The sequence below is a fragment of the Lampris incognitus genome, chromosome 9 (genome assembly GCF_029633865.1).
Source record: "Lampris incognitus isolate fLamInc1 chromosome 9, fLamInc1.hap2, whole genome shotgun sequence".
Taxonomy (NCBI): domain Eukaryota; kingdom Metazoa; phylum Chordata; class Actinopteri; order Lampriformes; family Lampridae; genus Lampris; species Lampris incognitus.
Window position 1 is genome coordinate 50,526,662 of NC_079219.1, and position 71,519 is coordinate 50,598,180.

The following is a 71,519-nucleotide window of genomic DNA, read 5'->3' on the forward strand; positions in this document are numbered from 1 at the left end:
CCACTGCACAAGCTTTTAAACAAAAGCAAGATATGGAAGTGGACAGACAAATGTGAGGCAGCTTTCACAGAAGTCAAGTTGGCCCTCCCTGAATCAGAGGCCCTCGCTCATTTTGACCCCAAACTACCACTTCATTGGCATGTAATGTCTCGCCATATGGTGTAGGTGCAGTAGTGTCACACATTTTACCATCAGTGGAAGAGAGACCAGTTTCCTTCGCATCGAGGACCTTGAGCCAGGCAGAAGGCAGGTATGCACAGATTGAGCATGAAGCACTGTCTATAATATTTGGAGTGCGGAAATTCCATCAGTATGTTTTTAGCAGGAAATTTACGCTACTGACTGACCATCGACCACTCACCTCTATCTTTGGTCCCCACACTGGCATACCGTCACTGGTAGCCAGTCACGTGCAGAGATGGGCTCTGTTATTGTCCACTCACCAGTATAATTAACGTGTTAATTACCAAAACTTGTTTTGACAATATAGAACTTTTGCCCGAACTAGGGAAAGAGGGTAGACTACCTCATTTCCCAGACAAAACCTGGGGATTATTATGCCCCAACGCTGTGGGTTAGTCTCTAGACTACAGTGTCAGTCTATCCGGAGGTCGTCTGTCTCTTCTGGGGTAAGTACGACCTGTGGGTAAGTCAGTCACTGTGTCTCTGGGTAGGGCCTGTATGGGTCCTGGTCTGAGCGAAGTGATGTCTGGCGTAGGCACCCCGGCAGGGGTGTCTGGAACTGTATCCATGTGTGTGTGTGTGTGTGTGTGTGTGTGTGTGTGTGTGTGTGTGTGTGTGTGTGTGTGTGGAGAGAGAGAGAGAGAGAGAGAGAGAGAGAGAGAGAGAGAGAGAGAGAGAGAGAGAGAGAGAGAGAGAGAGAGAGAGAGAGAGAGAGAGAGAGAGAGAGAGAGAGAGAGAGAGAGAGAGAGAGAGAGAGAGAGCGATAGCCTGGCGGCCTGTCCAGGTTGTCTGCCCGCCTGCTGCCCAATGACTGCTGGGATAGGCTCCAGCATCCCTGTGACACACAGAGCAGGATATGCGGTTCGGATAATGGATGGATGGACAAATGGTCCAAAAAGTGACCATCAAACATGGGTTACTTTATCAACTCTTAAAAGTGCTTGACTCTCTTACAAGTTGATAGCAGAGGTAAGGATGGGTCACTGGTGTGGGTGTAAATTTGGTGTGGGCATATTTGCATGCGTCACAGAGCAGGGGGGGGTATGATTTCGGCATGCATTAGCTCGCTATATATAATGGTGTGCACCACCATGATGAGTACTGTGACCACACAACGCTACCGACAACAAGAAACACTAGAATCAGAATCATGTTTACTGGCCATGTAGGTTTTCACTACATGGAATGTGACTCTGGTTTCGTGGCTCTCTCAGTGTACTTAACATAGAATAACAACACTACAACACAACAATCTTCACATATAGACACAAAGATGGACTTATACAGGTGAAATAAGAGGGGATAAGGGGCAGTGGTGCAGAGAATATACTAGAGATGCTGGAACAGATGATCTCGCCATTGGGTCAACATTGTGAATTTGTTTGAGAATTGGGAACAACTGCCTCAGACGCCGGTGGTTTGATAGTAGCTGTAAGCAGTGATTAAAGTGGGCCGGAGCTACCCGGATCACGACACCGGCACGTCCCCTCCTCCCCCAAGTCAACCGGAGCTGAGATCCGGCACTCTGTAGACAGGAGTAATTTCAACCTTTTTGTCACAGTAAAATTGAAAACAAAAAACATGATGCAGCCAATTCACAAGCATTACAAAATAAATCGCAAATAAAGTCGTTCTTCTATTTTTATACTACTTTACTTTTTCTAAAAGTTTGAATGATATCGCGTCCTCACGTGACCCACACCTGCCTGCTGTGTGGCTTCACCAGACTTGACATCAGAAGAGACTGGCTTCACACTCACGGGTCAGGGTCAGTTCACCGCACCAGGCAGACAAGACTCGAGAGAGCGTCAACCTGCTACCTGCACTATTATCTTGGATTGGGGGGCATAAAGAGTGAGTATCTTCAGTGTATTTCCAATAGTATTTCCAATAGTTTTGTCCAGCTCTGCTGTGGTTTTCATTCAAGCAACTAACGTTAGCGAACGTAACGTTAGCTAGCTAGCTAACTAGCTATCTTCCACCCGGTAACGTTGCTAGCTAGTTGCTGACGTTGCTGGCTAGTTGTTTGAATGCTGCTAGGCAAGCTAACTGTCGGTAGCGTCCGGTAACATTACCGGTAGCTAGCTAGTTATGTTTGTCCAACCTTAGCTCTGGCCATGCAATATTTTCATTCAAATAACTAACTAGCTAGCAAACGTTAGCTACCGGTAGCTATTATTAGCTAACAATGCTAACGTCGGGACTACGGGACCAGTGGTTAGCTAGCCTAACGTTAGCTAGCTAGCTACCTATCACTCCCGCACTTTTGCCCACCTCTCTAATACAGAGATCCCCCACTTACCAAATCCCACTTTAACCCCTGGCTGTAAGTAATTATAATGGGATCTTGACTGGGACCAGGACTATATACAAAATGCATGCCCTTTTTCATGACCCTCCCCCCATATGCCCTGACTACACCACCCTAAATCCTTTATACACGACACTCACTCTGCAAGAAGAACTGGATGCACAAGTGTTTTTATTTAGAGGGCACCAACATTATACTACTTGGCAATTTGACATTTGATGAAGAAAAATCCACTTCCATTTGGCTACACCTTAAATGCCATTAGGCAACTCCAGGCTAGGTGCATTTAAAAAACACCCACGCCGTGTAGGTTTTGTGTGCAGTTTTTCCACTGTGCTGCCCTCAGAAAGTCGAGGCTCTGGTATTATTTCCTCAGAGAAGGTCTCTCTGCTCATGAAACATCTTAATAAGTTCCTTCACCTGCATTTCAGAAACATAGCGCAAACTGGTAAAATAATCAGGTATGACAAAAGCCTTTTAATGGCCTCAAGTATCCAGTAGGGGGCAGGAGGGAGCTGCAGGACTATTACTGAAGAGTAAAAAGTGTTGTTTTTTTCTGAGTACTTAAACAAGAATAGTGATTCTTGAAGCACTATGTCTGAAACCATGTAGTCTTAACATCCTGTATACTCCCCTTGCCTTTACCAAACCCCTAAAATAAAGCAGCTTAGTTTAATTTCAAACCTCAAATCTATTTTGCATGAAGAAACAACCTGTCACTCATTACAAGCTTTGTGACTATCTGGGTTTTCCCTCTTCACAGTGCAGAAAGACTGTATTTAATCAGTGGACACCACTCGTTTTTTTTGTTTTTAACTGTCATAATTGTTTTTTTGTTTACTAAAGTGAAGGTTTATTATTTGGGGTCCAAGGTGAGGGGGCTGGGGGCCACGCGGTGCAAACGCTCGGATTTCAATTTATTTATTTTTTTATCATTCTTCCATCGGTGAATGTGGTAATGGAGCATACACCGTTAAAGTTATGCAAGTGAAATTTTCTGGGGAGGTATAGAATGGTGCACACGTTAGACACCATAAACGACACATGGCCACCAGCAGGTGGCGCTATAATCAAGGTAAGCGTGTTATGGCCAGTAATTCACACGTTGTATGCCGCACATTGAAAAACCTGACCGAATTGTGTTTGATAAGAAAAAAAAATTATTGATAAAATTTGAATGATCAAAAAACCCTTCCTGAATTTCGAGATATAGGCCACGCCCATTTCCAAACGGTTTTTAATTTATTATTTTTTTTGCGTAATATGCAAAACCTACTCATTCGAGCCTCCTAGGCTGTAAGCACGATCTGCACGAGACTTTGCGCATGGAATGTATGGACCCTCGTGATCAAAATCTATCAAAAATAATTTTGATGATTCAAAAAATGAGAAAGTCATAAAGGAACAACTTCCTGTAGGTTTCCCATGTCCCACTGAGGCTCTGTGCAAAATACGGCGCTAATTTGCCACTAGGTGGCGCTTTTTCACAAAATTGCGAAATATTCAATAAGTATTAAATAAGTAGCACACAATCTCAATTTCTCAGTGTGTGTGTGTGTGTGTGTGTGTGTGTGTGTGTGTGTGTGTGTGTGTGTGTGTGTGTGTGTGTGTGAATTTTGTGGCATGAAAATGATTGTATAACTGTCCAAAATACCCTGTACCAAAGGCAATGAGTCGCTTTTTCTAATGTTGTGGTCACTTTAGGAAAAGTCATCACATTTCAAGTTGAAGAAAGATCCTTTGGGGGTTTTCTCTCCTGTTGAAAATAGCAACACACGGGGCAACACTTGCAGCCAGTGCATTTAGTTAGCATGCCAAAGTGAATGCACGTTCTCTGCTTGACACCGTTTGTAATTTCATAACACACTTTTTGCATAGCCGTAAACACAACTCGCTGCGTTACACTGTTCGCAGCAAAACTAAACATTGGTCTCTACGTTGCTCCGCTATTTTATCAAGTGCCTTTCCTCACTGACACGCGAAAACACTTTTACATAATGAGTTTACTTACAAATCAGAGCTGGAGCTCTATAAATAGGCCACGTGTAAACATTTGGTTCGGACAACAATGGAGGGCTATTTGGACAAAAGGTAAGAGGGGCGAGAACTAGAGGAGGAGGAAGAGGAGGAGGAAGGCGTGAAGTAGGACGGGGAGAAGGAGAGGACGGGGAAGAAGAAGGGGAGTCAGGAACACCATAACTGGTGAAATCGGGCTAATGGCGATCCCAAACTCTGAAGGCCACCAGCCAGAGGAGCCAGCTGAGCCCCGCGCGCCCCACGCCCCCATAAAAATGCGTTCAGTCAATTGCGTAAAAAACCAAACAAACCCCCCCCCCCGAAATAATTCATACAATTGTGCTTGCATATCACGATCATGTGTTAGCAATAACACGTAACACCACGCACACACGTTTACATCGCACAGCTGACATGTTTACATGGGGAGTGACGCAAGAGGTCGACGAACATTTTGATGCATCATGTCCGAGAACTGAACTGAGGATGCTACAGCGATGTTAAAACGGTCTCCCTCTCTGTGTCTCTCTCTGTGTGTGTGTGTGTGTGTGTGTGTGTGTGTGTGTGTGTGTGTGTGTGTGTGTGTGTCTCTCTCTCTCTCTCTCTCGCTCTCTGTCTGTCTGTCTGTCTCTGTCTGTCTGTCTGTCTGTCTGTCTGTCTGTCTGTCTGTCTCTCGCTCTCTGTCTGTCTGTCTGTCTGTCTGTCTGTCTGTCTGTCTCTGTCTGTCTGTCTGTCTGTCTGTCTGTCTGTCTGTCTGTCTGTCTATCTCTCGCTCTCTGTCTGTCTGTCTGTCTGTCTGTCTGTCTGTCTGTCTGTCTGTCTGTCTGTCTGTCTGTCTGTCTGTCTCTCTCGCTCTCAGGCTGTCTGCATTCATCCAAGTCACACACGCGCGCAGGCCTCGGGGGAAGTGCGTGCGTGTCTTTACCAAGATGGCTCCCTCTGGCTGTGTCAACGCATTGTCTATGGGGGCGCGCTCTCCGAACAAGCGCTCCCATAGCTCACAAACTAAACATCACACAGCTGAGATGTTTACAGTGCGAGTGTCACAAGAAAATGTTGATGCATCGTGTGGGAATCGAGTGAGAATTGACGACAGCGCAGCGATGTGAAAAACGACAAACATCTGGAAGATTTAGGACCCTATCTTGCGCCCATCTGTGTGCCCATGGGCGTGTTGGTCTTAAAATGAGGCGTGGTCAGGTGCATCGCTGCCGTTGCTGTCTTCAGGCAGCGGAAAGCCGCTGCTTCACTGAGCAACAAAAACCTGGTGTACAGGCAACGGCGCAGTACTGTGCCGCTATTTAAAGGGCACATTATTCAGAGGGAAAGCCGCCCCTACGTAGGCGGGTGCACAACGCGCGCACACTCTGCTTCTTACAGAGTCGCACAAACATGCAAAAGATTGCACCCGAAACACTGCAATGTGAAAGATTATTGTTGTGTATACCACGATATGTAAGAAGTAAGGGTCAAAATGTAATCCGAGTTTTGGTGGATTCCTGTTGCTCCGTCTGCTCCCGCGCGTTCACTTCGACCCGCTTCTTCCGCAGGAAACCGTTCAGTTCTCCAACTTGCAACACCCACACGATTAATCAGGAGACTTGGTGCAACCGCTTTGCGCTCAGATTATGCGCCATTTATAGCAAATTGGGATTCAGACGCACTGGCGCAACGCGCCAGTGCCGTTGTGTGCAGCATATATGGTCGTGTAATGTTAGTCTATGGGACGCGCGCCTTCCGAGCAAACACTCATATCTCAGAAACGATAAACTTTAGGTACACTATTTTTCCTGTGTGAGTGGCTCGACACGTTTTCCTACGTTTTGATGCAGCATTTGTGCGCGTGCGTGAAAAACTTGCACGCGCAGCGACGAGTTAGATTGAGAGGTAGATATCCTTGCAGCTAGAACGCAGTTCGGTCCCCGCGTCCTTCTGCTCCTCCCACCACTCCTTCCGGTAACGGGCCCACTCAGGGAGGTTTTGAGGTCGCGGCAGTGTGCTGTATAGTGCCTTCACGGGAGATTTAAGGGGGGTTATAGTTGTCATTGCAAAATGTGCCCTTTTTAGTGGCTATTGGGGGTCCCTTTTCCCTTCCAAATTTTTTTTTGGGGGGGAGGGGTCTCCAAACCTTTGTTGGTTTGCGTCTCCTAACGGTGCGCGTCTGAATCAGAGCGACTGTGGTCGTCACCCATGTGATGAGCACGAGGGAGGTTAGGCAATGGGTTCAACCAAATTCGAGCCGCTGTGCTGTTGCAGCTGTCATCCGGATAGTTCGAAATGAGACCTGGTAAGTAACTGTATGTGATGTAGTCTTACCGGTACAGTAATATGAACTGTACTTTCATAATGACAAGGCTCTATCACTAAAACTATTCAAATGTCTCTACAGAACTGCAGGAAAACCAGTATCTGGTGGAAGAGGTTGACTGTTCTCCCCAGAGCAGGAGACCCACATATGGTCATTGCAAATAACTGCATCAGACTCGGAGACCTGCAGGACCACGTATTGGCAGATAGCACCGTATTCCCAAAGGGCAACAGAGTGACTCTGTCTGCACTGTCTCGTCTACTGGAGCGCAGTAGAACTGGGATGAAGCAGCTGCACAGAGCCCATGTAGGAGTAAACTCAGGCCGTGTAAAACAACAGAATATGTGCAGGTAGAGTAAGCGATAAGAATTCTTGGATATTCCGTTTTTAAATATTCATTAACAAGGTCTTGTCGGTGGAATCTAGATCGTTATATTGAGGCAGAAACAACCTTTCAGTCGCAAGGTAGGAGCTGCAGTCACTTTTTGGCAAGTGGAATGGTAATCAGGGGCGGGGATCACTTTTTGGCACAACACAACACCTGCACGGCACAACACCTGCACGGCACAACACCTGCCGCAAGCAAAACGAAACGGGAGGAACAGAGTTTATGAGTGCAGCGTGTGAGACCTGTTAATAAAATAAAAATTAAAAATTGAAGTTCAGCAGAAACTTAACGGGAAAAAACGTCTCTCTTAATGGGGGACCCCCCCACATGGATCAAGGGACTGCGGTTTCCATGGAAACTGCATTGGTGTTTTTGGAAAGTAATCAGGCAACTTACTATGAAAATAACCATGGACAGAAAAGAACACTGTGCTATATGGAGCATTTTGAGTAAGTTCGATGTGTATTTGCCCACAATTTCTTGGGGTATTTTAACGCTAGCTAGCTATCCTAGCTAAACTTGAGTATTACAGGCAGCAGTTGGCAGCAGGGAGTAGCTGGTGCAAGATAGCTAACGTTAGTTAAACTGGTTGTGTATCACAGGCAACAATAAATATTGGGCTTGTTATGTCTGCACACATCGACAGTGCTGCATTTGATTTGGTGCTGTTCTATTGTGCTGGGATCGATTGGTGATGCCTGCGGGCTCTGGGTTGTTTGATCGGGTCTGCCTGTGATGCTGTGTCAGTCTAAATAAAGAATGCAACGTAGCGGTTGTGTCGAGCGACAGCGCTGTGTCCTGACGTGATTTCTAAATACAATATGGCTATTTTGTGTACAGTCACAAGCCGATGGTTAAACCAAGGCCAGCCGATTTTCATATTGGCATATAGCAGGGATAGGATATGTCACCCCGTGGACCCACTACTCACGGGGATGAGCACTGGGGTAGGGTGCAATGCAGGCCAGGTGGCAGGCAAAGGCGGGGACTCGGGGCGTGCCGACTTCCGGCACGTTCCCAGTTGGTCCTCGAGGAGACCCCGAGGTAGACCCAGAGCTCGCTGGAGGGTCTACATGTCCATTCTGGCCTGGGAACGCCTTGGGATCCACCAGGAGGAGCTGGAGGGCGTTGCTGGGGAGAGGGGCGTCTGGAGTGCCCTACTTAGCTTGCTGCCACCGTGACCCGACCCCGGAGAAGTGGCTGAAGATGAGATGAGATGAAGGAGGATATGTAACTACATGGGTAATTTTGATAGCCGGAACCTTTACTTTGTCCTTTGCCTGCTTTCACCTCTGAGATATCCTTCATCTAGTCTCGGGACTGTATTGCACTTGGCTATCTATCAGTGTCTAATGTCAGCATGTTTGGGGGCTGACAGTGGATGTCAGTTCTACCTGTGACAATCTTGCTGATGGTGGCACTGATGTCAACATTCCCTGCTCCTTAATGTGCTGCAGTATAGCTCGGAGTAGCGACATCCGTAGGTCTGACACGCTCTCAGTATTTGGGAAAACATGCGTAGGTGTGTGCTTGTCAGACAACTTAGACACGTCGGTTATGTGGCTTTCATAAACTTTTTATTGTTTTACATGACGCAAACGTGTCTATGATGTGTTATGTCATCCATGTAAGCAGGTTAACGTCATGGCATCGTAATACACATAAAAAGCGCAAGCAGCTTTTAAAGGTGATCCCTGGAAGGAGGCCGTTGACATCTAGCAGCAGTACAGAAGGCCCTCTGAAAAAGGTGTGAAGACGACGAAGCCATCGTTGTCCCCAGCACTTGTCAAAGTAAATTGATGCCCATGCTAAATCCGGGTGAATAGGGGCCAGAGCAGCCCAGGGAAGTTCTCATCTGGGACACGTTAGTTGCCACCGAGCTGCTTTGGTACCATAACTGGTTCAGAGGTCACCCACATCTTGTCACACTCGGTCTCCCCCTATACTCCCCGTTCTTGAATCCTACTGAAGTATCCTTCTCTGCATGGGGTTGGAAGGTGGATGATCGCCAGCCCCCCAGTGCATACCTCTTCTACAGGCAATGGAGGCGGCTTGTGGAGACATCGATCAGGGGTCATGCCAGGCCTGGATACAGCACTCCACCCAATACTTTCCAAGACAACATTGCATGTGATGTGGATGAAGTCTTATGGCCAGACCCACAAAGAAGGCGAGATTTAGCCTAATTTTATTCTCTTCTTTTTTTTTCTAACAAAAACGTTTTCTTCTTCTACTGCACTTTTGTTGTTCAAGTAGAGTAAGAACATTTTACATACAAATTGTGCATGCCCCATTGCTGTGATTGGTTCCTGTAGTATGCTGCCTGGAGAATGCCACTTTTCAAGCCCCTTGAGGGTTTTAAGGCAATTCTCCTTCACATGGTTTCCAATTAAATATTGTATTTTTTTTCATATGTGTAAATAAAGGATCAATCAAGGATCTTTACACATTTGGATAGCTGTGTGTATGTGTGTTTACTACATGTATGACAAAACTTTATTGCAAACTGCCATACCCTGCACACAGAAAAAGCATTTTTCATTTATACTATCAGCATGTAGTTGGTGCATCATGTGCTTGTTCAAATGATGGTTTGTGTACCGTATTGACGCAAAAAAAAGAAATTAAAGAGTTTGAAGATCTTTGCAAGAGATGTATAATGTTTTGTTGGTTTGGTCTAAAGTTTTGTGGTTAGTGTGCAAAATAGCCTATAGTTTCAAAGATAGAGCCTAAGCAATCAGAAGAAAAAAGCTAAGCAATTAAACAGAGCGGCTGCAACTAAGCCTCTTGTCAAATGAAAGTGACTGTTTATTGTGTGTGTAAGCCCACAGATACACATTCATCACCACACTGAATAGGAAATAAGGAGCGTTAGCAGCATGCCTCTCCAGTAAGGGGCAGTAGGGCCAGTAGCTGTGTTACAAAGGTGTGTACTGCAGCATTCATTGGTGAAGGTGAAGTTGAGTCCCATGGCGTATTTTTCACCGGTGAGGCCACACAGAGGCGGGAGGACACAACTCTTCTCATACAACACCACACGGAAGTCTCCTGAAAACCAGAGTATGCGTTATAAATGTCAATGTGGTGAAGACTCACACACACACACACACACACACACACACACACACACACACACACACACACACACACACACACACACACACACACACACACACACACGACCCAGCAGTTCAGTTGACTCAGGGTTAATAGGTACACTGTCTCTTTAAGAGTCCCGACCGTGAGCACAGAGCGAGAGAGTTCGCGGGTTCACTCGAGTAAAATGGCGGAGAAGAGAGAAGGCTTCGCCCGGTGTTGCCAGCCTCTAACCTTTCTTGTTTTCAAATCACCGCTCTCTGCCATGTTTTCCTGCTAGGTGAGCGCATGTATTGTACCAGTATTTGTTTTGTGAAAAGAGGTTATTTTCTTGTGGATGAGTAAATGTGCCTTTTACGAAGTCAGAAGGCTAATCGCTAGCAAATTGCTAATCGCTAGCTAGTAGCTAATTGCTAATGGCTAGCTAATATTCTTAATGCTTAATATACTCTACCCATCGTATACGGAGTTCTAAATTACTACGCTTGACTAAATGGTAGAGAAGAGAGAAGGCTTAGCCAAGTGTTGCCAGCCTCTAGTCTTTCTTATTTTCAAATCACAGCTCTCTGCCATGTTCTCCTGCTAGCTGATGGAGGGGACGGGAGCTGAGTAGATACCAGCATTCTCCTTGGACACTGAAGACGAGTTGGGCACCATCACCTACTTCTGTTCTTGGGTCACTTGAGTATCACAGAGCATGTTTCTTTGATATCGAGCGCTATAATACTTTTTTTTGTACCTAATATGTTTTGTTTCAGCTGTTTACTGGGAGTGTTTTTGCACAGATCGAGGAGTATCAAATCAAGGACAGGCTAAAGACATTCCTTTCTGCGAGGTTTAACTGTTCATTGGTAAACAACAGTAAAAAAAATGTCTTTCACTGAAAGAAAAAAAGATGTTGAACAAGAACTTGATTTTTTCGCTAAAGTTTCTTAATAGCTAAACTACATTGTCATTCATTCATGTTTGTTATATTGTCATTTATTCATGTCATTCGTTCTCTTTCATTTATAAGTCATAACTTACAAATTACAGAAGATAATTTATCTAATTTTATTTATGTATTTTGTGCATTTACTTAAAACAAAAGGTTGACATTTTTATATGAAAGAAGATATGTTCCAGTCCATTAGTTGATTGTTTGTACTTAGGTAACATACTACTACCAGACCCTGGTATATATCTACTGTTACAGTACAAGTTAACTCTGGTCTCATCTTGATTTATTTCTATTTAAAGAGGGACAAATAGATACTTGGCTACACACACACACACACACACACACACACACACACACACACACACACACACACACACACACACACCGATGATCACCAATTACCAATTACACCTTTAAGTGGTTGAAAAAGGGGGGTCCATACTAACAATTGTCCATGTATATGCTCCATACTTGCACTGAATTAAATCACACTCTAATGATACACTCAGCTAAATGATTTTAATGTTAACATACAAGATGTCCTTGTGCCAATTCGCTGATCAAGGCTTAGATGTAAATGGCATGGGATGCACTAATTCAATAACTATATACTAATCACACGACTTTCGCTTTAAGGGTGTTTTCACACTTGATCCCTGTCAGCCCTCAAAACAAACCCAGAGCGATTAGTCAAAATTTTTGCTCATATGTGAACACTCAAAACAAACTCAGACCTCTCTGAATTCAAGTCAGTATTGCGGTTTACTTAACCTGTGCATTGTGAACACAAAGCACTCCAGGTTCGCTTCGCCTTTGCCATTGTATTGTAGCGACCGGAGGAAGTGGTCGCTCCGACTGTCGATGGTCTGCGCTGGGGGAACGCAAGGGCTCATGGAACTGTTAATGTTCGAATTGAAATTGTTATGATTTATGCTAAATGTTTACGTGTTCAAATGTTTGGTTCATGTTGGGATGTTTAGTTTGTTTAGGGGTTTGACTCGGACTAAATAGAAGACTGTTTACTGACTGACTGACTGACTGTAGGACCATGATTTAGACTAAACGTTGCCGGATGTGACGTCGGGGGGGGGGGTCATTGTGTAGTTGTTCTGTTCCTGAGGCAAATAAGCGAGTATTCCTGGGACCGTGTGGTGTATGGGGCACGGGGATTGCTATTAAACGGAAATCTCTGCTGGGGCCCTGAGTGGACAGATGTGTCAGTGCTGGGGCCTGAGGTAAAGGCCTACCATTGTCAATGGGGCAACTTTGAGCTCCATGATGGGTTGGCGTACTGGAAGCGGCAAGCTCCTGGACAAGGGAATGACCTCCTGCAGCTATTAGAGCCCATGTGCACCGTCCCCAGGTTCTCCAGATGGTCCATGGCTCGATGGGGACCGGGCACTAGGGGAACGCCAAGACCCTCCACCGCCTCAGGGGGCAGTTCTACTGGCCTGGTTGTTGACGAGACGTGGAGCTACTCGTGCACTGCTTCAACTCCTGCACCCCCCAGAAGGGACCAACCCAGCACTCCCATGCCCCACTGCAACAGTACTTGGTGTTCGGGGCCCAGCCCTAGCCTGAGAATGCCGAGGAATAGAAATGGACTACTATCGAAGACTTAAGGGACCGCCTGCAGGTGGTCCACAACTACACCTGCCGGGCCGAGGCCAACTCTGGAGCAGAAGAGGACCCATGACACATGATTTCTTGGGCAGGCCTTTGTTCCAGGGGACAAGATATGGATGTATTGTGCCGTTCGCAAGAAGGGGATTTCCCCCAAGCTTTGCAGCCACTGGTAGGGGCCCAGTGAGGTCGTGGGCCAGCTGTCTGAGGTGGTGTACCAGATACACATGCCCGGCTGGAGGCGCATGGTGGCGCTGCACCAGGACAGACTCTCCCCATACCAACTGCTTGCTCTGTCTGTTGTTGGAAAGGGGGCGACAGCAGCACCCCATGCGCCAGTCAGTGTGACTCTCCTCCAGTTGCACTTCCTGTGAGCCCCAGACGTCCTGTTTGCCAGCAATGGCACCCTGGGCATTTGAGTGACTGCGTTGGGTGATGGGGTCATTGAGGACGGCTGATCCCTTAAATGGGGGCTATGTAGCAACCGGAGGAGGCAGTCGTTTTTTCGACTGGTCTGTGCTGGGGGAGTGCAAAGGCTTATGGGACTGTTAATGTTCGCGTTGAAATTGTTATGACTTATGTTAAATTTTTACGTGTTCAAATGTTTGGTTCATGTTAGGGTTTTCAGTTTGTTTGGGGGTTTGACTCGGACTAAATAGAAGACAGTTTACTGACTGACTGACAGACTGTAGGACCGTGACTTAGACTAACGTTGCCGCTTGTGACCTTGGGGGCGGGGGGTCCATTGTGGTGTTGTTCTTTTTCCAAAGGCAGGTGTATGGGGCGTTGTATGGGACACGGGGATTGCCAATAACCGGAAATCTCTGCCTCTGTCATCTGTTCTTCCACGCAAGCTCGCCAGAATATTTTAGCCCTGTAGGCTTGCCGTAGTCATGTCACACGCTGGTGCCCTGCCGGGACGCTCGAAAACCAAATAGTTTGAAGTCACGGAACATGACCGCGGGTAACGCTAGCAAGACTAGTGGACGACGAGTAGTTCTGGTCCGAGGAAGAAACTAATACACTTCTCCAAAGATGGAACTAAGAACACATCAAACGGCAACTGTCTATAAGGCACAGAAACGCTAAGGTTTCCTCCAATTTTCGGTTCATATTGTAACGTGCACGGATAAATAGACTCGTTAGCGCTTGGCTAGCGGGTCGGATCTCTTAGTCGGCTGGTTAACGTTGTCACCCGCGGTGCGGGAGATACAAGTTCGCGACCCGGCTGTGGCGACGGTTCCCGGGCGGCCCACCTGGATTCGCTGCAATATGAAAGCGAGGGGCTTCATTAGGAGCGCGCTGTAGTGCTACGTCAAAGTAAAAAAAAAAACAAAAAACACGTCAGTAGTACTTTACCACATGCGATAAAATGAGAAAAAAAACCATAATCCAAAGAAGTAAAGCTCTCAGCTCCAGAGCAACTATCAGAGCTGAAGTGGACCAGAAAGAGAACTGAACGTAGTCCCTTTTCTGTTGGTCCACTTTAATGGGACTGGGTTTGGCTTAAAAAGGCGTTTATGTGAAAGCACCCTAACTGTGTGTCCTGGAATCATAAGTTGTGTATTTAATTTCTGACAGAATTACAGTCAGGTGATCCCTGGTTGTTCAGGGCATCACCATGGAGTCCTTGTACTGTAAAAGTAACCATCAGAATACACACAGCTTGGCATGAGTCTTTTCAAATTTCACGATCAAACCTTTTGTCAGTTGGTTCGAATATTTGATGCGGGTAACTCCAATTTTCAATTTTGTACTAAGCAGTTTATTCAAGAGTACTATTAGTTACTTATTTTAAAGTAAAAATCAGTGAGTATACTTTCTGTTTATTTTTTATGTACTTATCAGAGATATACTAAACAAAATTATACTTAAGTGTACTTACAAGTATACTACTAGTACATATACTTGAACTTTACTTGAACTTGAACTTTACTTGGAAGTTTACTTAATAAAATAAACTTCAGGTATACTCTTTTTTGGTAAGGGCGGAGGTTCAAATGGTGATTTGAGGGCATCTTTCATAACTCATGGACAGTGGACGCCACCCACAACCTACCTGCCGTTTTAAAAGGAGCTACACAGGCCAGGCGGTGTTTTCATGATGTCGTTTTCTTTACGTGTGGCAATACAGATTTTTCTGAAAGCAGCATTGTTCAAATTTATTCTGACAAATCTTAATGATAAAGCTGCTGTCTCGCACACGCACAAAACCAAACCACCTACAGGACATCACACACACACACACACACACACACACACACACACACACACACACACACACACACACACACACACACACACACACACACACACACACACAGAGTTTGGTTCAGCATTCAATCGATTGTTAAGAAATGAGTAAAGCCTGGAAGGCGCGTCACCTCTCTCACCCACGGCTCTGCTGGACAGACAGAGCTGGCCGGGAGGACACTTCATGGGGAACCTGATGCAGTCCAGCGGGGAAATGGTGGGAAACACACAGGTATAGCAGAACAGGGGGACTGAAAGACAGATGGGGTTGTAATCAGACTCTGGCTTTGAAAAGTTCAGAGATGCATGAATGGCATTTGAATTTCCTTTCAAAACGCTAATATATCCATGCGACCTCGGGGAAATGAAGATGTCAATAGCCCAATGTTGGCTGAAATATCTTTTAATGGCCCAAAGAAAGCCTCCAACAGTACTAGTATTCAGTTTTACCTTGATACCATTAATAGTTTTGTTGCTATAGCTACAACATATGTTTCTGTTGCTGTACATCCTGCTTGGGAATGAACCTGTGCATTTCACAAGTTTCTGCACACTAGTTTGGTCGATGCAATGCTCCAACAATTGTAGAAAGAATGTATTATCCAACGCTACATATCTATTTGTCTATTGTCCTACATGTGCACGCGTGAGCGCGCGCGCGCGCACACACACACACATACACACATATACACACACACACGTCTGTGACGTTCACGTACCCGCAGCTGGAAGTAAACACAGGAAAAGCAGCGCGCGACAGAGCTTTGACATCACTGTTATTGTCCCTCTCCCCAAACAAAGAGAAGACTGACAAACCGGAGCGACTCGTCCAGTTCCTGAAGGCTTTCCCCGGCTTGTTCTGAGTCTGGATCACCGCAGCCGGCACAGCTTCGTCCTTATTCGCTCCTCCTCCTCCCCCCCCACCACCCCCCAGCAGGTAAACGGGTGTTTTTCGCCCTCGCCGCTGACGGGTGGGTCGTCCCTCCTCGGCTGGCCCCAGCTGGCGAGATGTGCGAGTAAATCCTCACAGGTTCGTTATCAAATCACGTCCATCAGCTGCAGGAATCCCCCCCCCCTTTGATTCAATAAGGTCATTAGCTCCCCGACCGTAACCCTGATGGAAGCTGAGCTAAGTGTGGCAGCCCGACGCTCGCCCGGGGAGACTGTACCCAATCAAACACGCGCGCGCGCACACGCACACAGTTGGGCGCTGGCACGCGGCCATATGCATTTGCTCCTTTGTGAGATTGAATTTCAGCGTTTCTTAACACGGTGCATTTACATACTGCACAGGCTTGTTCCCTGTACAGTAATTCAGCAACCTGTGTTTATCAAATTAGCCCCTCTTCCTTAATGAGAGACGTGTTGTTACATGGACCGGACCGTCAAGTGACCGGCAGTCCCATGACAAGCTGAGTGGTGAGGAGGTAGGGTGGCTACTGAGAGGGCCAGAAGGACTCTTACCACACCACGAAACACCATCCAAATACAGCTGCTAGCGTCCTGTGCTTCGCTAGACCGTTTACTTGGTACCTCACTCTCCTCTTTCAAAACCCCTCTCTCAAGAGCCACCCGTTTAAATCTTCTGTTAAACTTCCGAGTTTCCTCCTCTTTTCTCTCTCCCACCATTTTGTCCTATGCGACATTCTCTTCTCTTTCTTTCGCTTATCTTTCTGTCTGTTTAATGCCACTCTCGTTGCGTTGCTTTAGTAGTAATTGTCAGTTTTTATACTGATCTCTATGTATTTCTTCAGAGTACCACAAATAAAATGTGTTATCATTCATATTGTAGCGAATTCGGGGGGCAGCCCGGGAACCGCCACGCGAACCAATGTCTCCCACTCCTCAAGCGACAACGTTAACCAGTCGACTAAAGGGTCCGACCCGTTAGCCAAGGGCCAACGTGTCTACTTATCCATGCACGTTACAGTATTATTTCCGTTATTATCGTTTGCTGGATAACAGTTTTGTCCGATCATGGCCAGGTCTGAGCTGCCTAAGCTCTGCAGGGTAGACGCGGCTTAGTGGTTCAAGGTGATGCTTAGTTCTCCCAAAAGAAGAAACCAAACAGACATTTGACACAGGAGGACAGAACGGAAGAGCAAGTCAAGTCTCGATTCGTTTAGATTTCTTTAATGACCATTATTAATGTAGGATAGTGGATTAAGCTTATTACTTTTTGGAAAAAAAATGACAAGTACCATCGTACAAGTCAACACATTCTTGTCCCACGATGTCTACACAACCAGAATCCTGTTTATTGGCCATGTAAGATTGCGCATACATGGAATTTGACTCCGGTTTTGGGGCTCTTCGTCTTACAGACGCCTTTGCAAAAGCACTGATACATGACACACAAGGATCCTACTTTGTATGCCGGCGTTTTGATATATGACGTCGTGGGATGAGAATGGGCTGGACAGTGTGGAATGAAGACATTGTGGGACGAGACATATTTCCACAATACTGTCACAAAATGCACTTCAGTGGAATGCAAATGCTTATCACAGCTTATTCCGCGACTTCACTGACACAACACTCACCGTCACTTCACATCACGCACTCTCATTGGAGCAAGAGTCACGGCGGGGGGGGGGGTGTTCAGCATGCCCCCTGCTGGAGAGCTGTAGGCGTGGCTCGCCTGTCCAAAAGCCGGCGCCTCATGCGAACCACCAACGAGTCCACCTGAGTGGCCGCCGTCTTTTTCTGCAGGTTGTTGTTCAGCTGTCGGAAGGTGTCCTGTAAGCTGGCCATCTCGTCTTCCGATGACGTCAGGCAGCGTTTCAGCACTGCGGTGCCCTAGAACACGCAGGCGCGCGCACACACTTTCTTGAGGAACTTTTTCGAGGCAATCTACCAGCTGTCACTCATATCATACCATTCTTTCAAGCGAATCAGTGAGTCAAACTAGGACGGGTCTTGACGCATGCTCAGTAACCCAGGGAAGACCATCACAGAACGCTGAATCAGCTCACCTGCACACAACGTTCACTGAGAGAAACGTGTCATCACTCTTCTAAGTGACCTGCAGTCAGTGTTGTAGTCAAGTCACTAAACCGCGGGTCCGAGTCAAGTCTCGAGTCCCCAGTGTTCGAGTCCGAGTCTCCAAAGAAGAGTCCGAGTCGAGTCCGAGTCAAGTCCCCATTACCTGAGTCCGAGTCCGAGTCATCAGGGTTGAGTCTGAGTCGAGTTCCAAGCTGGACTCCAGTGCTCCACCCTGGCACCGTATAAAAGCTGACATACAAATAAAAAAGGTCTGCATGAACACAAACGACACAGCTGTCACCGCTTCAGAGGGAGTTTGTTTACTCTGTGACACAACAGCCAAACAAATGCACTCGCAAGCATGTGCACACACACACCAGCGTTGTGGTCGAGTTACTAAACCTTGAGTCCGAGTCGAGTCCCCAGTGTTCCAAGTCCGAGTCATCGGTGCTCAAGTCCAAGTCGAGTCACGAGTCCTGAAAATCAAGTTCTGGACTCGGGTACTACAACACTTGTCTGTAGTCAGTTGGACCTTTCACACATTGAAATGCAATGCCTGCACTATCCATGAAGTGCCCAGATTAAAAAGAACCTTTACAACTTTAATAGTGAAGAAGATATGACAGAATGAACTAGAAAGACACCAACCAAAATAAAAGTGATTAAACTAGGACAGACAGCACACCTAATGGCTCAACAGCAGATTAAGAGCTAATGAATTAAAGTATAATGAGGTATCGAGGTGACGGCACCACTAAAGGAGATGTGTTTTAATTAAAGTTGCTGTTGAAGCGGCTGTTCTCAGCTTCGACCGGAGACTAATCCACAGTTGACAGAACACTGCTTCACCGTCAGACTTAACCGGTCTTCTTGGAATAAGAGCATGAGCGAAGACTCTCTTCATGCTCTTTAGAATATGAAGAGAGCTTAAAACACATTTGTCAAGCCTTTTACTCGCGTGGGGTGCATGGTGCCGATGGGCAATAACTCGATATTATCATTTAGCTTTCAGTGGTATCGTATCGGGATGAAACGTGGATCCTGTCATCCTGATGCACTATTTTACTATCTAAATGAATGAGAATCATACCCTGGAAGGGAGTTTGGTATTATATACTTTATATTACCAAACAGTGTGATGTGATGATCCTCATTTGGTTTCTTAAACAAGGTATTTCTGCATGTATGTAAGCAGATATTGTGACAGGCCATCAATATTGTGCAGAATTCAAACATGATTATATTTGTTTTTACCTGCTTGAGCTGAGCAGCCTCCGCTAGCTGTGTCCCAGGGTGTCTCTGGTAGACCTTTACTAGAGGTCTGTTCAGTTTTTCTCTGGACAACAGGTCACTGCTGGACTCTGGTCCCTGGGCGAAACAAGGACACCGGGGTCAAACCCTCATCTCGATTAAACTGGACAAGTCCTGTCCTCCGTAAAATACTTATAAAGACCAATCAAGACTGCTGCTGCACACATGCATAGTGGGGCTGCAGTACATGAGTATGGACTCGGCCTTGAGGCTGCATTTTGAATGTCTCTGTCTCCGTCTTGGACTTTGCATCATAATGAATTGGATTTGACTCGGTTTCAGACAGTGGTGACTCATGATCATTTTTTTCCGAGACTGGTCCAGTACAAGACTTTGATTTACTTCTTTTTTTTTATGAATATCAAGTTTCCACTGACGAAATCAATAAAGTGCAATCTCATTTAATTTGTTTTTATTATTATTATTATTATTATTATTATTATTATTGATATATGTCTCTGAAACATTGTAAAACTGGAATCTGAAACTTTCCTTCCTTGGAGGAGGAAACAACAGCCTTGATAATCCAAAGGAGTTGAATCAAGTGCAACTGGACTTGGTATATATCCGTGAAGACGTTTCGCCTCTCATCCAAGAGGCTTCCTCAGTTCGTGCCTTTCTGACTAGACCAAGCTAGTCTGACTGGCTGGTGATGAGACTCAGCCAGTCAGACTAGCTTGGTCTAGTCAGAAAGGCACGAACTGAGGAAGCCTCTTGGATGAGAGGCGAAACGTCTTCACGGATATATACCAAGTCCAGTTGCACTTGATTCAACTCCTTTGGATAACCATGACCTGGATGAATGAGAACATTCACAGACAAACAGCCTTGATAAATCATGCAGTGTGGGGGACATTTTAATCTTTACTATGATGGTAGACCACTACAACTACAGTCAGGGTGTTCAGTTGGACTTGTACTTTTCTGGTTTCAGTCTTCACAGAAGTTTTGGCTCCATTGGCGTTGATTCGGACTTGCCCCAGTAAAGACTTGGCGTGGACTTGGGCGGTGCTGACTTAATGGCTAATGTATACTGACCCGGGATCGGTCGTGGTTGTGGCGAATACGGTTGATTTCCCTCTGTTTGCGATAGATGGCCTGCCTGGTTGCCACAGACATCAGCGTAAGTTGTTGCTGCAGAGAACAACAAGAGAAGCTTGGCATTCTGATATTCTGGTGTCAGCGAGATGTCAGGGGGTCTGTCTGGAGATTACCTTCACAGCGACCGTCTCTGCAATTTTCTTAAGCAGGCCGTGGTTGACCGTGTGCTGTGCAGCTCTTTGCCTGGCGATGGCGCTGGTTATCGTCTGTCTGATTTTCTCCCTCAGCAGCTGTGACTGGCTCAGGGCCTGAGTGGAGGACTCCAGGGCCTGCTTATACCCTAGGAGGTCGACAAATAAGGTGAACCCTGCCGACCGTTTTCTCAAATTCATCATCGGCGCTGTCAGGCGGGTAAAATGTCGCTTCTCTTCATCAGCTTTTCTCTAAAGCATGTTGTCGACAAGTGGTATTTCAGATGGTTATCACGCCCTTTAAAACTCAACTCTACTGCCACTCACACCTGTCATTCAATCTGTGAATGCCAAGCAGCCAGACAGTAGGGTTTGTTGTTTTAGATTTACATCTATCTAGTAGCCACACCAACATGTACCCTGGTTCTGCTGAATGACAGAAGCTAAGCAGGTGTGGGCTTGGCTAGTACTTGGATGGAAGACCTTCTGGGATTACAGCGTTGCTGCTGGAAGTGGTGTTGGTGGGACAGTAGGGGGCAGTCTTCCCTCAGGTCCTAATTAGAAAGAAAAATCCCAGTGCAGTGACGGGGGCACTGTGCTGTAGGAGGTGCCATCCTTCAGATGAGATGTTAAACTGAGGTCCTGACTCACTGTGGTCCTTACAGATCCCACAGCACTTATCACAAAGAGTTGGGGGTCCCCTGGTGTCCTGGCAAATAAATCACAACCTGGCTCTCTCCATCTGGCCACCTAATCATCCCCGTGTGTAATTCACTTGATGATTCCTCCCTCTCCACCCCAAGCTGACGTGTGGTGAGCGCTCTGGCACAAAATGGCTGCCGTGCATCACCCAGGTGGTGCTACACATTGGTGGTGGTTGAAGTGAGTTTTACCCTTCACTGTGAAGCACTTTGGGTGTCAAGATAAAGCGCTATATAAAAGTAATCCATTATTATCAATCTATCTATCTAAAAACATTGGCACTATGAATACTCTTTCTCAGCAGCCTATTTTACCTCCCACAATCCAGATTAGAGACCGTATCATGAGATCCTGCAAAAATTATCATGCTGCTCACTGTGATTTCAGCTGGAAGCAGACCTGGTGTGAAGGGGCTGACGGGGTCGGCTTTGGTGAAGGTCTGAGAGGTGGACGTATGTCCTCCTGTGGACAGAGAGCCGTGGTGTGGCATCAGATCCAGAACACAAGATCTCTCGGCGGCACAATCCAACAGCCGTCTGCTGCACAAACCCAGGACCTGAAGGACAGGGAGGGTTTATTTTACCTTGATCTGGTTATCGGCGCAGTGTCTGTTTTTAACATCCATACTTCTAAGTACATTAAGGGGAATATGGGAGAGAGAGAGAGCGAGAGAGAGAGAGAGAGAGAGAGAGAGAGAGAGAGAGAGAGAGAGAGAGAGAGAGAGAGAGAGAGCAAGATAATTGTATTATTATGTAATATCATGACAATCATAGGGAATATCATATATATATATATATATATATATATAAATATAAACAATGTTAGGCCAGTAGGGGGCAGTCTTCTATAGTACATATATATATATATATATATATCTGTGTGTGTGTGTGTGTGTGTGTGTGTGTGTGTGTATATATAAATAAAACAATGGTTGGCCAGTAGGGGGCAGTGCGCGACGCACGTAACAGGCCTGTACTGTTATGTATTAAAACTTTTTTTCCTGCATCTGTATCGATATATATATATATATATATATATATATATATATATACGTGTGTGTGTGTATATATGTGTGTGTGTGTGTGTGTGTATATATATATAAAAACAAGATAACAGGCAAGATTGAGATGGTTTGGACATGTGCGGAGGAGAGATGCTGGGTATATTGGAAGAAGGATGCTGAATATGGAGCTGCCAGGGAAGAGGAAAAGAGGAAGGCCAAAGAGGAGGTTTATGGATGTGGTGAGGGAGGAAATGCAGGTGGCTGGTGTGATGGAGGAAGATGCAGAAGACAGGAAGTGATGGAAACAGATGATCCGCTGTGGCGACCCCTACCGGGAGCAGTCGAAAGTAGCAGTAGTAGATATATATCTAACAATACCTGCTTAGCATATGCACAAATACCATGAGAATCCAACTGAGGATTATCACATTGAACCGTTGGGTAAGTATTATACCAAACCAAAATTACTTTTCAAATAATTGTAGCCAATAGAGTCTCCTTATCATTAATTTAGACTGCGAAATTGTGTATCACAGTTTGACAATATCCTAACTTCATCCCGATACGATGCCATTGAAAGACGATAAACAATAGTATTGAATTGTTACACAGCCCTGTATGCAGGTCACTCCTTTTTCATCATGTGTGTCAGTAGATCAGATGACAACGGGGAAGTGAACTGGAATAGAATGGAATGAAGAGAGAAAGATGGTATGAAAAGAGACATTTACTGATGAAGACAGGATGGTGTACAACAGACATGAGCAGTTATGTGCCATGGAGTGCCAAGGGTCCACGGGTTTTCCCTCTATGTGGTCACTGAACCAAGTGATTTTACATAGTCTACCCCCTCTGGTTGAAGATCTGGTGTAGGTTGGATGGAAAACCTGCTTATTCCCGGTGCTCCATGGCACATGGTTGCCTTTGGTGTCAAAGGTCAGCTATTCACCTGTTGCTGGTTTATTGTGTCTCTCAGCATCCCCTCCAGCTCCTGTTTCAACTTGACCAGCTCTCGCCGCTCGCACACCAGCAGGTCATCGACGCCGTCTCTCTCCTGCAACATAACAAGCCGACAGAGAGTCCCCCAAAACATCTCGTATCCCATGCACCCACCTGGACGAATGTACTCACTTGTACCACTAGTCTGTGGGGTGCTGGATGACGGTGCTTTAATGGTAGTGAAAGAAAAAGTTGTTCGGTGAGGACAACACTGCCAAGACAGTCTATCTGAACACGTCCGACAGTCTTGACGTCATTCAGAAATGTCCCGTCATCTTGTTTCTAGAATCATTCACTCACCAAGAAATGACCATGTGGCATTATTTATCACTTATTAAGAATGGCTATACTGAGTTATCGAAGTTATTTCATATTAAAAAGAGCGTTTTTAGAGGTAAATAAATAAAGCTTTATCATAGAGAACTGCTTTAGAAATGGTTTAGTCTAATAACTGCATAGACAAATTATCCTTCAGACTGGACAGAAGATCTTAAAATCAGTGTAATTCATAACTTGATCCGAGAGTTCTGGTCTTTCAGGTAAACATGTGATTTTATCTTGTTTCAAGAAATCTTACCAGCTGAAACCTCTTTCTGCAGCGGCAGATCATTTTGCTTGTTTTGGGGATTTACTTTACTTGAACACATTACATTTTGTCTCCATTTACGGCATTTTTGCAGTGAAATTATCAGACCTGGCAGCCCGGAAATGAAATTGAGTAATTTTGACCCTGTGATTCAATTCAATTGTACTTTATTTTGGGGGGGTTTTGGGGGGGGGTATCCCCCCCCTTTTCTCCCCAATTGTATCCGGCCAACTACCCTACTCTGCTGAGCCGTCCCGGTCGCTGCTCCACCCCCTCTGCTGATCCGGGGAGGGCTGCAGACTATCACCTGCCTCCTCCGATACGTGTGGAGTCGCCAGCCACCTCTTTTCACCTGACAGTGAGGAGTTTCACCAGGGGGATGTAGCACGCGGGAGGATCACGCTATTCCCCCCAGTTCCCCCTCCCCCCTGAACAGGCGCCCCAGCCAACCAGAGGAGGCGCTAGTGCAGAGACCAGGACACACATCCACATCCGGCTTCCCACCCGCAGACACGGCCAATTGTGATGCCCGACCAAGCCAGAGGTTACATGGGGGATTCGAACCGGCGATCCCCGTGTTAGTAGGCAACGGAATAGACCGCCACACTACCCAGACATCCTGTACTCATGAAATGTGGAGTTGCACGCTGTCAGGATAGTGCACATGTTGGGGTTGTAAGTGGAAAAACGGAGATACAAAGAGACCATCAGCATCCAGTGTGTCACCTCTGTCCTGTTCTGGGGAGAGGTGTTGATGACTTTCACCTCAATTTAAACTCTGTTGGAGTTTCACTTCCTTTAAGCTGAGCCGACCAACTAGACATTGCACTTTAGAAATGCGGTCCTTTCATTTCCATTTCCCTTTTCTGATTGACTTGAACATTCACAACCCTCCTCCGCATCTTCCAGGATCGCTCACCGTCTCCGTGGTGGAGGGTCTCCTGCTCCTCTCTTCGGTGCTCCTCCTGTTGACCTGCAGGTCGTTCCTCAGGCTCCACAGCATTTTCTCCAGGTGGCTCCTCTCTCTCTCCAGCCTGGTGCCCTCCTCGGTCACTTGCCCCGCCTGTCTGCGTAACTGGCCCTCCGCCTCCCTCACCCGGCGCATGTACTCCACGGCCACGCCGACACTCGACTCCGCACACTGCTCTCGTAAGCTGGACGGGGCCACAGAGGTGAACTGGGAGTCCCCGAGGAGCTACAAAATGAGAGAAAAGTTGTGTGTTCATAAACAAAGACAACTAAGAATCCCGGAAACAGAACCTGGCTGGAAAGGTTCAGGTGTTAGACTGGCTGGCGTTTAACTGTGGTCACGTTCTTTCTATTCATTTAAGTTTCTGTTGCATCTGGAAAACAGTAAACGACCATTGAGCGCACAGCACAGTATCGGATGTACCCAAACATCCCTTCAATCCTCATTTTGAGTCTCTTTACATGAGGGTGAAGGCTGAGGTCGTGAAACCCTTTAAAACTAAGAGATCCCTGAACAGATTTTGTGAGATTACTAAAAATGACGAAAGAACAGTAAGTTTCTCAAACTGTCACCATCTCATTCTATCAGCATTAGTATTAGTATAGTAGGAGAGGTGGAGGTGGAGGTGGAGGTATGCACTGGAGAGAAGAGGAATGAGTCAGTAGGCGCAAGGCGGAATACCTATGTGTGAATGAGAGGGAGGACAGTGGAATGGTGAGGATGCAAGCAGGAGAGGTGAGGAAGGCGTATGAGTTTAAATACTTGGGGTCAACTATCCAAAGTGCAGAAGAGAGGTGAAGAAGAGAGTGCAGGCAGGGTGGAGTGGGTGGAGAAGAGTGCCACGAGTGATTTGTGACAGAAGGGTACCAGCAAGAGTTAAAGGGAAGGTTTACAAGATGGTTGTGAGACCAGCTATGTTATATGGTTTGGAGACAGTGGCACTGATGAAAAGACAGGAGGCGGAGCTGGAGGTGGCGGAGTTGAAGATGCTGAGATTTTCACTGGGAGTGACGAAGAAGGACAGGATTAGGAACGATTATATTAGAGGGACCGCTCAGGTTGGACAGTTTGGAGACAAAGCAAGAGAGGCAAGATTGAGATGGTTTGGACATGTTTGGAGGAGAGATGCTGGATATATTGGGAGAAGGATGCTGAATATGGAGCTGCCAAGGAAGAGGAAAAGAGGAAGGCCAAAGAGGAGGTTTATGGATGTGGTGAGGGAGGACATGCAGGTGGCTGGTGTGACAGAGGAAGCTGCAGAGGACAGGAAGAAATGGAAACAGATGATCTGCTGTGACGACCCCTAATGGGAGCAGCCGAGTAGCAGTAGTAGTAGTATCAGCATTAGTATGATAATGAAGTATTAATATCTTAGTACTGATATATTTGTATGATATTTAGTATAAAAGTATAATAGTTTTTATATATTGGTGGTAACAGCCTATGTTTGTATAATGTTATTCATATTTTAACTTATATAGTTGTTTAATACATTTTATCGACTTAAAACTGGCTAAGTTCGCTTTAGAAGAATGAAGTGATGCTATTCCGTTCTAGTGTGTCACACGTTTTGGATAACCTCATTTCGTCCTTCGAAATCTTATTATAAGCTACTGTCCATTGTGTGATCTGTAGCGAGGGTAAGGAGCAGGCTGAGGAGGGCCTGGAGAGGTGGAGGTATGCGCTGGAGAGAAGACCACAGAAAGGTGAATCAGTTCATGTGGACACGACGTTTATTGGGGGAGAAATCTTTCATCACTCATCTAAGTGACCTCTTCAGTCTCAGCTGACTGCAGGTACCCCCACCCTTATAAACAATACAGTGGCATAACGACCCAAACCATTAATTGGTTTCATATGCAAATAGGCATGACCATTAACTAGAGTTTCAATGGCCATGTGTACTATTCACAGTGGATTTGGTAATGTTTACAATCACAGCATTGTAAGATGGTGACAGATGTACTCTTATCCCCCCCCCCCCCCCGGTTCAGGGATGGTCGTTCCCTCTACACATAGATGGCCTCTTTGACTCCCCATTCAAACCAGTGTTCCTCTCTATCAAGGAGGTGCACATCCTCATCCTTGAAAGAGTGGCCACTGGCCTGTAGATGGTGTAGACTGTGGAGTCCTGGCCTGACGTGTTAGCTCTTCTGTGTTGTGTCGTCCTCTTGGCCAGTGTCTGTTTGGTTTCCCCGATGTACAAGTCACGGCAATCCTCTTGGCAATTGCTCTGTTTGTGCCGGGGGACCCGATTCTTGGGGTGGACCAATTTCTGGCGCAGTGTGTTTTGGGGTTTGAAAGCAACTGAGACGCGGTATTTGGAAAATACACATCTCAGCTTTTCCAACACTCCCGCCACATACAGAATCGCCACTGGTTTACTCTTAGGCAGCTCTTGTCCTTCTCCTCTCTTGGATCGGCTGCTGCACTGTTTGGGGGTCTTCCTGGCTTTGACAAACACCCAGTTAGGATAACCACATTTAACCAGGGCCTGTTTAATGTGGGGTTTCTCCCCTTCTTCCCCAGCCACTGTGTCGGTGGGGCCATTGTCAGCTCGGTGGTACAGCGTCCTGATGACTCCTAGTTTGTGCTCCAGTGGATGATGAGTGTAATGAATGAAAGGTCACGTGTTTAACTTGACCTACTCACGGGTGTACGTGCAGTGCGGGTGACGTATACAGGAAGTTAGAAGCGCATGTTATGAAGGTTGTATGTCGGATGAACGCTAGTAAAAGCTACACAGTTAAGAACCTACGAAGTCGGCTCGTTCTTGAATTATTCTTATGTCAGTAAGACAAGGCGTCTACGGACATTACATGGTGTCAGAATAGTCTGTGTATCGGAACACGAGCGGTCATGCCGAAGTTTAATCCGCCGAGTGAATTCAAGTTTGACTGCCCCGTTGAATGGCGGGAGTGGAAACAACGGTTTTCGCGCTTCAGGCTCGCGACAAAGCTGGATAAAGACGACGGGGAGATTCAAGTGAGTTCGCTGATTTATGCAATGGGCAGCGAGGCTGAAAAGATATTCAGCTCGTTTGACTTCGCGGCGGAGGGTGATAAAGTGGACTATGATATCGTACTGAAAAAGTTCGACGACTACTTTATTCCCCGCCGTAACATCATACATGCGAGGGCGTGCTTCTATCAACGTAGCCAGCAGCCAGGAGAGACAGCGGAGATGTACATCCGGACATTGTATGAGCTGTCTGAACACTGTGAGTTTGGGGACAAGAGGGATGAACATATCAGAGATCGTCTGGTAGTGGGCATAAAAGATAAGGTGCTCTCCCGTCAGTTCCAGCTCACAGCGGACCTTACTCTGGTGAAAGTCATTGAACAAGTGCGCCAGGCGGAGGCAATAACAAAGCAGCTCAGCCTCCAAGCTAACCAACCAGAGGCCCAGCTGGCTAACGTCAATGTTGTCCGACGGCGGGACGGACGCCAAAACAAAAAGGGCGGACAGCGTCATGGTGGCAGCAGACCTGCAACCAACAAAGTAGATGAATGCGGGAGGTGCGGCAAGACGCAGCACACCGATGAGCGGAAGTGTCCTGCAACGAACAGTAAGTGCAACAAGTGTCATAAAAAGGGACATTGGGAGCGTGTATGTCACTCTAAAGCGGTGAGAGAAGTCACTGAAGAGGTTAAACAGCTGTACTTTCTGGGAGAAGTTGGCAAAGAGAGCAGTCAGGAAGATTGGACTGTTAGTTTAACAATAAGTGATGTACCAATAACCTTTAAAATTGACACGGGGGCTGACGCTACTGTTATCAACCAAGGGACATTTAAAAAGCTGAAGCCAAACATAAAACTGGGACCTCCTGACACATGCTTCATAAGCCAAGGTGGAAACATCAGCTGCATAGGACAGTTTCAAGCCACAACCAACTACAAGGAGAAACAATACTCCTTTCCAGTGTATGTGATCAAGGGGAGAGGCAGCTGTCTGCTGAGTCGTCCAGAGGCAGTGGAGATGGGTCTAGTGAAGCGGATGAATGAGGTCAGTGGAGTTTTCGGTTCAAGTGGACTGCTGAAAACAGACCCAGTGAAAATAGCTCTGGTGGAGGGTGCCCAGCCATACGCGGTGCATACAGCCAGACGGATACCGCTGCCACTTGTACCACTGGTTAAGAAAGAACTGCAGCGCATGGAAAATGAGGGCATTATTGAAAAAGTGACTCAGCCCACAGAATGGTGCGCCGCTATGGTGCCGGTGCTGAAACCGAACAAGAAAGAGGTTCGCTGCTGCGCTGACCTCAGGAGGCTGAATCGAGCGGTGAAACGTGAGAAATACGTGCTGCCCACTATGGAGGAAATAATGCCAAGGCTCGCAGGGTCAAAGTTCTTCACAACGTTGGATGCAGCAAGTGGGTTTTACCAGATCCCCTTGCATGAAGACAGCAGGGGGCTCACCACTTTCATCACCCCATTTGGGAGGTATGCTTTCTGCCGCCTTCCATTTGGTATAACGAGTGCTCCAGAGATTTTCCAGAGAAAGATGGCGGAAACTCTGACCGGGCTAGAGGGCACAGAGGTGTACATGGATGACATCCTTATACATGGAGAGACTGAGGAAATCCATGACTGGCGCCTAGCAGAGGCCCTGGGGGTCATTGAAACAGCAGGTCTCAAACTGAACCAAGCGAAATGCAAGTTCAAACAGAAACAAGTCCGCTTCCTTGGTCATGTCATCGACGAGGCAGGCATCAGACCTGACCCGGACAAAGTGGCCGGAATAGAGAACTTTCCTCAGCCCCAGAACGTGACGGAACTCAAGAGGTTCCTCGGGATGGTGAACTATTTGGCAAAATACATCCCAGAGCTGTCCACTGTAGGTCAGCCGCTTTATGGACTGCTTAAAGCAACGACAGAGTGGCTGTGGGGACCTGCACAGAACACAGCATTCCAAGACCTTAAAGCAGCACTCGCCACCGCCCCGGTACTCACCTTTTACGACGTCACTAAGGCTACGGTGGTGTCAGCAGATGCCAGCAGCTACGGGCTGGGAGGCGTTCTGCTCCAGCAGCACGGGGAACACTGGAAGCCCGTGGCCTACTGCTCCCGACGGCTGAGTGACGCAGAGACAAGGTACGCACAGATCGAGAAAGAGTGCTTAGCCAGCGTCTGGGCATGTGAAAGGTTCGAGAAGTACTTGTTTGGGCTTGACAATTTCAGACTTGTCACCGATCATAAACCACTAGTGCCTCTCATGAACAGCAAAGACTTGGATAATGTGCCCATTAGGTGCCAGAGACTGTTAATGAGGCTGATGCGTTTCAATGCAGTGGCTGAATACGCACCAGGCAAAACTTTAGCTGTGGCTGATGCACTCTCCAGAGGCCCAGAGCAGCGCTACGGAGATGGTGCTTCTCATGATGATGTTGCAGCGCACATTGATGCCATCGTGTGCCAGGTGCCTGCCACACCTCAAAGGATGCAGGAGATAAAACAGAGCACGGATGGGGATCTGCAGCTCCAGACAGTGTTGGGCTTCATCAGACACGGCTGGCCTGAGTATGTCGATAAAGTGCCGGAGACAGTCAGAGACTTTTATCAGGTGAGAGGGGAGTTATCTGAGGTAGATGGTTTAGTCATCAGAGGCAGTCGTATCGTCATTCCCACAGAGATGAGGGAGGTGATCTTAGACAGAATACACGACGGGCACCAGGGGATAGTTAAGTGCAGAGAGAGAGCTAGCCAGTCAGTGTGGTGGCCCAAAATGACAGAGCACATTACAACAAAGATACAGCAATGTCAATTCTGCAGAGAACACAAGAACACACAGAGAAAAGAGCCTTTAATGTCAAGTGAGCTCCCATCCAGACCATGGCAGAAAGTTGGCATAGACCTGTGTGAGTACAAAAAGCAAAACTACTTGATAGTGTCTGACTATTATTCCAGGTTTTTGGAGATCCTAAATCTACCAACAACTACTAGCAGTCAGGTTGTAGCTAGGCTGAAGGCTACATTTGCACGTTTTGGTATCCCTGAAATTGTAGTTAGCGATAATGGGCCACAGCTAGTTTCAGAAGAGATGAGGAGGTTCAGTGAGGACTATGATTTCATCCATGTGACTTCAAGCCCACACTACCCCCAGAGTAATGGACAGGCAGAGAGGGCTGTTCAGATAGCCAAAAGCATATTAAGGCAGGAAGACCCTCTCCTCGCCCTGTTGACATACAGAGCTACACCCTCTTCTTCCACTGGAGCCAGTCCAGCGGAATTGCTCATGGGTAGGAGACTCAGAACCACCTTACCCACATTGCAGCATAACCTGAAACCGGCCTGGCCTAAAGAGGAACTGATCAAAACCGCTGACACCGCAGCCAAATCGAGGCAGGCTTTCTACTACAACCGCAGGAACGGCGTGCGGACACTGCGCCCACTGAACTCGGGTGACGCAGTACTCACCAAACTTGATGGACAGAAAACATGGACAATGCCAGCAGTTGTTCACAGTCAGAGCTCCACTCCCAGATCCTACATAGTGGAGACAGCTCAAGGTGAACATTACAGAAGGAACAGGCGCCACCTGTTGGCCACACCCAAAACACTCACCTTTGTCAGCAGGGATCCTGAGCATGTCACTCCAGGGGAGAGTGGAAACACGGATGAGTCCCGAGCAGCAGAAATGCCAACTTCCACACCATATGTTACTCGCTCTGGCAGGGTGAGCAAGCCAGCAATCCGGCTGGATTTGTGAGGCGTATGGACTTGTGTACTGTGGGGGATTTTTTATTTTTTTTGTGAAAAGGGGGGTGATATACAGGTTGGAAAATCATCTTAGAGGGGGAGATGTAATGAATGAAAGGTCACGTGTTTAACTTGACCTACTCACGGGTGTACGTGCAGTGCGGGTGACGTATACAGGAAGTTAGAAGCGCATGTTATGAAGGTTGTATGTCGGATGAACGCTAGTAAAAGCTACACAGTTAAGAACCTACGAAGTCGGCTCGTTCTTGAATTATTCTTATGTCAGTAAGACAAGGCGTCTACGGACATTACAATGAGAGTCAAACCTTACGTTCTGATCAGTATGTCTTGGTTTATGGTAAACATCAACAATCAAATGTCCCCCATCACCAGTTGCAATTTCACTGTGTAAGAAGGCTAACCCGTCATTTTTCACATCCTCCCTGGTGAACTTGATGTGGTTGTCCACAGAGTTAATGTGGTTGATAAAATGTGGTACATCCTGAGATCTAATTTTAACCCAGGTGTCGTCAACAAATCTGAACCAATGGCTAGGTGGTGTCCCTGGATAGGACATCACAGCCCTCTTTTCCACTTCCTCCATAGACAAGTTGGCCACTACAGGTGAGACTGGGGAACCCATAGCACACCCATGCCTCTGCCTATAGTCGTATTGCCCCCTGTATGTGAAGTACATGGACTGAGACACAGCTTCAGGAGCAGACACACTTAGTCATTGTTAAGGGTGGTCCTACTGCTAAGGGTGGGGTCGTTTTGTAATTTCATATGGACTACCTCCACTGCTTCATCAACAGGAACACACATGAAGAGAGACTTAACATCATAAGACACCATTGTTTCACCCCTCTCCATAATAATGTCCCTCACCTTGTCCACAACATCCATAGTGTTCTGAATGTGATGTTCATTACTGCCTACCAACAGGTTAAGAACAGATGCCAGAAACTAAAGAGCTGTTATCGGTCACTGAGTTAATCATACAAACAATAGGCCGCAGTGGCACATCCTGTTTATGCATCTTAGGTAACCCATACAGACTAGCTGTAGCTTCCCCTGAGTATAATCTGTTGTACAAAATTCTGTCAACAGCATTGTCCTGTTCTAACAGCTTCAGACAACTTATCACCTTTTTCTTGTAACCACTGCCTGGATCTTGTTTCAGGGGCTCATAAGTATTCATGTTTCTGAGTCACATCATACCTTTCTCATGATAGTCTGTCTGGTTTAATACAACAGTGCATCTACCTTTGTCCTACCATTCCCAAATCCTCTGTGAGTAGTACACATGGCCATTATAACTCTGGTTAATGGTAACAGCACTTTGCATATGAAACTGATCATTGGTTTTGGTCATTATGCCACTGTATTGTTTATAAGGGTGGGGATGCCTGCAGCCATTTTAGACTGAAGAGGTCACTTATGCCCCTTTTCCACTACATGGTACCGGCTCGACTCGACTCAACGAGTGTCGTTTTCCATTACCGTAACAGTACCCCCTCAGTGTAGCTGGTCTGCATTGATTTTGGTACCCGCTCCAGTTTTTTTTGGAACCTCGACAAAGGTGGCACCAGAAAAGTGGTAACAGTTACCGAAATGCCGGTACTTTCCAGTAATGGAAAACAAAAAAGTCGAGTCGAGTTGAACCGGTACCATGTAGTGGGAAAGGGGCACTAGATGAGTGATGAAACATATCTGTCAGTAAACGTTGTGTCCAGATGAACTGATTCAACTTTCTGTGATTTTCTTACCAGGATAATTATTGAGCATGTATAAAGACACTGGAGAGAAGACGAGTGAAAGTCAGTAGGAGCAAGACGGAATACATATGCGTCAACGAGAGGGAGGACAGTGGAACGGTGAGGATGCAAGGAGTAGAGGTGACGAAGGCACATGAATTTAAATACTTGAAATCAACTGTTCAAAGTAACAGGGAGTGCAGTAGAGAGTGCAGGTAGGGTGGAGTAGGTGGAGTCAGGATTGATTTGGGACAGAAGGGTACCAGCAAGAGTTAAAGGGAAGGTTTACAAGATGGTTGTGAGACCAGCTATGTTATATGGTTTGGAGACAGTGGCACTAATGAAAAGACAGGAGGTGGAGCTGGAGGTGGCAGAGTTGAAGATGCTAAGATTTTCATTGGGAGTGACGAAGAAGGACAGGATTAGGAACGAGTATATTAAAGGGACAGCTCAGGTTGGACGGTTTTGAGACAAAGCAAGAGAGGCAAGAATGAGATGGCTTGGACATGTGTGGAGGAGAGATGCTGGGTATATTGGGAGAAGGATGCTGAATATGGAGCTGCCAAGGAAGAGGAAAAGAGGAAGGCCAAAGAGGAGGTTTATGGATGTGGTGAGGGAGGACATGCAGGTGGCTGGTGTGACAGAGGAAGATGCAGAGGACAGGAAGAGATGGAAACGGATGATCCGCTGTGGCGACCCCTAATGGGAGCAGCCAAAAGTAGTAGTAGTAGTAGTAGTAGTAGTAGTAGTTAGTAGTAGTAGTAGTAGTAGTAGTAGCAGTAGTAGTAGTAGTAGTAGTAGTAGTAGTAGTATTAGTAGATCTACCGTCCATTGTGTGTAACAGTAGCACCCCAAAAGTGTAATCACTCGTATGCAGTATAATGACCAGCAGTGAATGTATACACACCAAATACTGTCTGTACCGTCATATTCTTCTTTTTCTTTCGGCTTGTTCCCCGTTTCTCAGGGGTCGCCATAGCGGATTTTACCGTTTCCATCGGTACCCGTGATATTTCTGTATCATTTGTTGGCCCTCTCTTTCTGCGCCTTGTGAGGTCCTAACCTGTCCTGGGGCGGTTTGTGTGGGCTCTGTTTCGGTGGTGCTATGTTAGTTGTTCTAATTGCGTTTCATGTCCACGTCCATGATCACATGGCGCTAAATAAAGTGCTGATCTGAGCAGATATCTGACTTTCCTACCGTCGCCCCCGTCGTCTGAGGCCTCGCTGTCTTGCGGGTTGAATCGTGCCCATCGCAGCTCTCCTTATCGTTGGTTTTATTTTCCGTCTCCTTCATCTCTGGTTCTTTGGGAGGTGACGCAGCAGCGGAGGCGGCGGCGGAGCTCCGAGGGCGGCCGGTGGTCCTGGAGCGCCCGGCGCGGGTCTGGCATGCCAGGTGCCCCGCCCGCAGGATGGAGCGCACCGGATCATTGCGCCACGGCTGCGACCCCACAGTCACCGAGTTTAGCGGGGCTAAATGCACTTGCATTCCTCAAAGAGGATAACCTGGATTGTGCACCATCGACCATCAGCGAAACAAGAGCGGAAACTATTAATTATACAGTGTTGAGGTATCAGCTCCATAGAAACTGTTCCTTTGGTAACTGGAGATTGAACCGGATTGGCGATTAGGGTGTGAGGACAGGGGAGGGGGGTGGATGAGGTGCTGACTGTAATCTAATATGCGGTGATCACATTTCATCCACCAACACACCAACAACACTATCACTGACTGCACAACATGCACCGAAGCAGTGGCGTAAGGTGGCTATGACGGGCCCTACTGCAGGCTAGTTGTGCTAGTAGTTATGAAGCACGCACACATGCCCAACATTATGTGTGTGTGTGTGTGTGTGTGTGTGTGTGTGTGTGTGTGTGTGTATATATATCCATCCATCCATTTAGTGGGGCAGCGTAGCTCCAATATTCATAAGGATTGTGAATTAAGCGATAAAAGCACCAAACTATATAGCTTAATATATTCAGAAGAAATTGGGATATGGAGCCACTGAAAATTAACCCCGTAGTGGCCATGGCAGGCATGGAGGTTATTATATTGCTTTTAGCGGGGCTGTGACCTCCCTAAATTTCATATCAGCCATTATGACGAGACAGAGGAGAATGTTACCTTTCCAGAGATACCAATATTATTGTTCTGGTCCAAACAGAACCAGGGATATGCCATTTTAAATATCGGATGTCACCAATGCATGTTGAAAAAACTAAGTTGATAAGCAGTTACTTTTGTAAATAAAAAAAAACAATAAAAAAACCAATAAACACTGTTGAAGTACTGAATTGTGTATTGTTTCCTGCAATCGCTGGTTCTAAACCTTGCCCAACAGAAGAGGAGTGTGTAGGTATAGATGTCTATACAGAGTGTATAGATGAATAGAGGAGTGTTTAGGTATAGATGTCTATACATAGTGTATAGATGAATAGAGGAGTGTTTAGGTATAGATGTCTATACAGAGTGTACAGATGTATAGAGGAGTGTTTAGGTATAGATGTCTATACAGAGTGTACAGATGAATAGAGGAGTGTTTAGGTATAGATGTCTATACAGAGTGTATAGATGAATAGAGGAGTGTTTAGGTATAGATGTCTATACAGAGTGTATAGATGAATAGAGGAGTGTTTAGGTATAGATGTCTATACAGAGTGTATAGATGAATAGAGGAGTGTTTAGGTATAGATGTCTATACAGTGTACAGATGAATAGAGGAGTGTTTAGGTATAGATGTCTATACATACTGTATAGATGAATAGAGGAGTGTTTAGGTATAGATGTCTATACATAGTGTATAGATGAATAGAGGAGTGTTTAGGTATAGATGTCTATACAGAGTGTATGGATGAATAGAGGAGTGTTTAGGTATAGATGTCTATACATAGTGTATAGATGAATAGAGGAGTGTTTAGGTATAGATGTCTATACAGTGTACAGATGAATAGAGGAGTGTTTAGGTATAGATGTCTATACATAGTGTATAGATGAATAGAGGAGTGTTTAGGTATAGATGTCTATACATAGTGTACAGATGTATAGAGGAGTGTTTAGGTATAGATGTCTATACATAGTGTATAGATGAATAGAGGAGTGTTTAGGTATAGATGTCTATACAGTGTACAGATGAATAGAGGAGTGTTTAGGTATAGATGTCTATACAGGGTGTATGGATGAATAGAGGAGTGTTTAGGTATAGATGTCTATACAGTGTGTATAGATGAATAGAGGAGTGTTTAGGTATAGATGTCTATACAGTGTATAGATGAATAGAGGAGTGTTTAGGTATAGATGTCTATACAGAGTGTATAGATGAATTTAGGAGTGTTTAGGTATAGATGTCTATACAGTGTACAGATGAATAGAGGAGTGTTTAGGTATAGATGTCTATACAGACTGTATAGATGAATAGAGGAGTGTTTAGGTATAGATGTCTATACAGAGTGTATAGATGAATAGAGGAATGTTTAGGTATAGATGTCTATACAGAGTGTATAGATGAATAGAGGAGTGTTTAGGTATAGATGTCTATACAGAGTGTATGGATGAATAATGTCTCAGAAGGGACTGGAAACTTAGTTTTTGACCATTAACTAGAGTTTAAATGGCCATGTGTGCTATTCACAGAGGATATGGGAATGTTTGCAATCACAGCATTGTAAGACGGCGACAGATGTACTCGTAGGCCCCCTCGGTTTATAAGGTTGGGGATACCTGCAGTTAATTTAGACTGAAGAGGTCACTTATGCCCTTTTTCCACTACATGCTACTGGCTCAACTCAACTCGACTCGCCCTTTTTTCGTTTTCCATTACTGGAAAGTACCAGCATTTTGGTAACCGTTACCACTTTCCTGGTACCACTTTTGTCAAGGTTTGAAAAAAAACTGGAACGGGTGCCAAAATCAATGCAGACCAGCTACACTGAGGGGGTACTGTAATGGAAAATGACACTGCGAGCCGAGCCGAGTCGAGCCGGTACCATGTAGTGGAAAAGGGGTGTTAGATGTGTGATGAAACCTATCCGTCAATAAACGTTGTGTCCAGATGAACTGATTCAACCTTCTGTGATGTTCTTCCCTGGGTTACTGAGCAGCAGCAAGACATGACGGAGACGGGTTTGCCTTTCCGATGGCATGTACAGCAAATGGCACCGTTTTTTAATTTAACGTGGGCTCTTCTTTGAACACAGGGGTATTTCCGAGGTGGCAAACTAAATCACTCGCAAGGGCCCGTTCTCCGCCCAGCACATTGTCGGAGGGCCCACTCTCTCTACACCCCCACCCCACAGGGCCCCAGTGCAACCGCACTGTCTATATTGATGCCATTGCACTGAAGTGAATGTCAGTCCACACACAGATATTGTTTCAATCAGCCTTTTATTCTGTTAAATCTAAAACGGTGAACAACAGCGCCAGATCAAACTGCAAAAAAAACAAAATCACATCTTTACGCATCATTTAACCTACTGAAAGATAATTTAACCAATCCAACGCAATAACCAACTTTACTGAAGAACTGTCTTGAATCAACCTCAAGTGTCTTTTTAAACAGTGGAAATGGAAAATTCTTGGAAAAAAGGAAGTCCAACTGCTCTTCGGAAACAAGTGGATGGATCACCCACGTCGGAAAAATCTTTCGGAAAAACGAGATTTTCAAGACCGGCCGGCAATAACTCGTCAGGATCGACACTTTTTGCAGCACATGGATTACAGATTCACAACACACATTTAAACAAAGATTGAAATTTAAGTTTATAAAAATATAAAAGGAAATTTCAAAATAAATTATTTTGGTCCGATGTGCTTTCTCTCCTTGACACTAAGTGTCGACTGAGAACCGTAAACAAAAATGACAAAAAAAAGCAAAAAAGCAGTAGTATATTAACGAACTGAAAAAGGGCCGATCAGTTTGAAAAAGAAATAACAGAAGAAAACCCACTTTTAAGAACTTAAGAGAAAATGATACCCTAAAAGCTGCCCCACCCAGTCCTGAAGGACTGCATGAAGCATCTCACACTAAAGCACATGAGCCGCCGTCACGTGAAATGACAGCTGATCACCAGCGCCTTAGTGTTTACATCCACCTTAATGATTTCTAAGTCAAGCATTGAACATCCACCTTTAAGGAGCCAGACTACGGCTCCATTTTGAAAACCACTCAAGACTGAGACTGTGTTCCGGTACCGAAACGTTAGGCATATTACAACATGGAACATTTCTTTTGGCCCCTTTTCCCAGAACACAGCAGGTCTGCCAACGCAAACCAATGAAAAACATCCAAACAAACAACGGCGGTCTTATCAGAAGACACATACGTACACCGCAGTAAATATGCCCCGGCGAAAGGCTGTGCGGGGCAGAAAGTGCAAGTTTTCCCCGCCATTTCCTAACAGTAAAAATGTGCAAACCAGACTGCGAAACAGCAGCGCTGTCCTCCATCATAACGTGTGTTTGACAGCGGTGACAGGTTGGTGTTTGAGCTGTGGCGTATGCTGCAGCTCTCTGAAGAGGTGGTCCCGCTCCTCCGCATCCAGGAGTAATTGCTAAAGGAGGGGAGGGGGGGAAAATAAAATCAAGTCAACATCTCCGTTGGAGGTAGCTGTTATGGTGCTGAGAAAATTGATCACTTCTAGAAAGATGTGTGTTATTTTCCATGTTTTTATTGTGGAATAATGTGGGGGATGACAGCAGTATGCATCAACGGTTACTGAGATGGTTAACTCATAAATATCTGAGTACTGGTGTACTGGTACTGAGTACTTATCAGCCTTAGCTGACAGAGCCAGCACCAGCAATCCTTTGGCACATCTTCATGCAACAGACCCATTATTAACTGTACTAGCTGCAGCTGTGTTTATCCTGCGATGCTAACACAGAGTACCAAGACCAAGACCAAGACCAAGACCAAGACCAGCACCAGCCTGACATGTTTGAGACCTTTACATGTTTTTTTGGGTTTTTTGTACCCCCCCCCTTTTCCTTCCCCAATTGTACTTGGCGAATTACCCCGCTCTTCCGAGCCGTCCTGGTCACTGCTCTGTCAATCAGACACAATTGGCCATGTCTGCGGGTGGGAAGCTGGATGTGGGTTGTGTGTCCTGGTTACTACACTAGCGCCTCCTCTGGTCGGTTGGGACGCCTGTCCGGTGAGGAGGGGGAACTGGGGGGAATAGCGTGATCCTCTCACGTGCTACATCCCCCTGGTGAAACTCCTCACCGTCAGGTGAAAAGAAGCGGCTGGCAACTCCACATGTATCGGAGGAGGCATGTGGTAGTCTGCAGCCCTCCCTGGATCGGCAGAGGGGGTGGAACAGTGACCGGGACGGCTCGGAAGAGTGGGGTAATTGGCCAAATACAATTGGGGTGAAAAAATTGGGGGGGGGGTAAAAAAAAAAAAGAGTGCTTCAGATGGCGGTAGATGGTGAAGTATGAATGGGAACGTTTGGGAAGCCTCATGATTCCCTGCAATAAACCCTTAGCTCAAATAACAATATATTCTACAGTGTAGAAGTCTACTGACAATAGAAACCACCAGGAAAGTGAATCTCTGAGTCTTCAGTGACTGACACCACAAGCCTATATTGCAGAGGCCAGGAACCTTTTTGACTGGGAGAGCCATAAAAGCCAAATATTTCTAAATATATTTCATTGAGAGCCATATAGTATTTTTAACGTATAATAAATTAAATATGTCTTACTTTTAATGCGACTTCTGGTGCTGCATGACATATCGAAGTGCCGCTTTATATTTGACCGTTTCATCGATGCAATTTTATCATTGCATATTAGACATACCGCAGATCCTGCTCTCTCCACAAAGGGTTGAAGCGGATAAACTAGTTGGCTATCTGATAAAATTGATTTCTTCACCTTTACAATGACCCGGACATGCTCGCGAGCCATTGGTCCCCGACCCGACCCACGGGTGACCCGTGACCCGTGAAATTTATCTTCAAAACTAATTTCTGTTTACTTTAAAATGACACAGTATTATTAAGAAATATCACAAGTATTTTAAAATCAGTTCCAAACTGATTTTTTTTTCCACTCAAAATTGTCTGGGAGCCATATGCCGTCACCGGAAGAGCCATATATGGCTCGCAAGCCATAGGTTCCCGACCGCTGCTATATTGGGTCTAACACACGTCCGTGTTCTGCTGAAACTATCAAAAAAAAGGTGATGGTCATTCTCCATGTCTCTCCTTCGAATTCTCATCTTTGACAATCAGCATGAATTTTGTTGTTTTGACAAAAAAAGACTCAACAGAAACAGCCAATAAAAGTCCCCAAATTAATTTAAAGTTTTTACGGTCGCTTGAAGTGAACTATTTACTGAATAAAAAGTAACGTGATAAAATTGCAATAAGAGGCACATTTGCAGAATGAAAAACTTGACGTGAACAGAATTTAATTCTATGATCGGCCGTTTCCTTCAGCTTAACTTTATGTGGGTAATGGTGGATGGTAACAGATGGAGGCAGACGGAGGAGGAAATAAAAACCTTCGTTTGGATGATAGATGACAAAAACACAAAAGCAATATTAAACGGCAAATGCAGCAGTTTATCTATTGCACGTCTCCATTAATAGAAACCTTTTGGGTACGAATCAGTTCTCGACAGGCTTTGACCAGTTTTCCTGTGGTGGTTGAAGTATGGACACTTGACGTAGAACATGTAGGCCTACGTTCAGGATATTATTCACCAACACATCTGGTGGAAATGCATGTGTTTTTTTTCCCTGTGACATTCAAGTTTGGACTGTTGAATGGAATCATCGTTAACCACTTTGTCACACAAAGTTGTGACAAAAATGAGCCGCCCTTGACTAACAGGGCGAGAAGATCTTTACCTCGATGAGTTTGTCTCTCTTCTCCAGACTCTCCCTCAGCTTTCTCTCCTCCCTCTCTTGCTGATCCCTGTCATTTTGCCGCTCTCGCTCCACCTCCTTCCTCTCCCTCCTCCTCTCCCGCACCTCAGTCTGTGTGTCTCTCAGCTGGTCTCTGAGTGAGGACACAGTCCGGCTGTGACTCTCCTGTTGACCCTGGGAGCAGGAAGACAGAAACAATGTTCGTCACGTTGACGTTACTTTTCCATTACTTTTCTGTGACTAATTTCACATCAAGTATGACTCTCCGGCACCGCAGCCATTTTGCACCAGAATGCACACCACACATCAGCTTGAGGTGGAGAGGGAGCAGTCATTGAGCCAGTTACATGGGGGGATGATTAGGTGGCCAGATGGAGACAGCCAGGTTGGGAACTTTGCCAGGACACCGGGGAACCCCCTACGGTTTGTGATAAGTGCCATGGGATCTTTAATGACCACAGTGAGTCAGGACCTCAGTTTAACGTCAGCATCTCCTACAGCACAGTGTCCCCGTCACTGCACTGGGGCATTGGGATTTGATATTTGTTGTTTTATTGTAAGCTATGAGAAAACACGCTTTCCATCAAACACCGAATCAACTTAGAATGAAATACAGTCAACTTTGCATGACAGTTTTTTTTAACTTTATGCATCGTTGTTATTGTATTTTCTTTCCACAACAGGGACTGAGAGCTGTGGCGGTCTCCCAAAGCCTGCAGGACATTTTCCTTTGTCATATCTGCCCTGCACATTTTTTCTTTACAAAGCCTAAAAGGCAAACAAAAAATAATTTGTTCCAATAAATGGAGCGTAGGCTTTTATTGATAAATGTCCCTTCTTCTTCTTCATCATCAGGTACGCTTATGCCACAATTGTGGAATAAAATGAAAAAAAAAACATCTATTAATCACAATCATTTGTTTTAGAGTTGATCAGCAACTGAAATCTCATGATCTTGACAGCCCCAGTGACAGCAGTTGAAAAAAAAAACCCATCCAAAATGCAGAATATGTGGACAAGTCTTGATTTCTACTGCAGTTTTCTTTCTTAAGGTAAAAAAAAAAAAAGTTAAAAAAAGTATAAAAATATATAGAAAAGTATAAAAAAGTAAAGTATAAAAGTAATGTCAACTAATTCTTAAAACCAATTTCTCACCTGCACAGTAACTTGGTAGTCCTGCAGAACTGCGGTGAGTTTGGTAACCTCCAAACACATGGTGGCGCTCTTCTCCTCTCTGTCTTGCAACCAGGCTGCAAACAGGCTCTCTTTCTCTTGAAGCTGATTGACTAGTGCTGCTTCAGTCCCGCCTCCTGGTGAACTTCGGCCAATCGGTGAGTCGGAGAGAGCCTGGGGGAGGAGCAACGAGAAGACACTCAAACTTTCAGACACTTGCCGGTGTAATAGTGCAAAACAAAATCAAAACGAGAAGAGAACAACAAAATGAGCTCATAATAGGAGACAAAAGCATTATTGTGTGGGGACAGAATACCTTCCTTTAAATTATAACTTTATTCTGCCTAAATTGCCTTCCTCTACCTCATGCTTCTGATTAAATGTTCTCCTCCTTGACCTGTCATCTGGTCACAGAGACCCCCCTTTATGTGCATCTCTTAAACATCTTCGCTTTTGTTAATGCAAAAATCATAGCCATTTTGAAGAGGAGCCAGCTGCCTGCCTGTTTAGGAATGTCCAGCAGAGGGCTCTATTTCTTTGTCTTTTCTATCCACTGTGTTGTATCTTCTTGTGTGTGAAGCAGACTCTGCTCAAGCTCACTGTGTGTGTGAACCTCCACTGCAACTGACTAAACTGTTCTTAATATTATTCTGCAAGTGATGCTCCGGCACATTTTTACTGATCTCAAAACTTCTTCCTCAAGCAAGCAATTAAACGGCAAGTTAAAACAAACGACAAGTTAATACAACACTACACGAGATGTACAGATGGGGGGGAAAAATCCTTGTTGAAAACGTTGTCTTTTGGTTAAACTGGATGCACCAGCACATTTTTACATAGATTTTAATACTATCAACAAAAGAAACGTGAGACAACGTTGTTCAGACGGGAAGAATAAAATAAACAGTAAAACACCTTTATATCTTGGTCTCAATGTACCGCTTGAAAACGTTGTTTCCCCCCTATCTAGTGTAGTCTATGGAAAGCAACCCCGCTGTCTCACCTGCATGTTGCTCTTACAGCTCTCTAGCTCCTCCTTGAGGCAGTGGAGCAGAGTCTCCTTCTCCTGCAGCACAGCCGTGAGGGCCTGATCCCTGCTCCTCCACACCGCCCTCTCTTTCTCCACCTCCCTCTGCATTTGCTCCTTCTCGGCCAGAGCCAGACGCAGATCCTGGAGCAAAGACGGAGGTTGCACAACTATAAAACCAACACCTCCGACAGACTGAATCATACACAGGTACAAAGTACAAGGTGTGCAGCGTGTCAGCGTGGTGAAGAGAGGGGGAAGTGCGTGTTTTTAAACCATATATCATGCACTTCAGTGTATAGCAGGTTGAGTTCAGTGCATAGCAGGTTGCGAGTTAAAGGAATAGTTCGATTTTTTCACGTCTATCTCCATTTTCTTTTCACCACTCTTCATACTGGACACAGCTCCATCTTGCTATGTACAGTTCAATGTAACTAATGGAGGACAAATCTAACATGACAAAGCTAACATGATGCTACAGCAGTCTCACAGTAGATCTGAGTTTTCATTTTAAAAAAAGTACACTGGTTTTTATTGCTTAAAGAGGTACTAAACTTTAAACGTGTTTTTTGAGCTGTAAACTAAATTATATGACAGTACGGCAATGAATCACATCAATACTGGTGTTAATATTGACATTACGGTAGTGCAGTATAGATAGGGTGTTATGTGCACCATGCTCCAGCATGGTGAACATATGTTTATATATTTTGTTCTTATTTCTGTTTCTTATTTTATCTTATTTCTATTTGTTTCTATTTTCTTGTTATCGTGTTAGTTTTTTGTTTTTGTCTTTCTTTATTAGAGTGTGAGTGTCTGCAATAAGACTGAATTTCCCCCCAGGGATGAATAAAGTATTCTGATTCTGATTTTTACCAAATTTATAAAAATCGGCATTTAATGGTTTGAAAATTCCTCAACTCGCCATCTACTGTTTTAAATCAGTACTGAACCTTGCAAGGCCAATGCTGATTTAGAGTCGACCAGTTGGGATTTATCTTAGTCATGAAACTTAGAGGAAAAAAAATTAAAGAATGTTGACACCCTCTAATCAGAAGTGGGCGACCCACCTCCCCCTTCTGTCCGTGTAGCAAATCTGTCACAACCCAATCCGTGATGGCTGCCTGACCCGTTCTACACGTGCATAAATATAAATGTCAGTGCTGTTGGGATAAGGTTAGGGTTATGGAAAGATGTTAAATTCCGTACATGTGCTGACTTTTGCACATGCGCAGAACAGATTGTGGTGCATTGTGGCGGTCGGGGCATCTTTATGGGGTAGTGTGGTCCCCTCCACAGGCCCACCTCTGTGCTGGAAGGCGGGCCAGTGGAGGAGACCACGGCAGTATGTGGCGGCAACTCTGGACACGCGCCGGGCCCATCTCATGGATCTCCCCAGCTACTCCTGACACACAACCCCCCGCCCTCCCTCTCAGCCCCTTGCCTACATTTAGCACATTTCAAAATTATGCAGTGGGTGGAGTTAGGCTCAGATTTGGGGGAGAAGGTACACTTTAATTCTGTTTGCTTTGCTGTGCTGTGAACCATGATGGAGTGACTCCTGCTGGTAATTTCTTATAGCCTGTGTTACTTGCAACACACTGTAACAAAAAATAAAACAACCCCCCCCCCAAAAAAACTGTACATTTTTAAAATTACCATTTGAATTCACTATGAGACTGCTGCAGCATCATGTTAGCTTTGTCTGAACCATGGAGTGTTTTGTTAACACTTGAACTAGGATTGTGGATTTGTCCTCCATTAACCGCATTGAAATATAGACAAACTGCAGCTGTGTGTCCAGTGGCGAAAAAAGGATGAATGACTCCAAAATTGAAACCTATCTATGTACCACATGAGACTATAAGTATAAAATAGATATAAAAAAATCAAAACATGTAATTACGTTGATAATGTCCTGGTTGCATTGGAGCACGGTGTGGAGTATGTCCAGGTCTCTCTCTTGGTCTTTCCCAGCTTTCCTCAGGGCCTCAATCTCTCTCTCCATCTTATTCTCTCTCTCGCTCATGCTGGACCTCCAGTTCTCCAGGGCAGTCTACCAAACACAGACACATTGCATCCACTTTGTTGCATGCACAAAATAAGACAACTATTCGGTACTAACTGATAACAGAGTTATTAAGCAGTACACATGGTTCTGTATAGGGAAATGGTACCCTGATATTCCAGTTTATGTGTAAAATGTGTCATCAGAGCAAATACTTATAGACTATATAAAGAGAAAGGTATTAAAAGTCTTTATGATTAAAGCTTAAAATGGGTGATGAGTCTTACCTGAATTACAGAACAATTTTGTTATTTTTGCACAAACATTTCATGCAATATACCCTTCTTCAGAGTGCCAGAGGTGACCGAGAAAGTATTTAAATGGATGTTCTCTCAAGCTATGTGGTGCTTAGTGTTTATCAACAGCATCGCATGTTTGTGTGTTCATGTTCTGACTGGTTAAAAATGCCACTTAACTTACTGTGAAAAACCTTACCCCAAGTAAACACAATGTACACACAACCAAGTCAAACTACTTTAGGAACTTCAAATTGTAAGTAGATGGCTAACAGATGATAGCTTATCCCTACACGTGGGAAAACCGAAGCCGTTCTCTTTGGTTCTAATATAAAATGACCCAGGCTACCAGGTTTTAAAGGTCAAAGCTGGAGAGGTCCATATAACTGCTGAAGACGATGTACATCTTCTCAGCTACGTTTCAGACAGGCTTTACCAGGTGAAAATATGGCTTTAAAAGCCCTCACCAAGATAAACCACAGCTACCTTTCTGGACGGCTCAGTTCTTCACACACTAGCTGGAGCTCTAGTCCAAACTCATTGTGATTACACTGCCATCTCCTGGTACACCGGGTTATTACAACACATCAAAAACAATACAAAAAAGATCAAAATAAAGTGATAAGGCCCATCCAGATACACATCTTGATTATGTACATTTTAAAACGTTTAACTGGTTGATGGGGGGGGGGGCATTTATATTAAGATGCTGCTCACTTACAAAATTGTTAAATATTGTACCGAAGTACTTCTCACTACTAAGAGACAATCATAGCTACTTTAGAGGTAGCTTGCCAGACTTCATACCTTCTTGAGTCAATAGCCTAATGGGCAAAAACACTTTTCTCTACAGTGCAGCAGCACAGTGGAATAATCTGCCCACAAATCTGAAAGAGTTTTTCACAGAGCATGCCCTGTGATGGCCTGGCGGCCTGTCCAGGCTGTCTCGCCACCTGCCGTCCAATGACTGCTGGGATTAGATAGGCTCCAGCATCCCCGCGACCCTGAGAGCAGGATAAGCGGTTTGGATAATGGATGGATGGATGAATGTTTAAAGTGACCTTGAAGAAATGGTTATAAAGTAGCATATTCAATTTCAATTCTAACTTTTTGTGACCAAGAAAACACGAGCATGTCGACATACATAGCTACCCCGCCGCCTGCGGGTTATGTGTTGATTGTATCATCTTCAATTGCTGTCCTGTTGTTGTTTTGCATTTATCTTGTGGTGTGTTAAGTGTTATACTAAAGAGAAATAAGCCTTTGGGCTTTATTGTGTTTTCATCCACAGTGGCCCAGTGGTTTGCCTCACAGCAAGAAGGTCCAGGGTTTGAACCCCAGGCCCTTTCTGTGTGGAGTTTCCATGTTCTCCCTGCCTCTGTGTGGGTTTCCTCCAGGTTGCTCCGGTTTCCTCCCACCATCAAAAAGACATGCATGTTAGGGTTAATACCCCTGCCTGTGCCCCTGAGCAAGGCAATAGGGAAGGGGAGAAACAAAGCAAAACAAAGAACTGGAGTTGGTCCCAGGGCGCTGCACTGCAGCTGTCCACTTCTCCTAACACAGGATGGGTTAAATGCAGAACATGAGTTTCATCGTATGTATGTACACTGACAGAGTGTCTTCTTCTCTGTGATTTTTAATGTATGTCATGACTTCAGTGCTATATGTTTAATCATCAAATAAATTCATTCACTCACTCACCATGATTAGTGCCATTTTTACACAGCTCTTACACACATGCCATCCTCACTGGTTCTTACATTTTCCTCTGATCCTGTATATGTGGTCGGCAAGTCTGACAGAAATTAAACTTAAACTGGGTAAAAGTGACACACGTGAAGGAGCACAAAGCCAAAAGCAACGACGCTCTCTGTCCTTCGATGACAGAAATGCCGCTCTCCTGTTTGTACACGGTGGACAGGGGCACAGTAAAGAACCAAGAGGTAAGACTTTCAAATATAATCTAATAATATGAAAAAAGGGCTCCTAAAAAGCCAAGACAACTGGAACGAGAGGAACTTTTTATGCTTCATTTGACATGGATTTCCTTGTGTATGTGTATATACGTAGATATATGTGTCCTGAATGCTTTAATTGTTCATTTGTACATTTGAAAATATTCTTTGTACATAACAAAGTCAGTCTTTGTATAAAGGCAGCAGCCATGTTTGCATGTAATGCCCTCCGTTTTGTTTTTGAACTGTAAGAGCTTTTTGTACTTAAAATCCTTCTTTTTTCTTGATGGTGCCGGAGGACGAGCGTTAACATGAAACGCGTCTCTGGTTTTTCCTGCATCTGAGCAACGTTTTGTGTTCATTACCTACATACGTTTTACACGTCTGTGCTACCTGAGCAGCTGAACATATTGCTGCATGTAAGAGGCTTCTCAACTCCCCCTTTGTTTGTTGTTTCACTAACTGAACTATCAATGCATAATGGTTAACTGTATGAGATAGGTAAAAAAAAGAAATTAAATGTATATTCAAGTTGTAAAAATAGTGTAGGAAAAGAAAAACAACATGGACTTGAGGGTAAAGGGCAAAGTGTTAGGGAGCCAAATCTTTCACCTTTTCCAGAAAAAAACAAAAACAAAAAACTAACAAATCCTAAACTGTACTTCATGCTCGTGGTACTGTATGCAGAAACTTCAAGAAGACGGTTTCAGCTCTTACTGTGTTGTCGGAGAGAAGCTCCTTCAGGTTGTCTTTCAGATGGTCAGGCAGCTCAGTGGACGCTCCCCCATCCACACACAGTCTTCTGATCACACCCACACACTCCTGAGGGAGAACAGGTTTAAGCCTTGGTTCAAATGTAGTTATTTCCCTGGGGTCTTTTGGGTGTTTCCCCCCCCCCCAGTTTACTCTAATTGAACATTATGGTTTTAAATTGCAGGAGGAAAAGTCATCACTCTTGCACCTACAGCATGTACATCTAAAAGTACATGCTCAACTGAGAGTCAGTTAGTCTTGCATGCACGTATGTGCACACACACACACACACACACACACACACACACACACACACACACACACACACACACACACACACACACACACAGAACGAGGTAACACTGAAAACCATGAGTTTCCGTTTAACGCTAAACTTAACCACTACCTCACCTTAACTCTAAACTTAAACGCAATAATGCAAAAAGACAAAAGACATGGCATGCCATTTTCCAGTCGTGTTTTTTGTACACCATTCACTGAGAATGTGAAATGGCACACCTCGCCAGTCATGTGGTTCTTGCGAGAATGTCTGTGGAGACACCCTTGTATTGATAAAATGTGGGTTCCCAACCTGGCAGCCCAAAACGTTTCTCATTAATGTGTTATAACTTCTTATTACCACGTTATAGCACATTAATGAGTTGTTAAATTAATTAATAAGCAGTTATAAACTCTTCATAAAGTTTGCCAAATTGTGAAGCTGTACCTGTCCCTTTAAGGGTGCATTGTGAATTAAAAGACAAACAGCATTCCAGTAACCAAATGTCCCGGCAGCAGCAGGGAATGCCATCGCCGTGTGCATGACTGAATCCTGTCTTCCCTCATAACTTCACCCACCTGGATCACACGCTCCCGGCTGTGCAGTGAGCTGGCGAAACTCTGGAGGAGTGAACTGCCACTTTCCCCCTGCGGTGGCTAAAGGGAAGAGGAGAAACAACAGTGCACAGATACCACACAGAGAGACAAACACTGCATACAGGATAAAAAGGCCATGAGATGGCATCACCGTCTCGTTGGCTGTTCGATGGGTTCATTCAGTTCTCATGTATTTAAATGGGTTACAGATATTTACAAAGTTTAGCAGCTGATATGTGACTTGTTGGTCAGCGGGTGAGAGTGTAGCAGGACCACCAGGGCCTCAGCCAATGGTTAACTGCAGACCCACACGACGCAAAACTCGTTTTGGACAGTCAACGTTTTCTGTCAGGGATTTTATAATGTGGAACTCATGCCCGGTGAAAATAAAAAAAGACAATAACATTTTTAAAACAAACACTACATCATGGTTACAGCAAAATCTGAGATATATGCGTTTTTCCTAATATTACTCGTGATTTGATTAATTTATTTTCTCTGATTTACTTTTTCTGATTGTATACAGCCGGTTTGTTCTGTAAGAAAAGCCCAGCTTAGGGACAACTAGTTGGAAACTAACAGTGGCTCTAGTCTCTATATGCAGACCCTACATGGTAACTGGTGCTGATATCGTCTATCAAAGCTCGGAGCAAAGTCCACTGGTCAGGGGAGATTCCAGATTTGGGCTGTTGAGTGTGTCTGAATGTGTATTTTTTTGTGTTCACACGCACCAACATGAAGAAAATGCGACACACCCTCATAAATGACAAAGCTTGACAAACTCAGCAGTGCTTGCATAACGCTGTATTTGTGCTCCGTCATCGCAGTATTTATAGTGTGGTTTAGGAAGCTACTCAGCCATGTGACGGAGGATACGTCTGCATGTGTGTGATCTCAAATTACTGCACATCATAAACCTGTTCTCCTCATAAAAAAGCTTAGCGGTCAATTTCCTTCACCAGCGCAACGACCCATGTAAACTGTATCATCATAGCAGTTTTCAATTACAGAAGCACTATAAAATGCTACCGTAATATCACTGCTGATAATCATTTCTCCTTTAAAGGGTCCAATGAAATGAAAAATGTATTTTCCATTCTTGTTACCTTCTATCTGCACTTCATTTACATCTATTCAACACCATGTTCTAGAGATTCACAAAAAAAAAACATTTCGTGTTATTTCTGTGTTCTTAAGAAAAATGTTTTGCATTTCCTGACAAACTATAATTTCTTAGTCAGGTCATACTGCACCTGCAGGTGTACACTGAGAGAAATTAATAAACAGGAATAAGAATGAGAAGATGAGGGATCTTCTACCACCAAATTGAAACTAGCCAACAGCATATCCACTTACACGTTCTATTAAAAATGTCTGGCCATTACTGGTTGCCAGTAAAACTCCCTCCCCTCACAAAATCCCACCCGAATGTTGCATTTGTTGAAGTTTGTGGTGCTCTGAGTGCCGTTTCACAGGACTTTTAAAATGGCCCTGAATGCCGTGCGAGTGTGGAGATGACAAACACAACGCTTACCGGTGCCCAGTCCGCTGACCCATTGACCTCAGTGTTATCTGCTGGTCCCTTCAGCTCTGCCTCCAGGGTCCTGATGCGGGCCAAAGCCTGATCCAGCTGGCCACGCAGCTGCCTGACTGCGTGGTGCATCCGGCTTGTCGAGTTCTGAAAGGACAACAAATTCACGCTGTTCCGTGAAAAAAAAAAAGCATAGTTCAAATCCGGTTGACTATGGAACTGCCTTTAGCGGCTCCGGGATAACCTTCTCCAGTGTCAATATTGACATGTGACTCGGTGATACATGACTAGGACTAGGGATGAATGATGTTGAAAATCAGCACTGCAATATTTATGGGTTTTTTCCATTAAGTACTACATTATTAAAGAATAGAAAGGAGTTATATAATTTCACCAGATAATATGCTACTTTTAATTCTCAAATCTCCATTTACAAAGAATTTAACACTAACAACGACTGGGGTGATTTTAGAGGAGGAAATAAGGCTGTTGTCCAAGAAGTCATTAAATCAGACTAAATTATATGATCATATGCAGTAGAATATGTTTTTTTAAGAGTAATCATAAAAAGTGAACCTAGCTAGATTTATTTTCCTATCAAGTAATAAGAGTTTTAGCCTAACATGGGCTCAATTTGCCTTGCATTGAATCCTTTGCATTGCAACTACTGTAAATGTGTGTGTTACAATATCAATTCCTATACACTATATTGCTCAGCCTGAACTACGACACTGACCAACAGGCTCTGTGCAGCAGAGGACAGGACAGGAGTTGAAATACTGACCTCTCGATGAAGAGGCATGAACTCGTCCCTCAGCTCCGTTAGGACATCCATGACCTCCCCGTCCATCTCATCTCCTCCATTTTCTTCATCACCATAGTCCAGCACTCTCTTGACAGCAGGTGACACCATCTTTACCTCCCCCCCACTGTGCCGCTTTCCCTTCCTGCCCAGAACCGGAATCTGACTGCCCGATGGTGAACAGACCGGCATGCTCTCTATACTTCTCAGCTCTTTAAGCACAAAATTAAGCGGCTGATCGCCCGGCAAATCAAATGGGTCGGTGCCATCAAGAGAGTCCAGCGACTGGACGGACTCTGCACAGGAGGACGCCCGTAAGGAAAGACTGGACCCCACCAACGACGTCAGGCTGGAGAGGTTGGACGGCACCCTGGACCAATGGAGAGGCATGCTCTGTGATTTGTCCCGCGACAGAGCCAACGGGGAAAAGGGCTGGGAGGGCAGGCGACGGGGAACCCCACAAACAGACTCATAATCCGAGTCGGACACCCGCAAGGAATCGCACCCCTCACAACCTTTGCCCTTCCGACATCTTTTACCGGTTCGGATGAAGTATGGACACGTGTCCCATCTCTCAGACCAGCACTCGTACTCTGAAAGCGCCATGTTCTCTCTGAGCATCTCTCTGTAGCCTTCCTTATCACCCTCGCTATCCTCCTCGAAGTCCTCAGGGTGCCTCTGGCAGTAATTGTAGCGAACCCACCGCTTGATGTTGTCCTTCTCCTGGGTCAGCTTCTGAAGCCTTTCAGAGGACAGCACCCTCACCCTGGCGATGACAGTGTCGAACTTGAACACGCGCTCCAGAACGCACACGCATTTCCCGCACAGAAACTCCCCCCGCCCACCGCCTCGTGGTACAGACTGCCCCAGTATGTGGCTCAACACAGAGAGCAGGTCCATTCCTTTTGAGGGCGAGCAGAGGGATACCTGGGATCTGGAGAGAGACACCGAGGAGCCTAGGGATAACGTGCTACCTGTGAAGGACCACAGAAAGTCTCGCATGAATGTGACCAACAAACTTGTATGGGACAAATATATAGGGCTGAACGATAGTGGGGGGGGGATCAATACTGCAATTTTATTTTATTTTTGCGATATGTACTGCAAGATTAAAAGGAAACAATCAATACTTTCAACAATGACCCTTTATATATGTTGTGCAGATAACACTTCATTGGCGGCCTTAATACTGAATAGTCAGTCCCCTGTGTGTCTCTGAAACACCGCCGAAATGAGTTTGCCTGTGACATTACTGGCAGACAATACATGAATGTGAAACCTACTTCCTGGTTTGCTGACAGGCTGCATTATATAAGAAAATAAAAATAGCAGCTGTATAAAGCAATGCAAATAATGCTACATACAGCCGTTATGTAGCATTGTATTTCATATCCTATTATACAATGCAGCCTATCAGCAAAACCAGAACGAAGGCGTTCACATTCAGACTGCCCGCCAGTGAAGTCACCAGCAACAACAACGTCAGCAGCGTTTCAGGGAGGAACAGAAGACTGCTCAGTGTTATCGCTGCTAATGGAGTGTTAGCCTTACAAAATATATGCAGCGTTAAAAATCGTGATTGTTTCTCTTTAAAGAATAAAAACAAGTGGCATAATTTCATCGGATATATATCCAGCTTTTAACTTTGAAAGCCACATTTGCCAAGACTGTACTACTCTAGCTGTCATAAGGGTGATTTTAGAGATCGAAATAAGGCTGTTGTCCCAGAAGTCGTTGAATCAGCCTAAATTATGTTATTTGTCAGATGTACTGAGTAGGGAGTAGTTATTTGCTGAATTTCATTTTACATCAAGCAATAAGAGTTTATGCTTAACATGAATGATGGGCCCAATTTGCCTTCATTGCATCGTTTGCGATGTGAGTATTGAACATGTGTATATTGCATGTTGATTCAGAAGCAATTTGTTGTACTTTATGCCCTATAAAATGTTACGTCTGTTCACTAAAACCGGTTTTTTATTTTTGCCCCAAACTCACCCCAGGGACTGCTCTGACAGGACTGGGACATGCTTCCTCCTCTCAGGGACTCTGTCGGGGTCCGTGGTTCACCACCTCTCTTCTTCAGACCCCCAAACAGCCATCTTCTCTGGTTACCCTGCAGGGCTCCCCCACAAATAAGACATGCCTCATTCGTACCTCTGGAGAACATGATGAATGAAGGGCCAAACTGTCTCCACCTGATGAACACCGGATGTTCTGGTATTCTCTGTGGGGAGGAAAAAAAAGTCATGAAAGACTAATCACATAACAACATTTCCATCAACAATATGACTAGAGATAGTAGAGTGCTTCCAATGTCTTGGCAACAAACTTAAACCAACCCACCACTTTTTAAGGACATTTTACATGACTTTTGCTTGGATATCCAAGACATCCTTTGCTCACAGAAGGTCATATTATTCAGTAGTGGAAGCCTCCAGTCTCTAAATGGACTGTGTAACTTTTAGCTGCTCACTAAACAAGTGCTGAGCAACATGGGGGAAAAAAATCAATCACAACAGTCATAGGGAATTTTACACAATAGCGATATAAAATCATGGTATCTGCTTACATATGCAAAAATACCATGTTTAGGAATCCAAACGAGGATCACCACATTGAACGTTGGGTAATGTCAAGTATATCATTAAACCAAAAGTAGTTTCCAAATAATACTTCCTTCAAATATTTCAGGGCTTCATTTCGTGATAAATTTTGGGTCATAGCTTCTCACTATTAGTTTCGACAACAAAATTGTGCATCACAAAACAATATCCAAACTTGCTCCCAATAATTTCAAAGACGATAAATGATTTATAGCGGATTAGTGTCCAGAGTTACGCTGAACATCACCCCCAAAATTTCAGCTACTGACATGCAATCTCACCGGCGAAAACTACGGGTAAAAAATGTGCCGCCTTAGCTTGTAAAAATCACAATTTTAGTACTAGACTCTATAATTTTCCATGACCACAACAATTCCAGACCATTTCTTCCATTAGATCATTTTCCAGGTGTTTTTGATGACTGAAAAACTAGTCTATAAATATCCGGGTTTTGCAGGATGTGTGGGAACCCTGTGTCTCTACCATCCACAAACTGCCAGCAGTTTCCGTTGCTGCTCTACAAAAAAATATCATTCAACCCACACTGACCTACAGCTCCACCTGCTTTTTCTACCATTGTCAACAACCACCAACACAAACAAACTGAACCATATCACTGTCACATACACATTGCCTGCCTGACCATTGGGCCCTGCCTCCCTCTCCTCACTGTACTACCATCTGGTCCGAGGTTCAGGCCCACAACAGAGGGGGGGGGCTGTTTTGGCTGAAGTGTCATCTGTCATAACACTCCTTAACAAAACACCCCACTGAAAGTCCTTTGTGTAAACACGCCCCATTTATTGTCATATACCTGTTTGCCGCAGTTGTACGTTTGTGTATGGATATGCAAGTGTCGGAAGTAAACTTGTATTTTAATGTGCAGGTAGTGGCAACAAATATCCCCAATAAGGACACAATCTGTACATCCATCCATCCATCCATCCATCCGTCCATCCATCCGTCATACAAACGCGGTTCACAGCCAAATCAGCGCTGCCACTGGTGTAACTCTAGCGTCAGAAGCGGACGAGGAAAAAGTGACTTCAGTCCGATTTCGGGTAGTTTAATTCAGCTCTCCCCTCTGACTAGTTTGGAGAGAGTGGAGCGTCTCCATGTTGCCCCCCGCCCCCGTCATTTGGGTTGAATTGGTTTCCTTGTTGGAGTTTTTGTTTTTTTGGTCAGTTCGCTGCTCTCACACCCAGCTGGCGGCTGCTCCGCGGGACGGACGGTCCACGTCGACCTTCAGCCACGCGGACAGTCTGAGAGCGGAAAAATACACGTTTGGCAACTCCAGCGGTCACGAAGCTGAAGTCGTGCAACACATGTCGCGGGGGGGGGGGGCTTTACGTTAGTTAAAAGCTCACAGAGGACAGGAGAAGTCTCCTCGGCGTCGCCGCACCTCCGGCTCGTCTGTGCCAGCTCCTCTTTCTGTTGGCGCATGGTTGAAGGGAGGGCAGTGTGGCCGGCGGCGGCGGCTGCGGGGCTGCGGCGGCGCTATATCGCAGTTGGACCGGCGGCGGCGGCCGTCGACGCGGCTATTTTAGGCAAGTGAGGTGTCGCGATTCGACGTAAGCCCGCGGTCACCGTCTGCCGCCCCGACACCGTCAATACACTTGCCGACTCGCTCCTCGCTCGCTCTTCCAAAACAGAGTCGACTGAGGTTGAAAACATTTAACGCAGCTTGGCAGGAGAAATCGTCTTAAAAACGCACCGAATCGCTTCGTCCGCCGACAAGTTGGGAAATCTAACCGACGCCGATCGCGCCTGCGCCGACACACGGCTGGCTCGCTGTCGTCGCAAAAAAATAAATAATAATTAAAAAAAAAGCCCTCAACACAGCCGCACAGACAGTCAACGGCAAGCTAAAATAAAAAATCCTTCGCTTATGTATCTAAAGCAAATCTATACATTCGACTGCTCATAGAAGTTTGGGAAAGTTTCTTACGCACTCCGTGGGAAAGTCGACCGCGCCGCCACACCGAAGGGAGCTCTCTGTGTATGTGTGCGTGTTCGTGTGTGTCACCTTGATGACGTCATTTGCCATACCTGTTTCAGCATTGTTTGCGCATGCACGGTTCTTCTTCATATGATATGTATCGAGTGACACGGGTGGAAAAAGAAACATGACGATACGAATCTCCAAATCCTTCTCTATCACCCCCCAGTGCTTCATCTCCCACCAAGCCAGTCCAAAGCCGCCCCCCCCTCTCTTTTGTGTGGTGAGGCCATAGGCATGCTGCCCTGATGTAATCATGAGTATGTCTGGGTAGACTGTAGGAACTGGATGGCCCTTCTGGGATAAATAAAGTTGTCTGAATCTGAATCGGAGTAAAGAGCAAAAGGAGTACACTCCACCCAGAGCCAACCGTCAGTTTGCAGGTTAAGTGTCCGGTGGTGCACGAAATGGATCGTTAAGACAAGACTGCCAGAGAAGTGATCTGAACTTCTTTTTTTAAATTGAAAATGTGCAATAACAAATATGGCTACAACGATATTTAACAGGTATTTGAAAATGACAAAGAGACTGCAAGAGGGAACGACAACTTAGCAAACAGTCAAAACCAAATGCATAAACATAAATAGAGAAGGTGCTTTAAATAAGTTCTGACCAATATGCTTTGAAAAAAATAACAACAAAAAAAGACAAAATAGGATATAAAATATATAAACTATCAGTCAAGGGGAGATTCAGTTTTATCTAAGTTATCTAATGCGGCAGGGATTTTTTTTTAATATCGTATGTTTGTGCTTTTATTCCTTGTAGAAGTTTTACAGATTTCAAGTATAATATATTCTCATTCAGGAAGATAACAAATTTGGGGGATATTTCAAGATTTTATTCTTGTGGATAAAAAAAAATTGCTAGACATAGAATTACATTACAACAGAGTTCATCATTTCTGTTTTGCATTATCATACCAAATGTCATATTTTCTAGAGACAGAAGCAGGAAATGATGGATTTTTTTTGTTTTATCTATTTTGGGATGTCAAGCCAGAATGTATGTATTACATTACATAAGAAAAATATATGGTCTGTAGTTTCAATATCATTTTCACAAAGTGTGCATATATTGTCATCAATATTAAAACGTAGCCTAAGTAATTCTTTTGAGGGATAAATCTTTTTCATAATTTTGAAGTGTTTCTTTTGATTTTGGGGTATAGGGAATGTTAGATACATTGTTCTTAGTCTATCAATTGATTTTTTATCAAATTTGTGCAGGATGTCATTTTTGTTTTGTCTTTCGGGGAATATTTTTTTCTGTAAGACAGTTTCTTATAAAATGATTGCTACATTTCTTTGCCCAATATTAAAAGCCCTTGAATTGATAGTGGGGCCAGTTGTGGTAGTATAGGTTGGTGTGCCAATATATTTTTTTGATAGGAAGACAAATTCTTGAGCAAGTTACTACTACGACTTCTACTACCACTTACGGCTGCTCCCGTTAGGGGGCGCCACAGCGGATCATCTGTTTCCATCTCTTCCTGTCCTCTGCAGCTTCCTCTGTCACACCAGCCACCTGCATGTCCTCCCTCACCACATCCATAAACCTCCTCTTTGGCCTTCCTCTTTTCCTCTTCCCTGGCAGCTCCATATTCAGCATCCTTTTCCCAATATACCCAGCATCTCTCCTCCACATGTGTCCAAACCATCTCAAACTTGCCTCTCTTTCTTTGTCTCCAAACCGTCCAACCTGAGCCGTCCCTCTAATAAACTCATTCCTAATCCTGTCCTTCTTCGTCACTCCCAATGAAAATCTTAGCATCTTCAACTCTGCCATCTCCAGCTCCTCCTCCTGTCTTTTCGTCAGTGCCACTGTCTCCAAACCATATACAGTGGCTTGCAAAAGTATTCATACCCCTTGAACTTTTCCACATTTTGTCATGTTACGACTACAAACATAAATATATTTTATTGGAATTTTATGTGAAAGACCAACACAAAGTGGCACACAATTGTGAAGTACAAAGAAAAGTATACATGATTTAAAAAAAATTTTGCAAATAAAAAACTGAAAAGTGCGGTGTGCAAAAGTATTCAGCCCCCTTTTCTCTGAGTGCAACCAATTGCCTTCAGAAGTTGCCTGATGATTGCTGAATGATCGAATGTTGACCTAATGACTAAATAGAGTCAACCTGTGTGTAATCTAATCTCAGCACAAATACAGCTGTTCTGTGACGGCCTCAGAGGTTTGTTAAGAGAATATTGGGGAGCAAACAGCATCATGAAGTCCAAGGAACACACCAGACAGGTCAGGGATAAAGTTGTGGGGAAATTTAAAGCAGGGTTAGGCTATAAAAAGATTTCCCATACTTTGAATATCTCACAGAGCACTGTTCAATCCATCATCCGGGAATGGAAAGAGTATGGCACAACTGCAAACCTACCAAGACACGGCCGTCCACCTAAACTTACAGGCCGAACAAGGAGAGCACTGATCAGAGATGCAGCCAAGAGGCCCATGGTGACTCTGGACGAACTGCAGAGATCCACAGCTCAGGTGGGGGAATCTGTCCACAGGACAACTATTGGTCGTGCACTGTACAAATCTGGCCTTTATGGAAGAGTGGCAAGAAGAAAGCCATTGTTAAAAGAAAACCATAAGAAGACCCGTTTGCAGTTTGCCAGAAGCCATGTGGGGGACACAGCAAACATGTGGAAGAAGCTGCTCTGGTCAGATGAGACCAGAATTGAACTTTTTGGCCTAAATGCAAAATGCAATGTGTGGCGGAAAACTAACACTGCACATCACTCTGAACACACCATCCCCACTGTCAAACATGGTGGTGGCAGCATCATGCTCTGGGGGTGCTTCTCTTCAGCAGGGACAGGGAAGATGGTCAGAGTTGATGGGAAGATGGATGGAGCCAAATACAGGGCAATCTTGGAAGAAAACCTGTTGAAGTCTGCAAAAGACTTGAGACTGGGGCGGAGGTTCACCTTCCAGCAGGACAACGACCCTAAACATAAAGCCAGGGCTACAATGGACTGGTTTAAAACACAACATATTCATGTGTTAGAATGGCCCAGTCAAAGTCCAGACCTAAATCCAATTGAGAATCTGTGGCAAGATCTGAAAACTGCCGTTCACAAACGCTCTCCATCTAACCTGACTGAGCTTGAGCTGTTTTGCAAAGAAGAATGGGCAAAAATTTCTGTCTCTAGATGTGCAAAGCTGGTAGAGACATACCCCAAAAGACTTGCAGCTGTAGTTGCGGCAAAAGGCGGTTCCACAAAGTATTGAATCAGGGGGGCTGAATACTTTTGCACACTGCATTTTTCAGTTTTTTATTTGTAATTTTTTTTTAAATCATGTATAATTTTCTTTGTACTTCACAATTGTGTGCCACTTTGTGTTGGTCTTTCACATAAAATTCCAATAAAATATATTTATGTTTGTGGTCGTAACGTGACAAAATGTGGAAAAGTTCAAGGGGTATGAATACTTTTGCAAGCCACTGTAACATAGCTGGTCTCACAACCATCTTGTAAACCTTCTCTTTAACTCTTGCTGGTACCCTTCTGTCACAAATCACTCCTGACACTCTTCTCCACCCACTCCACCCTGCCTGCACTCTCTTCTTCACTCCCCATTACTTTGGACAGTTGACACCAAATACTTAAACTCGTATGCCTTTGTCACCTCTACTCCTTGCATCCTCACCATTCTGCTGTTCTCCCTCTCATTCATGCATAGGTATTCCGCCTTGCTCCTACTGACTTTCATTCCTCTTCTCTCCAGTGCATACCTTCACCTCTCCAGGCTCTCCTCAACCTGCACCCTACTCTCACTACAGATCACAATGTCATCCGCAAACATCATAGTCCACGGATACTCCTGCCTGATCTCATCCGTCAACCTGTCCATCACCATTGCAAACAAGAAAGGGCTCAGAGCCGATCCTTGATGTAATCCCACCTCCACCTTGAACCCATGTGTCATTCCAACCACACACCTCACCACTGTCACACTTCCCTCACACATATGCTGCACCACTCCTACATATTGCACTGCAACTCCCGACTTCCTCATATACCACACCTCCTCTCTCGGCACCCTGTAATATGCTTTCTCTAAATCCACAAAGACACCATGTAACTCCTTCTGACCTTCTCCATACTTCTCCATCAACATTCTCAAAGCAAACCTCAGATCTGTGGTGCTCTTTCATGGCATGAAACCATACTATTGCTCACTAATCATCATCTTTCCTCTTAACCTAACTTCTATTACTCTTTCCCATATCTACATGCAGTGGCTGATCAACTTCATACCGCTGTAGCTGCTACAGTTCTGCACACCAACCTTGTTCTTGAATATCGGTATCAGTATGCTTCTTCTCCACTCCTCAGGCATCCTATCACTTTCCAGGACTGTGTTTAACAATCTAGTTAAAAACTCCACTGCCATCTCTCCTAAACACCTCCATACCTCCACAGGTATGTCATCAGGACCAACTGCCTTTCAACTCTTCATACCACTAATTTATACAAAGCACTTCCTCAAGAAGTGCTTTGTGTAAATTAACAAAGTCTGATTTTGAAGGCTTGAAATTATGTTTAGTGCAGAATTGTACATAATCTAAGAAATTACCACTAACATCCATTAAGTCAACTATCGACCATATATTTCTCCCATACCAATCTTCATAAAATAAAGATTTATTCCGGTACAATACATATCTATTATTTCAGAGTATATTAGTATGGGGTGAAAAGTTATGTACATATAACATTTTCACATATAATAGTATTTGTTTGTGTAACTCTGATAATGATACAGGTAGTTTATCAATGTTGAAGTCCGTCTTAAGAACAAATCCCAATCCTTCAATTTTATTGAATAAGTGATTTGGAATCCAGTACCAAAAGGAGTTGCTATGTTTGATCCACAATTTTAGCCAATTAATTTTTAAAGATACGTTCAGGCAATCAAAATCAATAACTTTTAGGCCACCATCCTTTATTTCTTTAACCATGTTACTGTTCATATAAGGTGGTTTGTTCCTCCAAATGAAATTTAGATTAATTTGGTTAATGGACTTTATCAATTTATTTGGAAGGGCATTAGAGTAGATTGGGTAAATACATCTTGATAAACACTCCATCTTTGTTAGATACATTCGACCAAGTACTGAAAGGTCTCTTTGGAGCCATGAACTTAACTTGGCTTTACTTTATTTTATTTTATACATTTAAAAATTGGCTTCATTTTTGGTCTTTTGTAAAGTAAACCCCCGGGTATTTGATTTCTGACTTGATAGGTATATTAAAAATATATTTTAGTGGTGCGTCATGTATACTAAATAGTTCCCATTTGTGTAAGTTTAATGTTAACCCTGAAGCTTTGGAGAACTTGTTAATTTTTTCAAGAGTTGTTGGAATTTGATGTTTGTCTTTTGAGAATATAGTTGTGTCATCGGCTAGTTGACTGATGATAACATCTGTACTTAATACATTTCGTTTTTTTACTGGCACCACAATTTTTAATGTGAATTGCTAACATTTCTGTAGCTAAGATAAACAAATATGTATGTTGAAATGGGACAGGAATTCCTACATTAACCTTAAAGCTGGGGGGGGGGCACTAGGTAATATGACACAGCTGCTAATATTCTGATACAGTCCACTAATTAGATTTCTAAATTTAACTCCAAAACCAAAATGTTCAAGTACCAAATAGATACTGCTCCACGGCATGGAGTCAAAGGCCTTATAGATATCTAAAAAGAAAATAAAACCATCATCTTCCATGCGGTTTCTATATTCAATAATGTCCATTACCAGTCTTATACTATTGTGGATTGATCTTCCTGTTACGAAACCTGATTGTGTTTCTGCAATAAGATTTGAAATCCCTGTTTGAAGACGAGTAGTGAAAATGTAGGTTAGCAGTTTATAGTCTGAATTTCTAAGAGTAATAGGTCTTCTGCTTCCTATAAATCTAGGGTCTTTGCCAGGTTTAGGAATTGGGATGATAATGCCTTGTCTCATTGTCGGTGGAAGTATACAGGATTCAAATATTTCCAAAAAAACGTTGTTAAGAGACAGGTGACCAATTACTGCATCAAGTTCAGCAATTGTTATTTGATTATCACACATTCGTTTGAAGCTATCTTCAGCTTTGGGAATATATTTTGCTATATTTTTTAAGATCGTGTGACAGTCCTCATTTGAAAATGTGGAACTGTAAAGTTGGCTATAAAATTTAAAGATTTCTGAGGAGATTAATTTTCCATCTGTGATTTTTCTATTATCAACTATCAAGGATCTGATGTTATTTTTTTCCCTGTCTTCCTTTTCCAAGACCACACAAATATACTGAGTTTCTTTTCCCCTCCTCTATCCATTTAGCTCTAGATCTAATAAAGGCCCCTTGTGCTTTCTGAATCTACATTTCATCCATTTTAGGTTGAGTTTTTTCTGTCTACCCTCTTCAGTAGGGTTAGGTTTATTGCAGTATGCATTTAACTGTTGGATAATGTCTGGCTCTTTTCTTTCGATATCTTCTTTTACTGAATGAAATGGTAAATTGGCATACTTTATATTTTAGAAACTCCCATTTCTTGACAGGCATTGTTAGTTCTTCAGAGTTCATAATCTCTTTAATCAGTGATTTAATGTTTTAGCAGTACTCCTTGTTTTTAACTGGACTGGAGTTAAACTTCCAATATTTGTTTGAATAAGTTCTTCCATTTTTAGGTTTAGCAGAAAGTTAGATAACACTGTGATCAGTTAGTGGAGCAGCAGAAATATCAGAGTTGATTTCGTAACATAGCAAGTGGCTTGCAGTTAACCAGTGGTCAATTCTAGATTTATAATTTGAGCTGAACCATGAGTATTTAAATATTCATGGATTTAAGTGTCTCCAAGCATCAGTCAGACTTTGTTCATTGCAAAAGTTTGTAACTGTGTTATTTGGGGGACTTGCAGAGTATCTGGAAGGATATTCATCATAAAAATCATCATGGACTAAATTAAGATCACCTCCAATTATAACATTATCAGTTGGGTGTGTTAATTTAAGATTATCTAGTTGTAAACCAATTTGTTCAAATAGTTTTTTGTTTTCTTTGCTCTCGTTGTAGCCATAAATGTTGATTAAAATTAATTTCAACTCGTCAAGGGTCAGGAAAAGAATCCGCCAATGACCACGAACATCTGCCATATGGGACATAATCTGACCCTTCAGAAGGATGGCGACCCCTGCTGATCTTGAGGTGCCATGGCTGAAAGAAGCCTCGTCTCCCCATTGTTAGACCAAAATTAATATCTTCAAATTAAGAATGTGTTTCTTGTAGAAAAACAATATTGGCATTCTTCCCTTTATAGAATAATAAAAAAAAGTTTTTTCTTTTTGTTATGTCCCTTGTATTAACATATATGAGAGATGTCGTTTTTTTAAACTAAACATACAACACAAAACACAAAAAATGAAGACGAATTATCTGAACTATCATAGAACAAGAATAATGTTTTTTACCTAATAGATACTTTATGGTAGCAAAACCTTGAACATATCAATTTACCTTATCAAAACTCACTTGCTCGTAGGATTCAATATCCCAGGTTAGTTCTGGCTATGGTGTGACTCTCTGTCCATTGAGGAAAGCATATGGGCCTCGGAACATGGTCTTAAGACATGCCTTCCTTGCTTGCTCAACTTGCGGCCATACAGCTTTTCGTGCCTAACTGTGTCTTCTTTGGTGAGATCTTCTGCAAAGCCAATGTTGAGATCCTTGCAGATGGGGTGACGCTTGGTGGTTCGCCAGAGTTCATCCCTGCAGTGCCTGCCAGTGAACTGAATGATGATCTGTCCAGGGCGGTTGGTGTCCGGTCTAAAACGGTGCACAGAGTCCAGAATGAGATCCATCTTCTCCCTCCAGTGTGCAGCAATCTTTTCGATGATATCCTTTACGATATGACGTGTATTTTCTTCGTTTTCTTCATTCAGACCATTTAGTCTTAAGGTCAATCGTCTTTTGTATCGTTCCATTTCTGCCGCTCTCTTTTCCAGCTTTGTGTTTTTCTCCCTGAGTTGTTTCACTTCTTCACTCAATTCTTTGTTTTTTTTCCCTTGCATTCTTTGATTTCGGCCGAGTTAAACTCGACAGCTTTTGTGATGCTAGCTATGATGAGCGTGTTTTGTTTTAGTTCCATTTTGAAGTCCTCCATCATGTTTTGAAGGGTCCCAATCACAGCCAGGATTGCAGCGTTTGAAGCATCTTCGGCATGGGCTCCAGCAGTCGTGCCCTCGTCTCCTTTTTGTTCTGTTTTTTTTTTTTCTGCGGTACTGGTGGCTTGGAAGGCGATGTCAAAGTGTTTTTGTCCCTTTGCAAGGCCGGATTATGGACCGGGCATATCCCGGACCCCGAGGGGCCCCAAAAAGGTCAGGGGTATTTTGTTTGTGTATAGTAGGGATCCCCAATCATACCCTACAAGGGACGTTTGTTCCAACCCTGCATCGCGATGCAGGGCCCAAGCTAGTCTCTATTGATGCGGGGGCCCCAAGCTACAAAGTCCCCATTGATGCGGGGCCCCCAAGCTACAGTTTCTATTGATGTGGGGTCCAAGCTACAAAGTCTCTATTGATGCGGGGGGCCCAAGCTATAATCTCTACTGATGCAGGGCCCCAAGCTACAAAGTCTCTATTAATGCTGTGAGCTGCTATTCTCATCTCTGTTTGTTTTGTAATTCAAAATTGTGTGGTACTTTGTAGTCGCCATCCGAATCCCATGCAGATTGGCATAGTGTCGACTACCATGTTGGGTATTTGCCTTAGGTTTTACATTTAACAATGTTTAGTGTTATTTGCGTAGCCTATTTGACGGGGCGGGGGGGGGGGCAATGGACGTGCGTGTCCCGGGGCCCCCTGGTGGGTTAATTCGACCACGTCCCTTTGGCGTTGGTCTCCGTGTTTTCTGGTCCACAGTAGTCGTGTGTTAGGAGAGCCCTAGCTTTAGCGTTAGCCTTGGCTATGCTGTATTGTCACGTTGTTGTTGCTAAAGTGACCGGGAGTCCTTACTAGATACCGAATGACTTTGACAGATTTTATATTTAATAAAAAGAAGTTCTTGTAAGTTTTAAGTTCAAATTAATCAATTTTCGAAGCTTTGCTAGTCGAAGCTGTTTACAGTGTGTCTGCTCCCTCCGCCATCTTGCAGAAGACCTATACTGTTAGTGTCCTCACAGTGAGCCTATACCGAGTTTTCACAGTTAACTAAACTCCTCTTCATATCATCTCTCCAAGGAACGGGCAGTAGTTGTTTTAGCCAGATTTAATATGAAGAAGTGTGAAACTGAAAAACGGTACAGTAAAAATAAAGGTAAGTAAACTAATAATACACTACTGGCAGGAAAGCAGGTAAGTACAAAAGTAAGTATGATAGTAAAAAAAATATACAGGTAAGTATGCGATGCCCAGTTCAACCCAACAGCATGTTTAGTCACATGGTAACAAAATATTAGCAAAGTTGAACAAATAACAGAAAATGATTCATCAAAAACATTAATATGATAATGATAAATGATAAACTTACTGATAATGCCAGTCAAAGGTCTGGAAACAAAAGGATGGCTGGGGATTACCTCATCTATCTAAACATAGGATCACTCTGCTTTTTTTCTGCTGATAAGGAGGGCTTCCTGTCTGCGACTCTTCAACGCAACACAGGAGGCGCAATTGCTAAATTACCTGTAATACCAGAAACAGCCGCTAGGTGGCAAGAAATTAAACTCTCAACGGAAAACAGTTCCAACACACTCCCCGCCTGGCGTCTTTCAAGATGCCACATAAACCTAATTTACTTCCGGGGATAAAAGCAGGATGACCTTCGAGATGGGTCTTGCAAAAGTCTTCGAGGACTGATGCCACATCACCTTGACTTCCACTTTCGTATATCTCCGTCTCTGCTTGGAAGAGTCTTCACAATGACTCCCACTGGCCAATCATTTCTTTTTGCTTGGTTGTCCCTCATGAGAACAATGTCTCCTTCTCTCAAGTTCGGCCTCCTATGGTGCCATTTTTGTTGTGTCTGCAGAGTGTTGAGGTACTCTTTGCGCCATTGGGCATGTTAGAAGACTAGACTAATACTTTATGTCTATCTCTGCGCAGATGAAGTGGATTATTAAACCGTTATAAAGAATCGTACTGACTACCGAACTTCTGCTGGAGGGAAAAATCACCATCAGTGATATCCTGTAGCTTTATGATGTCGTCATAGTTGCAGTGGCCCATTATCTCATGCCAAGTTTCTATATCATGGCTCACATGGCACTTTTCAACAACACATTCAGTTTGCAAATAGTACATTTTCCCCTGTACAAAAATGTCAAACCTGGTACCATCCGGTGACATCAGGGCATCTCTGCCCTCTTTGAAGAACACACTGGCTCCGTGTGCTGTCGCAGACTTCACAGAGAAGAGCTCTTGGGGGTACGATGGAATATATAGTGCGTTCCGCAGTGTCACTCTACACCGACGCCCCTCACTGTCGAGCAGACATACCTTAGCATCTCCCCTGCCCTGCACCACACCAAAGGTGCGCTTACCGTCCGCCAGCTCCATGCAGTGTTTCTCTGGCTCGAACGAGCTGTCAAAGCTCTTGAACTTCTTCTTTTCATTGACTATGTGGGAAGAAGCCCCACAGTCCACAATCAATCCTGGTTTGAACTGTTGCCGTCGTCCTGGTCCTGCTGAGCTGGTCTCTCCAGCCTGCACTCTGAAGATGTAGTTCTCTTCTTCCACAGCATTCCCCGGTCCCTGACCTCGACCTGCTCTCTGAACGCACAACACATCGAACCTTGAGGCAGATGGGCTACAGCAGCAGAAGACCACACCGGGTGCCACTCCTGTCAGCTAATAAGCTAATAAGCTTCAATAGAAGATTGGAAAAACGTTTCCTGGTCTGATGAGTCTCGAGTTCTGCTGCAACATTCGGATGGTAGGGTCAGAATTTGGCGTCAACAACATGAAAGCATGGATCCATCCTGCCTTGTATCAACGGTTCAGGCTGCTGGTGGTGGTGGTGTAATGGTGTGGGGGATATTTTCTTGGCACACTTTGGGCCCCTTAGTACCAATTGAGCATCGTGTCAACGCCACAGCCTACCAGAGTATTGTTGCTGACCATGTCCATCCATTTATGACCACAGTGTTCCCATCTTCTGATGGCTACTTCCAGCAGGATAACGCGCCATGTCATAAAGCTCGAATCATCTCAGACTGGTTTCTTGAACATGACAATGAGTTCACTGTACTCAAATGGCCTCCACAGTCACCAGATCTCAATCCAATAGAGCACCTTTGGGATGTGGTGGACCAGGAGATTCGCATCATGGATGTGCAGCCGACAAATCTGCAGCAACTGCGTGATGCTATCATGTCAATATGGACCAAACTCTCTGAGGAATGTTTCCAGTACCTTGTTGAATCTATGCCACGAAGGATTAAGGCAGTTCTGAGGCAAAAGGGGGTCCAACCCGGTACTAGCAAGGTGTACCTAATAAAGTGGCCAGTGAGTGTATGTTTCTCATTAACATGCACCTTTTTATAAGTCCAGTCTCTTGGGTTGACTTGAGTGTCCGCCTGATCTTGTAACATATGTGGTGTCTGGATCACCTGCCGTTTTCTCCACACTACCTACGTCTGTATCATGTTGGGCGTTTGCATCAGATGTTGGCTGATAAGTTCTCCTCAACAGTCCATTCTCTGTTCTGACAAGGTAGGACCTTGGGGCTGCTATCTGTTGTATGACAGTCCCAAGAGTGTTCTCCGTGGTGATCTATACACTCTAGCCTGGGTGCAAGTCAGGTAAGTAGTGTGCTCTGTGATGTTTGTTGTAGAGTTGCTCTTGTTTTTTCTTGCCCTGTGTCTCCATACCCTGAAACTGCTTGATGTTGGGCCAGTGTGGAGACGTTTTGGGCACTTCAGGCACAGTGGTCCTTAGCTGTCTCCCCATGAGAAGCTATGCTGGAGAATAACCATTCTCCACTGGAGTGGCTCAATATCTGAGTAGAGCTTTAGCATAATCTCCTCCCTCTTTCCACAAGCCTTTTACGGTGGCCACAGCTCGCTCAGCCTCTCCATTAGCTTGTGGGTATCTTGGGCTGCTGGTTATGTGAATGAATCCATACTCTCTGGCAAAGTCTTTGAAAAGAGTACAGGCATACTTTGGGCCATTGTCTGACATCAGCAGCTCTAGGACCCGATGCCGACCAAAGACGTTCTTCAGAGCCAATATGACTGGGTTGGCGGATGCAACGTGGAGATGGGCAACTTCAAAGTATCGGGAGAAATAGTCAACCACTACAAGAGAGGGGGTCTTATCCCAGATGAATATGTCTGTCCCCACACGTTGCCTTGGTCACTCAGGTACAGGAGTCGTCAACAGGGGTTCCTTCTGTGTTGTTCTGTATTTTGTGCATATGGGACAGTTTTCAACTTTCTGGCTAATGTTAGCTGAACGCCCTGGCCACCAGACCGACTGACGGGCCCTGGCTCGGCATTTCACTATACCTTGGTGGCCCTGATGGAGGATATCGAGAATTTCTTTTCTTAACGAGCTGGGGATAACAATTCTTTGTCCATTCAGGAGAAGATCCCCAGCCAGGGACAGGTTCTCTTTCTCCTTCCAGTAAGGTGCTATATCACGTGGGCAAGTGGGCTTTGTCAGGCCACTCAGTGCAATAGTAGTGAATTAGTGTACCACAGATTGGGTCATTTTTCTGTCTCTCTGCAAGCTGGTGCAGTCTAGCTTCAGTAGCTGGAAGAGACTGTCTGCTTGAGTCCACAAATATTTGGACATCTGCTTGCTGCTCCTTCGCTGTCTGAGTGACTGTGTACTCCACTTGTGCTCATGACAGTGTGTCTGCGGTGATGAGCAGCTTTCCAGGCACATGTACAATGTCATATGAGAATTTCAACAGTCTCAGTCGGAATCTCTGGATTCAAGGAGAAAGCTCATCCAGTGCCTTAGTACTTAGTAGGGACAGCAGAGGTTTGTGATCTGTCTCAATTGTGAATCTCCTGCCAAGCAGGTACGATTGCAGGCACTCATATGACCAGGTCACTGCTAGTGCCTCCTTCTCAATCTGAGCATAGTGTTTTTCAGCATCAGACAAACCTCTGGAGATGAACAGAACTGGCTTCCAGTCACTACTCTCTCGGCATTTCTGGAACGGAATGGCTGCCAGACTGAAGGACGATGCGTCAGCTGACACACATTTCTGCATCAGATGAGTATACAGCGATGACTGGGTGAGCTTAGTTCTGACTTCAGCTTCTGAAAAGCCTCTCGTTGTGTTGCTCCCCAACACCATTCTGTCTTCTCAGACAGAAGCTCTTTCAGAGGTTGTATGAATGATGCCAGGTGGGGCAGAAACTTGCCCAGGTAATTAGCCTTGCCCATCACTCTTCTGATGTCGGCAACACAGGTTGGCTCCGGTATTTCCAGAATGGCTTTGACCTTGCTTGGGTCAGGGTTGACTCCCTCAGTGGTGATGCAGTGTCCAAGAACCACAAATTTTCTCCTGGGAAACTCACATTTGCCCTTGTTCAGAGGTAGCCCTTCATCTCTCAGTCTTCTGAGTACCTGGTGCAACCTGGTATCATGTTCAGCCTGATCTTTGCCATACTGGAAGTATGGGGTATCCTGGGTGGCTGCAGTTTCCCATGCTTGTCTGTGGAGTAGTGGTGGCTCGGAATACCTGTAACTCCAGCTCCAGTGTCTAATTTGAACTCTGTTGTCTCCCCATTCAACTCAAGAGTTTCTATCCACTCATGTTCAACACTGTCAATCTCAATAACCACCTCACCAAGAAAGGCGACATCTTCTGCTCCATGGTCCGCAGGATCTTCTGTGATATCACAGATGCCACTGGCTGATCGACATTTCCGGGCAAAATGTCCTTTTCGTTTGCATTTACGGCATTCTGTATCTTTGGCGGGGCAATCCTTCTACTGGTGCATTATTGCGTTTCTAAATCTACCACAACCTGCGGCTCTGTTTTTTATTTTCTGGCTTGACTTGTGAGCTGTATTTTTGCCCTTTTGTGTCTCTTTGGATCTGTCGCCTTGCACTTATTGCATTTAAGTTCTCTGACTGCCTCTCATTTAAGCTGCCTGTAGTATCGGCTGCAGCTTCTTTATTTCCTTACTGTGACGCACTCTGGCTATAGTTTTGACTAATGTGAGTTCAGGATCTAACTGCAATGACTCAGACAGTTTGGCATCTCTTACACCAACAACTACCCTGTGTCTTATCAGTTCTTACATTAGATCTCCAAATACACAATGCTCTGCTAGGCAAATGCTTCAGCATTTTCCCTTGGCTCTTGATCGCGCCTGTTGGACCATGCTCGTTCAAAAACAATGTTCCGTTTGCTTACACAGTGTTTCTCAAAAGCCTGCTTCACATCTTCATAAGATTTTCTCTGATCATGACTTAAGGAAAAGACATTCAATATGTCCTCAGCTTTTACTTGATTTACTTGATATTCTTGTGCCTTTTTATCCAGGCTTGACACTATTCTGAAGCACCCGAAACATCGTATCCACTTTGGCCATTCGCTTGCATTATTAAAATCAAACTTGCCTGGTGGCGTCAATTGCACACTGCTTGGCAGAGCTGCGACTGCTTGTCCTGGCTGGCTCATCTTTTCTGCCTTGCCTCACACTGCTAGCTTGTTCGGCTCGTTTAGGTCGTTCAGCAACTCTTCACACAGAAGGACATGAAGGCGGCGTTTTTGGGTTTCCCCCCCCTTTCCCCCAACTCTTATGGAAGCGCATCTATCTCCTCCCATCGTGTGACTTCAAATAACTTTTCCAGCTTAATTCTGACACCATGTTACGTTATTCTCGATAATCACGAGGCAGAGAGTGAGGTTGCAGTAGGTAGACGATCGGTATACCCTACGATCCGTATACCCCGGAAGTCGGAAGTTGTTACGAAGCAATTCTGTTGGTCAATCGGTTAAAGGGCCTGTAGATAGACGATCCTTCCAGCCTATTTTGAACGGTTGTTGCCTGTGTTTAAACCGTCACGTTGGCGGCAAAGTAGTAGTAGTAGTAGTAGTAGTAGTAGTAGTAGTAGTAGTAGTAGTAGCCAACGGCACATTAATAGTATAATACTAATAATAACAATATTAACAATAATAATAATCGTGTAATGATATTAATAACGGGAAGACACAATTGTTATGTATGCACACATCGACAGTGCTGCATTTGATTTGGTGCTGTTCTATTGTGCTG

The 71,519-nt window shown here is 44.6% G+C and overlaps 3 protein-coding genes across 4 annotated transcripts; all 3 read right to left on the reverse strand.

The window, feature by feature from the left end:
- Positions 1 to 9,516: 9,516 nt before the first annotated feature.
- Positions 9,517 to 16,015, reverse strand: LOC130118407 (sperm acrosome membrane-associated protein 4-like). Of its 2 annotated transcripts, none has more exons than XM_056286852.1 (3): positions 15,838 to 16,015; positions 15,259 to 15,369; positions 9,517 to 10,254 (listed from the first exon to the last, which is right to left on the reverse strand). In XM_056286852.1, the coding sequence occupies exons 1-3, from the start codon at positions 15,887 to 15,889 to the stop codon at positions 10,049 to 10,051; spliced, it is 369 nt and encodes a 122-aa protein (XP_056142827.1). In that variant the 5' UTR covers positions 15,890 to 16,015; the 3' UTR covers positions 9,517 to 10,048. The 2 variants fall into 2 exon arrangements, with proteins under 2 accessions (XP_056142827.1, XP_056142826.1); XM_056286851.1 differs by having other exon boundaries at positions 15,250 to 15,369.
- Positions 16,016 to 17,719: 1,704 nt separating this feature from the next.
- Positions 17,720 to 34,847, reverse strand: tektl1 (tektin like 1). The gene is made up of 8 exons (XM_056287008.1): positions 34,560 to 34,847; positions 24,856 to 25,131; positions 23,301 to 23,405; positions 21,748 to 21,904; positions 20,629 to 20,795; positions 20,453 to 20,548; positions 19,358 to 19,471; positions 17,720 to 17,917 (listed from the first exon to the last, which is right to left on the reverse strand). The coding sequence occupies exons 1-8, from the start codon at positions 34,845 to 34,847 to the stop codon at positions 17,720 to 17,722; spliced, it is 1,401 nt and encodes a 466-aa protein (XP_056142983.1).
- A 2,891-nt stretch (positions 34,848 to 37,738) lies between these two features.
- On the reverse strand, positions 37,739 to 55,122 carry si:ch73-95l15.5 (uncharacterized). Its single transcript, XM_056286673.1, has 11 exons — positions 55,075 to 55,122; positions 53,653 to 53,881; positions 51,637 to 52,628; positions 50,856 to 50,999; positions 49,304 to 49,381; positions 48,410 to 48,514; positions 45,340 to 45,489; positions 43,410 to 43,577; positions 42,389 to 42,580; positions 41,216 to 41,407; positions 37,739 to 38,908 (listed from the first exon to the last, which is right to left on the reverse strand). Exons 2-11 carry the CDS (start codon positions 53,822 to 53,824, stop codon positions 38,804 to 38,806), a joined length of 2,298 nt encoding a protein of 765 aa, XP_056142648.1. The 5' UTR covers positions 53,825 to 53,881; positions 55,075 to 55,122; the 3' UTR covers positions 37,739 to 38,803.
- Positions 55,123 to 71,519: the final 16,397 nt, after the last annotated feature.

What these genes read in the sequence shown, in the direction of transcription:
- LOC130118407 (XM_056286851.1), bottom strand. Translation starts at nt 15,889, where the DNA reads ATGTCAAAGCTCTGTCGCGCGCTGCTTTTCCTGTGTTTACTTCCAGCT. An exon ending in GTGTTTACTTCCAGCTGCGG is followed by an intron (nt 15,370 to 15,837) that starts GTACGTGAACGT and finishes TCTGTCTTTCAG; the next exon opens with TCCCCCTGTTCTGCTATACC. An exon ending in CAGAGCCGTGGGTGAGAGAG is followed by an intron (nt 10,255 to 15,249) that starts GTGACGCGCCTT and finishes TCTGGTTTTCAG; the next exon opens with GAGACTTCCGTGTGGTGTTG.
- tektl1 (XM_056287008.1), bottom strand. Translation starts at nt 34,847, where the DNA reads ATGCAAGTGCATTTAGCCCCGCTAAACTCGGTGACTGTGGGGTCGCAG. An exon ending in ACACAATAAACCAGCAACAG is followed by an intron (nt 21,905 to 23,300) that starts GTGAATAGCTGA and finishes CCTGTCCTTCAG; the next exon opens with GTCCTGGGTTTGTGCAGCAG. An exon ending in CGTCAGCCCCTTCACACCAG is followed by an intron (nt 20,796 to 21,747) that starts GTCTGCTTCCAG and finishes TCGACCTCCTAG; the next exon opens with GGTATAAGCAGGCCCTGGAG.
- si:ch73-95l15.5 (XM_056286673.1), bottom strand. Translation starts at nt 53,824, where the DNA reads ATGTTCTCCAGAGGTACGAATGAGGCATGTCTTATTTGTGGGGGAGCC. An exon ending in GCTGTAAGAGCAACATGCAG is followed by an intron (nt 42,581 to 43,409) that starts GTGAGACAGCGG and finishes CTCCTCCCCCAG; the next exon opens with GCTCTCTCCGACTCACCGAT. An exon ending in AGAGAGACAAACTCATCGAG is followed by an intron (nt 38,909 to 41,215) that starts GTAAAGATCTTC and finishes CCCCTCCTTTAG; the next exon opens with CAATTACTCCTGGATGCGGA.